The 63,719-nt window shown below is 31.2% G+C and overlaps 1 protein-coding gene and 1 pseudogene across 1 annotated transcript; both read right to left on the reverse strand.

The window, feature by feature from the left end:
* Positions 1–8,218: 8,218 nt before the first annotated feature.
* LOC126702238 (beta-galactosidase 6-like) lies at positions 8,219–21,403 on the reverse strand. The gene is made up of 18 exons (XM_050400902.1): positions 21,227–21,403; positions 18,543–18,638; positions 18,279–18,391; positions 16,870–16,936; positions 16,261–16,353; positions 16,028–16,171; positions 15,801–15,895; positions 15,273–15,378; positions 15,046–15,130; positions 14,858–14,976; positions 14,579–14,743; positions 13,958–14,139; positions 13,769–13,860; positions 13,481–13,587; positions 13,281–13,388; positions 12,982–13,089; positions 10,308–10,453; positions 8,219–8,488 (listed from the first exon to the last, which is right to left on the reverse strand). The coding sequence occupies exons 1-18, from the start codon at positions 21,401–21,403 to the stop codon at positions 8,371–8,373; spliced, it is 2,121 nt and encodes a 706-aa protein (XP_050256859.1). The 3' UTR covers positions 8,219–8,370.
* A 1,331-nt stretch (positions 21,404–22,734) lies between these two features.
* Positions 22,735–36,712, reverse strand: LOC126703920 (beta-galactosidase 6-like; annotated as a pseudogene).
* Between the last annotated feature and the right edge of the window lie 27,007 nt (positions 36,713–63,719).

Here is a 63,719-nt window from a genome sequence, read left to right on the forward strand (position 1 = left end):
GCTAACATTCATATCACATCATCCAATATGTCAATCAATTTGTATGTTGAATTTAATGTGTGTGCATGTGATAAACCCTAATTCAATTTATTAAGCATGACATTTGGATTGAAAAATAAACTCTAGTGAATGTGTATGGATAGTGATAACCTAGATTCAAGGATTTGAAAGAATTACTAAACAAACATGTTTTTCATATTTTTGATGTGGATTTAAGATTAAATCTAGTGATATGCATGAACATGTGATGAACAACTAAGAACATGTGAAGAATAAATAAGAACAATTAAGAACATTCAAACATATTCAAGGGAATTATCATGCTTTAATCTTAAATTCTCATCATGGCAATATAAACAAACAGTTAGGGAAGGAGATTATACCTTCATGCAAGATCCATATAATGGAGGAGGAGATTCTTGATGGAGGTCCTAAGGGTGGAGAAAAAGAAGAACTAGGAGAGGGAGAGTGAGTCTCACTCAATACCTTGAGTCTCAGGAAAACCAAGATATGACAAGACTACTCAACTTTATTAGAACTCAAGAGAAGAGAAGAGAGGGGGATTTTGTGTGTTTTGGAATGAAGGAAAGGGGGGTTTATATAGTAGTGGTGGAGGAAATATGAATGGAAGGCCATTTAATGAAAGTTGACAAGGAATCATGAACCTAGACCTCATTTTAGCCTTTGGAAAAATCTGGTGCATTAAATGGAAAGATTGGTGGGAGTGAGGAGCAAGCCAAAATTCGGTTTTCCCGTAGCTGCTGTCACAGCCTATAGAGCCAATTTTGAAAAATCATATCTGCCTCAATTCTGATCGGAATTATCTCATTCTTGTGCTCAAATTGAAGTCCCGGATGTCTAGTTTCTGGGAAAAATAACCTCATTCACAGATTCAAAATATTCTGAGAGATATCAATGAAATGGTAAGCAGAGGTCATTTGTTAGAAAATGGTTTCAGCACAATTAACATTAATAGGCCCCAAATTAGCTCCCAATTAACATTAAATGGCTCCAATCACTCCCATTTCAGACTTAATTGGCTCTAAATTTACTCTAATTAAAAGATAATTGCACAAATTACTCATTGAATAATTAATGTTTAACTATCTAGTTAATTAGGTGTATGCAACTCTACCATAAAATGTAGTCCTAACCAATCAAATTATGACACATCATCGATCTTAAATTGATTATATTTATAACCAATTGAAATCAATTGTTCATAATCACATATAGTCAGACTCAATTTGTAATAGTGCATCTCAGCCATTAAAACTTGATTTGATGATAACTTTCAATCTAATGGTCCGATTAGGGCTCATGACCAGTCGATTTGATTGTTACAACATCAAGATCATTTTGGTGAAATGAGATTAAGGATCTAATGACTAGAATTAAGATGCATATTTCCAATGTGAAATTACCCTTTTACCCTTTATGTGAGGTTAAATACGGGTTGCAAAATAGGGTGTCAACACTCAATCCCAGTGTGACTAATCATCCTCTTGAACCAGCTACTGATCATCGCCTTAGTAAGCTATTGCCTCACCAACTAGCTAATCAGATGCGAGCCCCTCCTCAAACAGATTCCTCCTTTTGCTCCTCAACCTACGAGGTATTAATAGCCATTTCTAACTGTTGTTCCCCTCCCAAGGGCAGGTTCTTATGTGTTACTCACTCATCTGCCATTGGAAACACCACTTCCTGTCTGACTTGCATGTGTTAAGCATGCCGCCAGCATTCATCTTGAGCCAGGATTGAACTCTCCATGAGATTCATAGTTGCATTACATATAGCTTCCTTGTTCATAAACAAAGCAGATTCGGAATTGTCTTTCATTCCAAGGCATAACTTGTATCCATGCGCTTCAGATTCGCTTGGAGTTCACTCCCAAAAATATAGCCATCCCTACCCCCTCACGTCAATCCCACGAGCCTCTTATCCATTCTCATTGGATCACGACAGGAGAGCGAGTCGAAATAGAAAAACTTACATTAGGTTTAGGGATAATTAGGCTCGAATTGATGACTTCCACCACGTCAGGGTGACACTTTACCGTTGACTAATCCTAAGTCAAAGGGTCGAGAAACTCAAGGCTACTATTCCACTATTCTTGAACACTTGGCGTCAGGCCTTCCTTCTTTTTACACTATTACAGATATGAAAATAATGGGAAAAATTGGATTCAATTGTCAATTGTTCCTATTGGAAATAGGATTGACTATGGATTCGAGCCATAGCACATGGTTTCATAAAACCGTATGATTTTCCCGATCTAAATAAAGCAGGTTTTACATGAAGAAGATTTGGCTCAGCATGTTCTATTCGATACAGGTAGGAGAAGAACCCAACTCGGTATTCTTAAAAAATAGAGAAATCAGAACCAAGTCAAGATGATACAGATCAACCCCTTCTTCTTGCGCCAAAGATCTTACCATTTCCGAAGGAACTGTAGTTACATCCCTTTTCAATTTCCATTCAAGAGTTCTTATGTGTTTCCACGCCCCTTCGAGACCCCGAAAAATGGACAAATTCCATTTCTTTTCTTATAGGAACACATACAAGATTCGTCACTACAAAAAGGATAATGGTAATCCCACCATTAACTACTTCATTTATGAATTTCATAGTAATAGAAATACATGTCCTACCAAGATAGAATTTGTAACTTGCTATCCTTTTGTCGATTAGGCAAAGATTTACCTCCGCGGAAAAGATGATTCATTTGAATCGACATGAGAATCCAACTACATTGCATTGCATTGCCGGAATCCATGTTGTATATTTGAAAGAGGTTGACCTCCTTGCTTTTCTCATGTTACAATCCCCTTCCTGTGGAGCCTCCTTTCTTCTCGGTCCACAAAGAAAAAATGAAGGACTGGTGCCAACAGTTCATCACGGAAGAAAGGACTCACTGAGTCGAGATCGCTAACTAATACTAAAGAACCACATATTTAAAAATATATATTATACCAAAACACAAATATCAAAACAAAATTCAATTAGCTTTCCAAGTTACTAAATTCTTCATTTTTGAAGTTTATGTAGACATTTTCACATTAACATAAAGGAACTTAGTATTTTAACTAGATAAAGGAGAAAAGAAAAAGGAAGAAGAAGAAGAAGAGAAATGAATCAGTACAAGAACCATGCATGATCAGAATCCTATTCTTAATATTATTCTATTTCAATGCAAAACAACTTGATGTACTAATGTTTAAAGGGTCTCATATAAAGGATTCTGCCTTCTCTTGATACTTCTCAAAGACTGGTGCACAGTCACCAACTTTCCCTTGCATTAGGAATTGCTAAATGGTTGAGGTGTTTGATTGAAAAATAGTCATACAATGAAGTCCATATTGACATGTGATTTTCAAAATGTAACATATTTTTGAAAAACCAAATTAAGTAGCATAGTTCAGTTCATGAATTATTACCTTGACCACAAGTGTCTAAACCCCAGCATATTTGATATCCCAACTGATCAAAGCAGAGCTCAATAACTTAATCATGTTTATTGTAGTGTTATATAATACATTAGAACATTAAGGACTACTTCAAATATTGACTCTTAGTATCACATAAGGAATTATGCAATTCAGATCTATCCAAACACAAACTTAAGTTCAAAAATACTGATGAACTGCTGAAAGTAAAAGTAAATCACCCTTCTATTTGGTTCCAGTTCACAACATTTAAGCTTACTCCCATGAAAAAATAGCAAGATTTGCCAAAACACAACCAAGACATCCAACATAAACAAACTTCAAGCAATTAAACCAAATAATTGCGATAAAAAAAAAAAAAATTCAATTAGAAAATAAATGATGCATAGAAATCACTGTACCAATTTAAACTATAGACATGAATAGTTCATTAACACACAAGTAAATCAATGAAAGAGAATTAGTATGCCAACCGGCATTTCCTCCTCTTCAATCGAAGCCTGTCCATTTTCAGGAGGGTTGTATACTTCTCCATCAACAAGCTCTAACAATTCATTTGTTGTTTCAAAAACATGATTCTCCTCGACAGGAGTAAGCTCTGAAACAAATTTACCCTAAAAATTAGTTAAAGAAGAACAAAAGGCTTTACTTTGAATTGTAAAATTTGTTTCACATTACTAGGGTCAGGAGTAAGGGGCACTTCAACATCATTCACGAAACTTTGGCTCCCATCATCAACATATCTAAATGCATCATTTAAAACAAAGTAGCCTTTGTCTTGAGGTGCCAGGAAGAAACTCTGAGTAAATTTGCGCCTCAAACTATCCTTTCCAGTCAAATATCCAGTCACAAGAATAAGGGCTCCTCCATTGAAAGAATTTTATGCATCGACAATTAAGATTTGTGCACTGAATTCACCATAATGAAAAGAGAGTATCTTCTCGTTGATTGCCTGATCAATGAAAATCAATCAAAATATATAGAGAGATCAATCCAAGTACTTCAGTTCTATAAAAGTCCCAAGAAATTTGGAAGCATTCCAGTAAAAACATTATCATATGCCCATCTGAAGAAGAAAAGATCAATCCATAAATGAATTTAAAAATAACATTATCAAACTATTTCCATGTTTCAAAACCACCGTATACTGATCTATAAAAAAGAGATAAAAATACAAAATTTGAAGGGCTTGTACCCATACCCTTGTCAGTGTCCGTGCTTCCTATCTTACTCAACTGCTATCAATGCACTTGAAACAATATAGGTCAATGATGATACTGCACCGCTAATAAGAAGAAGTTACTTCATGTTTGACAAATATATATATATATATATATATATATATATATATATATATATATATTTATATATAACTTACAGCTGTTGTAAGGAGGTCAACATTTCAAGCTGCATAGGTAATGTTCCATTGAAATTATTTGAGCTAAAACTTCTGTAACATTATAGAAAGTTTTACAATTAATATAGGTTCTAATAAATGGATTCAGAAAAGGGTTAACAAAAAGAAATCATAGACAAAGGGAAAAGATTAAACCCACTATCTTTCAACTAAAGTATTTTATGGTAAACATTTGAGCAGGGCAATCATATCATAAGAAGTCAACCAATGTAATATGAATAAATACAATATAAACCAAAAGAAACAAGTCTTTGCAGTTTCCTTGGACACTATATCTATTGAATGAATCTCAACCACAAGAGAGCCCGATTAATCACAAATCTAAAATCAAAATCAATCCTAGCTTGGCCAAGCCAATTTTATTACTTCCTTTCGCATCAATCTGCTAAATTAATTGAATATAGAATTACAAAAAGACTTATATGCAAGTTCGGATCGAATCTTCCTACGCTTTGATACTTTCGGTTGGCATACTAATTGTTTTGAGTTTTAGCTCAAATTTCAAAATTTGAGCGTTTTTCACTCAATTTCTAATTATTTAAGGATAATTACCATGGCTTTTAGATTCAAACACTTCAAAGAACTTGTAAAAGAAGTGATTCAAGGGTTTTAAGGCTAAACCGAAGTTTGATCAAGGCTGAATCTCAATGATATCATAATTGATTTAGTAATTAATTAAAAAATAAATAAATATTGACAAAATTGACTAAAAAAGTATGAATAAATTAAAACAAATTAAAAATGAATTTTAGTATTTTTACAATTTTTAAGGTTAATAGAAAATAATAAATCATAAAAAAGATTTATTTATTTTTTATTTTATTTTATATTTTTGCAGTCCTTCAAGTAGAAAGCATTTAAACCTAAAATAAGATACCATTTTTAAATAAATTTGTAAATACCACTTTCACCTTCAAAAGTACTGATGATGCCGAAAATCGTCTGTAAGCCACACAGCCTCACGTGCTCTAGACAACTTGTGCAACAAATTAAGATGAAGAAAAAACCCTACAAAGGGCGCCGGTGTGGTAGTGGTCAAAGACCTTCCGAAGGTTAAGTTAGAAAATTTTCACAACTCTACAGTGTTAGAGCTGGGGTAAATTATGCGTACCTTATTTCTGAGAGCTTGGGGTTTTTATAGTAGTGTAGAATCGACTCCTATTTCTTGGGCAGAAAGATATTTCCTTATAGGAAAGATCCTAATAAATGTACGTATTTTGCGGGTTTCTTTCCATATAGGGACTCCATTGACTAGGGGCTATCGTAGGGCACAAGATATTTCCATTTAGAATTCCTTGGAGTTTACTTAAGCCATGTGGGTGCCATGTGGCCTCAGTATCCGTCGACCTAGGGCCCATGTACCTAGAATCCATCCATATAGGAGGACCATCTATCATGTGATTTCTCCGTCCAGTACCTCAATCTGTTGTCTTATTTTTGATAACCCATTAATTTAGTACTGTCAGGTTTATTTGAACAGACCTGTCAACCTTAATTTTTATCTTCTTTAAGTACAATTCTTATTCACAAATAAATTTAGTAAATAAAATCTAATGATATATTTAATGATAGAGATGAGAGAGGGGTGATATAATAAAAATGAAAACACTATTGATCATTTAGAAAAAGTGCATATATATATACACACACACACAAGCCTCTGAGCATGCGCGTGCTTAGAGGCTCTTCTATTTCTTTTTTTGTAAAAGTTAATAATTTGCATAAATTATAATTTGAGATTAATATATTTTCCATTCATAAAAAAAAAAAAAAAAAAAAAAAATCTAGGGGTGTGATGAGTGTTAAACATTTGTGGTGAAATAATTTTATGTGATGTGAATAGTTGCTTAGAGGCTAGTGTTTTTTTTTTTTTTTTTTTATGGAATTTTTTTTTAAAATTTTATTATTGGAACTGTTGGTAGTTTATTTATTTATTTTATAGGAGCTGTGGGTGGGTAGCCTTTCTTTCTTATTTTTTATTAGAAATGTGGGTTAGTGGTGTTGGGAAGTGGAAAGTGTGAGGATAGTGGGAAAATTTTAGTTGATATACCATCTTAACCTTATTTCTCTTTTTAAGGAATAAGAATAGATTAATTAAATTAGGGGTATTTTTTATAGTAAAAAAAGTAATGACTAACTTTCCGAATCCTCTTAATATATAAAGACTAGCCTCTGCGTGCGCGTTCACGCACGTGCTCAGAAACTCTTCTATTTTTTTGGATAAAAATTCATAATTTGCATAAATTATAATTTGAGATTAATATATTTTCCAATCACCAAAAAAAAAAAAAAAAAAAAATCTAGGGGTGTAATGAGTGTTAAGTATTTGTGGTGAAATAATTTTATGTGATGTGAGTAGTTGCTCAAAGGCTAGTTTTTTTTTTTTTTAATTTTTTAATTTTATGTGATCTAAGTAGGATATATATATATTTTTTTTTTATGGAATTTTTTTATTATTGGAAACATTGGTAGTTTTTTTTATAGGAGCCGTGAGTGGGTAGCCTTTCTTTCTTATTTTTTATTAAAAATGTGGGATAGTGGGGTTGGGAAGTGGGAAGTGTGAGGGTAGTGGGAAAATTTTAGTTGGTTTACCATTTTAACCTTATTTCTCTTTTTAAAGAATAAGAATAGATTAATTAAATTATGGGTATTTCTGACAGTAAAAAATAAATAAATAACTTTCCGAATCCTTTTAATATATACAGATAAATAGTGCAATAGAACAATGAGTGGTTTGTTGGTTATCAAAATAAAAAGCTCCCCTTTAGTTGTTCAATGGTTCGATCTCCAGTTCAAAGGGTTTATTGAAACCGGCTTGATAGTCAGTTCACTATAACCCGATTAGACCGGGTAGTCTAGTTTGGATCTAAAAACCATAATAATTACAAATTTTAAACCACTTTTTAAAGTTGAATTTATTTCTACGACATTTAGGAGTTTCCAATGCAAAGCGTTAATCAACCTACATCGACATTTCATCAACCTCATTTATGCCATTTTATCCAAAGATAGTTTTCTCTTATAAAAACCCAGTGTGTGGACGCACAAACATAGTTCTCTATCAACTTCACCAATGCCACAATCTTTTAAGTTATGAATGTGGTTCATATTCTTTTTAAAGAATATTTAGTGTTGATGGTGTTCTATAAGTCATAGTTTTTGTGTTGGTCCTCAAAGTACACCGCTCCTTCACACCTTTATCACCTTCTCCACTTTCAGGTGTCAAAGTGAATAGTGAACTCAACTCTCATTTTGAATTCGGGTGTAGAGATCTATAGCCTATTTTATTTGACACATGGCTGAGAAACCAAAATGTCCTCCAACAACTTGAATGTCATGTCACACTTTTAAGAAATAAGTTATGAACACAATTTTGAACCTTTCCTATTATTCAAATGAATTCAATGTGTTGGGATTTACATCATGAGTTCTACTCAAAGTGTTCTTAGCAAATTTTCTGTTTTCTCTATGAAATTACTGAGGGAAGTGATAGAAAGATATATATTCCTATGCATTGGTGATTGACACGGTATTTAAGGAAATCTGAAGAGGGTTGCCACCAGCTTCTTCAAGCAAAACTAAAAGATTTCCAGAAGCTTTAAGGAATGATCTGGGCACATGATACCTAGCAAAACATTAAAAAAAAAAAGAAAAAAAGAAAAAAGAAAGGAAATTACATATGTAGATTTATATAGGTCTAATGAATGTGTGTGTGCATGTATAGTTCTCTGTTCATCTTGTTTAGTTCTATAAATATGCACTAGCTGAAAAAGAATTATCTTTGCTAAACTTGATTTATAAATTTATACTACGTACATTGAAATTATATATGACTAAAATTAACAATAGGTTTCAATTTTGTAGACGATGACTAAAATTGTATTTGGTATAGGTTTGTAGTAACAATTGGAAGTTGAATCCTACAGCTTGCAATGCATTGCAACAAGTTCAATCATACGCTACCTTGTTTAAGTTTAACTAACAATAAAGTCATAATCCACATCTTTAGATGTAGAATTAAATGGTTGGTTGTGAAGGACTTGTACTAATACTTTTCTTTTTTAAAAAAATTTCTTTTAATTTCATTGTCTTTGGTTGCGATATTGAAACAAATTAAGTAGTTGTTTGAGCATGGATGACACCGTGACCTAGGACAAGTGATGACCACGATGATATTGAAAGAAGTATAAGCCAAATGACACCTAGATTTATATGTGAGGCGCGACAACAATTTACATAAGTTATCATACAAGACAAAAATATAACAATTTTCTTATATTTTTACTCTTTCTAAATTACCTGTGACCATAACACCATGGCTACGTAGCCTAAACTTTAACTAAGGCATTTGCTATTTTATGGTTTTGAAGAATTGCAATTATTTCTTACCTTTTGTTTTATTATTTGTAAAATACAAAAACACCCCCATGAAATTTTAGTTCTTCCTTATAACTCTCTATGGTTTTCATTTTCGCCAAATTAACATGGTTGTCAATACCGTACCGTACCGGCCGTACCGGCCGGAATATACCGTACCGGCCAGCAATCCGGTACACTCAACCCCCCTGTTTCGTACCGGAAAAAATACCGGCCGTACCGGCCTCGTACCGGCCGTACCGGCCAATTTCGGGCAATACCGGCCGGTACCGGGCATACCGGCCGGTACAGAAAAAAGTTTTTTTGTTTTTTTTTTTTGTTTAAGTTTTGTAATTTTTGAATTTTTGTTAGGACAAAATGGTAACTTATTTGTATTAACTTATTAGTATTATTTGTTTTCTTAGTATGCAATGATAACTTTTAAGCTTTCTATTTTATTTTTTTCCCTTTTAATTGATACTAAAGTCTAAAACCATGAATAACTAGTTCTAAATTGAGGAAATGTTTTATGGTAAACTTTTATATTTATTATAATATATATATATACACAAACACATACATACATATATATATATATATATTTATAAATATAAAAAATAGCGGTAAACCCGAAACGGTACACCGGTATTGACCGGTATCCGAAATATATCGTACCGGTGGCCAAACCGGTACGGCCTCCGGTACGGTATTGACATCCTTGCAAATTAACCCCTGATATTAACTTTCGTTAACTTTTTTGGATAGAAAAATCACATGACCGTATTAAGAGGTCTCAACAATTGATTCATATCACTACTCAAGTGATAGTCACATGATTTCATTTTTTTTTTATCCATAAAAGCTAACAAAAATTAGTCGTAGAGATCAAATTGGCAAATATCAAAATCTAATGGAGTTATAAGGAAGAATTGAAACCTCACGAGTGATTTTTGGATTTAGGTTTTCCCCAAATATGTTTTTAGGGAATTCTCTTCTTATGTGTGTATGTACATAAGTTTTTATTTTATCTGTTTTATGTTTATTATTTGCAAATATAAAGCTAACGTGGATAGCTAATGGCTACATACATTATTTGTGATGGTTTGCCTTCGGAGTCATGGAAAGAAATCCAATAGCGACCAATGCTTTGTCCATTAACCCAAGTTTCACCTTTTCCCATTGAACTCAGGTTTAAGGCGACAGGGTCATTTCCCTTGGGTGCATTGAAAAATATCTGCAAAATTATAGATTTGTATGTTTACACACGTAGATTAACTATACAAGCATATTAAATATTATAGAGTGAAAAAAAAATATACTGATTATAATGTATTCTCACAGATTCTTATAATTTAAGACATAAAAAAAAAAGACATAAAATGATTAAGATTGAAGTGACGATGATCAGATTTGATCTTCCTACTATTTAACCATATGATTTAAAAGTATATTAGAAAACTTAAATCAACATTGAGGTGTGTGTATGTAGACTTAAGGTGAATGAAAACTTAAAAGGTCAGTTGACACTATCTGGTGTTTTCAACAAAAACATTCAGGTTTTAAATCTCTATAATCCCAAATATCAATGTATCAAAAAAATGTTAATTAAAACCTTACTGCTAAATAGACACAATTTTTCCTCAAACTAATTTAGATGAGAGATTTTTTTTTGGTAACCATTCAAAATTTCAAATAATCATCCATCTATACTTTATTCATATATATGATATACGTAATTGTCATATGATTTATTTAAATTACTCAATGAGTTAGTAGATAATAAATAACTAGTAAAACACACACAAATGATCATTTGATTGTTAGTAGATGAGATTTCTAAATGGACTTAGAGGAAGCATTATCAATAAATTTAATGTATGAATGAATTGAAACCTGTTAGAGATATATATATTATTGATATTAGCCCAATGTAATAGGCCCAAACTCATTCCTGCTTGTACTAGTAGTCTAGGGTTTAGTCGCCTATATATATTCATGTTAGGGTTCATTGTAACATAGGAGGATTTGTATTACACTATAATATATTATTGATGTAGCCCTTTAGGGTTTCCTCCATGGATGTAGGCCGTTAGGCTGAACCACGTAATCCCCGTGTGTTATTGTGTTTTATACTTTATACTTTCGCTTCCGCATCTATACTAGCATATTCAACATGGTGTATCAATGCTAATATTTAACATGGTATCAGAGCCACCTTCTTGTGGCCATGGTTTTCTGTCCTTACGGTATATTAGAGCCAAACTTCGTTCTTGGCATAAAAAAAATATCTCTACACAACAAAGAAGATTCTCACGTGCACACCACCATCATAAGTCACACATGCTTGTCTGTTGGATCTAGACTCCACGGCATCTTGCAGCCGCCACGGCTCACTGCTGTGTCCAAGATCCACAAACTCAAGCAAACCGTGACTTAACTTTTCAGATCTGTGCACATCAAGCCTTCGCTTGTCGAAACCGACCCCATAGACGTGCTCTTCGGCCTCCCGTGAGGAAAACCCAGAAATCCAGTCACACGAAGCCTTGCCATGCGCCTCCACGCGCCTCAGTTTTCTCCGGAAAATCTCCCACGCGCCGCTGCAGATTCCTGACTTCCAGATCGTCTTCTTGGTACACGCGTCGCCATGACGGCCTCCTTGTACACCGCTCTACAGAACTTGAGATTCCGTGCATCATCCGATCGTACACGCGCCTCCACGCTCTTCCCTAGTTTCTGGCTTCTCCTCCACGTGCCAGTGAACATCGCACGCTCCATCCAGCGTCGGAAAACTACTGCTGATGTCATCTGACGTCATCGGATGACGTCATCACTCCACGTCAGCAGTCATGCAAACACCTCCACATCAGCCCTAGTCCACGTCAGCGACACGTCATCAGCCACGTTAGCAGTGTCGTCTCGTCAGCACCACGTCACCTAGCTAACAGTTGACCTGGACCGACCCGACCCAGATCACCCGGATCTGACCCGCGAGCACTTTGACTGTTGACTTTGACTCTGGACCAGTTGACTTTGACTTTTTTGCGTTGACCTTTGACCAAAAGTTAAAATTTCCAAAAGGGCTTGTCTTGCTCAGTTTTTCGCGTAGATTCCGATTTTGGACTCCGTTTCTGCATTTAAGACTCCGAAATTGGTCAATTGGCACATTCTTCATTACGGTTTCTTCAAAAGGCATTATTCATGGTATCCCCAAGTGATCTTCTCATGCTTATCCAACCTCAAGCCTTCATCGAGCTTTCATCTTCAGTTTGAGGGAGGGTATTAGAGATATATATATTATTGATATTAGCCCAATGTAATAGGCCCAAGCCCATTCCTACTTGTACTAGTAGTCTAGGATTTAGTCGCCTATATATACTCATGTTAGGGTTCATTGTAACATAGGAGGATTTGTATTACACTATAATATATTATTGATGTAGCCCTTTCGGGTTTCCTCCGTGGATGTAAGCCGTTAGGCTGAACCACATAATCCTCGTGTGTTATTATATTTTATACTTTATGCTTTCGCTTCCACATCTATACTAGCATATTCAACATGGTGTATCAATGCTAATATTTAACAAAACCTTTATAATTGCTAGTTGCAACCCTATTTTTCCTGTGTTCTCTTCTATTAGTAAAACCATTATTGGATACTTTAGCATATATATATATATATATAAATCTTTTTTTTTTGACACAGATATATATATAAATCTTACATGAGGTTTTGTCATTACATACATAAACTGTACAGTTTACCTTGTACCAAGTAAGTATTTCATTGGTAGAAATTCGATTTTTACTCCAGACTGCATCTCCCAATTTTGTTTTTTTATATATTTTCAATTCCTCTCCAAGTAGTCCAACCTGTAATGATTAATGAATTGAGTTTAAATAATACCAATAAATCATTATCTCATATCCAATCTTAGCACATTATCCCGTAGAACAAATATTACGCAGTCATGTTCAATATACTTTTTTTTTTCTTTTTGTAATTAAACATGATTCAAAAGTCTAAAAATAGTGGTAGATTAATTCAAGGTAAAAGCACTAACCTTATATCCCCATTTATAGTTTTTAAAATCATACAACACTTTTTTGTTGCATTGAATTTCCACTGTTGTTAAGCCAGTCACTCTTCTTTCAAGATAAGCTCCCGAACCCTTTACACAAAGCACAATCAATTTTTATTTTTATTTTTTAGAGCTGACATATAAATATAAATTTTAAAGAAATAAAGTTACAAAATCATTACCTGTAGCCCAACAATAACGCTGAGTATAGAAATATTATTCATTCCCTTATTTAACATAATTGGAATATCCATCGAGAAGCCCTGCCTAAATCTTCCATTTGCTGAACCTGAATACCAAACATAATAGGTGAAGGTAATTAACTAGCTTGAAACTCAAAAATTCTTGAACTTTAATCGAAGGCTTCAATTTTTTTTTTTTTAAACATAGTATACATAAACATATATAATATAAAGAAGTTTGAATTTAAGTGAACTAACTATGAATTATCAAAAAATGAAGTAACCTACCTATGTATATGTTGTTCAAAAAAGCACGCGCAACATGTGCAAGAGATTCAACATGAAGTATTGGTTCAGTGCAAGGCAAATTGTGTTGAAACCTATAATTCAACAGAAAATCAAAATCCATTAATTCTTTATAAATGTCATTAGGTTGATGCAAAGAAGAGAATGCATGAATATGAGAGATGAATTTACCTAAGAGTATACCAAAGATAATCAGATTTGTCTTTGGTTGTACTTGTTTGCTCAAGTAATCTCTTTGATTTTAGTGATGTATCTCCAAAGTTCACAATTACATTGTTGAATTCTTTCCAGCTATTAGCTGAACCAAAAGTTTGTACTGGTGTTATGATTCTGTTATTATACTTTGTGTTCACCTATTCAATATAAGAAAAACATGGAACTTTAGCTCGCCATCAAAATAAAGGAAAAAAAAAATTCTATACTTTATATGTCAAATGACTGTAAACTCGTAAGACATCAATTAAATTCTAAACAACATAATTGAATATAAACTTTATATATATATACACACACACTTTTTATATGCCAACTTATTGTAAACTTGCAAGATAGTGATTAAATTCTAAACAACAAATTTCCTACAATAGATTATATATACAAATATTGGTCTTGTCAAAACAAGAATTTGAGGCATATTTGAATATAAATGTATTTTTTCAAATTTTAAAACAAAATTTTGCTAGAAATTTGTTAAAAAATTATAGTTATTGCTCTACCCAATGAGTCAACAATTTGGTATTTCTTGTCCTAACAGTTAGAATGTAGGATTACAAATATGTAGAACTGAATTACCTGTGCCGTATTGAAAGTAATTTTTTTACAGTTTGGAAGAATACTGATCGACTTTGGAAGCAATTTGAATGAAATATTTCGAAATTGGACAGTAGCATTATTATGTGTATCATTGTTTATCAGAAATGCCGCACAGCTACCTTCCTTTTCTTCGAAAACAATGGCCTAATTAATTAAAAGAAATAAACAAAATAATTGTTAATATAATATTATATTAAGTTTCATCTTTAAGTACATTCAGTGATATGAGAAAACATAATAAGAATTTTGGCACATTACCTCTTGCTTTTCACCTAAAGAAAAACTTCTTCGTACTCCATGTAGTAAAGTTGTAGAGCACAATTTAATTGCAGCATGCAATTCCTTAAGATGCCCCCACTTAGGTTGCCTTATGAGTCCTAAAATTATTAAAAGTATTAATTATATTATCCATCTATTTAAGAAGCATAGGAACTTATGCTACTTACCATATTCATCAAGAGGAGCTTGATCATAATAGGCTGTTATGATATATGCAGAGCTTTTTCTCCCAAAATTTGTTCCACCATGGTACTAGTTATATATGGAGTGCCATATTAGACGTGATATATATGATTAGGGTTATTAAGTTTGTATAAGTGATAATAAAATAAAATATATTCAGATGGAAATATAATTGCACTAGTTAATGCACATTATAATTAAAATACCATACCATGTAATAATTTACATAGCTTCCATTTCTTGCAATAAAAAGTGCTACATGAAATGCAATGTCTTCTGCAGACCTTGTGTAAGGCTTCGTACCATATACTTGATAGCTTCAAAAGAAGGTTAATTACAGTTAGTTGACTCTTTAAATGACTAAGAATCATTGTTTTTAACTAATTCAGTTCATTTATATAGCAGAAGTTTTCTATTACGATATTATAAAAAAGGGAAGGGGCTTGGAAATCATTTACTCAGATTCATATTGGAAAGCATGATAACATATAAATATATATATATATATATATATACTCTCTTGCTAGCTAGTACCAAGCAACCATTTCAACTGTCATTTCCTCCATAGTTCCAAACTTTTAAAGCTAGCCATTATCAGTCAAAAAAAAAAAAAAAGCTAGCCATTAGTTTCTTATAGAATACTATTCTTTAAAGTGAATGGAATGTAACATTTACTTAAAACTCCTTGCCCTAAAGATAAAAAATAAAAAAGAAGAACAATGCAAGGATTTGATCATACTAAGATGTCCAATTTTCTGTCCATAGTGATGGCTTGTTTGGTGAATTGGGTCCTCGAAAAGTTTCTCCACATGTGAACCCATTGCATGTATTAATCTGCATGTTTAATTTTTTAAATGAAAATACAAAACATGGTCCAAAACGCATCAGTGCAATCTTAAAATTTAAAAAAGAAATCATTTTAAAATAAGCAAGTTAGTTTCCTATATATGTAAAACTAGTACTGACCACTGGATCAGGAGCATCAGTTTGCTTGCACATCACCCATGGTACACTAGTTTTGAGCCCAACCGCCATTTTAGCTGCCCAACGAACATAAGGGGGTCCTTTTTGGTGGAATGCAGCTTCAATGTTTTGATATTCATTCTCAATCTATACCAACATTAACATATTTCATGTGAGAAATTATATGCAATAAAGAATTTATTACAAATTCACTGGTATAAGAGAAGGTATAATACCTGTGATAGAATGATGGGACCTCCTTGTGAGGCATATAAACCCTCTGACTTCATCAAGTTTACTATTTTTGTCGTAAAATTTTGCATGTAGAACTACAAAATAGAATAACCAACAAAAATGAAATCATTTTAATTGTCAAGTACCAGTATATCAAATCAATGCACTTTGTATATGAACTTTGGCATGACATCAAATGCAAGAATTTGGAAAAAATTTAGACCTTCAAGTAACCTTAGAGCCTTGCTATTTGGAAAAAAAAAAAGGGTAAAATTTAGATGCAATTTCTTAGGTAGAATATATTAGATTTTCCAATTAAATGTTTGTACTTTTCTTTTATAAAAACATTGTTTGTATTTTATTGATCAAGATAATGCATAAATTTAATTGAAAAACTTAACATACCACATTTAAGTATTTTTCCTTGAAAGAATTAAGTCATATTGAGTGGGGGAAATTGTCCCACATAAAAGTAGGAAAACAATTCAGTCCTATCACTTATGTATATAATTCAAGAGAATTAATTTTTATTTTATTTTATTTTTTTTATCGAGCTACTTGATTGTCCTACTAATCACCCATTGAGAGAGAGAGAGAGAGAGAGAGTATACCTTAAATGGCTCATTGTCTGATCGATAAACAATGCCAGGGACATCATGCAACCAAAACGGAAACCCCCTACAACCCAACACTCTTTAAATAAAAGATGAATGCAATACTCATGACTCTTGAGAGTCAAATATAACTCATTTTAAGATGATAACAACAAACAGATTTTTGAAATTTTAAATTGATAGTATCATATGGAAGGTACATATCATTTGTAAATTTCAACGAGATTAAAGAATGAAAGAAGTCCATAAATGATACAGAGGAGACATACTTCTAACGCTTTCATATCATGATATACTGCCATATGTCCAAAAAGTTAAATTATTAAAAAAAATTAATCATTTAATTATAATTCTAGCAATAAAAAATATATTTTCTCTGTAAAAACCAATATTATAGCCTAAAAATAATTTTCAATACCAATAAGACTTCCTTAATATTTTCTTCTCAAATTAATTCAACCACGCATCCAAGAATAAATTTATCTTATAAGTCATTTATCCTCCTCTTTAAATATTTTATAATTCCCAAATTAATATATCAGTTGTTAAAAAAAAAATACTTTTTTTAGAAACAAAAAAAGAGAAAATGTTAAAAATTAAAAGTAAAAAGTTTGAAATTTTCAATAATTGTTAAAATTTTGTAAAATAAATGTTGACCTATTGGTGCACTAAAGTTTTTTATAAATGACTTGAATTAAATAATTTTAAATCATAGGTGTAAACAAAAATTTAAAAGAAAAGATTAGTGATATATTAAAAATAAGGACAATTACGGTGTAAAAATATTTACTATGGTGTGGTTTACTTGTTTGGAAATTCATATTTAGAACTGGGACAAAATTTAACTACAAAATTGATTGTAACCTTAGGTTATAACCTTTTTCAATATCTTTTTATTGAATGTGAATTTTGACAAATCCACCATTGTATTTCATCTTCTTATAATATCTTCCATGTTTACAAATTTTTTAGAAAATTAAAGATCAATTACTATGTCATCAATAAATTGTTTAAATTGTAAGCTTTGATAGTTTAAAATTATACATAAAATATAAGCTTATAGATCATATAATAAATAATATCTGATTAATACAAAATTTGACATATGTATTGAGAGCGTAAAGAACATACAAATCAACAGTGAGATTTTCAAAATATGTAGTAATATTTATTTTATTGAGTAAGATTGTAGTCTCCAGCTACAACCATTTTTGTAGCCAAATTTTGTCCTTAGAAGTGAACTTTAATGTTCTTGTAATTGGTCTGCTTTAGTAATAGCAATTGTTATGATGATGAACTGATAATAAAATTTTAGTTAGCAAAGAAAAATAACAATAGTTTATTTTATTTTTTTAGATAGCAATAATTTGTTTAAATCTTATATATTGTTGATTATAGATACGTACCCATAATTCCATTCAGCCTCAATGAAAGGTCCAATCCTAAGGCAAACATACATTCCTTGTGCCTGGATGTTCTTGATAAATCGCACCAAATCATATCTTCCTTTGAAGTCATACTATGCAACACAAAATGCCAACATAAGAGAGAGAGATATAAGAATATGAGCTTTATGACATTCTATATTTGTAATATTAAAACCAAATTATGAAATGAATCAATTTCAAATGTAGAGGATTCTAATATGAGAGAAGAGAAAATGGTTTAACCTGACCAGGTTGGGGTTCGTGAAGGTTCCAAAATACATAGGTTTGAATAACATCCAATCCTCCTTTCTTGGCTTTAGCAATTAAAGATGGCCACATCTGCTCCAAAATTATATAATCTTCCTTTTTAGATAATCCTCATGTTTAATTAGTCATGATAAATTAAAAAACCGTTTGTGTGTGTGTATATATATATATATTTATATATATAAAAGGTGTAGCAGGGATCCAAGGGAATGACCAAAGGTAGATTCCCTACCTTGACTTGACCATAGTAGGATTAGTATGTCCAAGATTATAGTCACATATATAGTTTATAATTTTCCCATGGACTTCATAAATTAGCAAAAGAATTTGCTATTATTTTAGAGTTACATTCCCTATAGTTAGCCTTTTATCCAAAATTAATAGAACAAAATTACACTACTCCCCCCTCTACACATGACCATATAAGTTGCATTTTTCTTTTCTTTTCTCTCACCAACATCTGATTATATAAGGAACTTCAATAAACACAACAAACGTGAAACAAGGAAAAAGAATTATAAGCAAAATGTTTGAAAATACTCTTACTGTGAAGAGCCTTAATTAGTTGATACTTTTTAGTATTTTTCAATAAAAACTTCCAATGTTCAAATATTTATAAATCAAACCAGTAGAGAAAGGAAAGTGCTCGTGCAATCTGTGATGCAGTAGGAGACAAACGATCTGCTTGGGCTATATTTCATGTGGACTATTCCAAATAAAATGGTTGCAAAGCAGCATTATTTCATTTATTTGTTAAAAAGGAGAAAATTGTTAGTAAAGAGGGAATTAGTTGGTTTGGAAGAATATATTTTTCTTTGCAGCACTGGGAATCTTCAAAGGTAATTATAAAGATTAAAAGAAAAGAAAAGAAAAAGAAAAAGGCCACAAATAATTTATGTCATCTTCTTGATGCTGGCCCGCCACCATACATGGTCATGGTCATGCCTCTCTGGTTCAACTAATTATTTTTTTGGATAAATTGCAAATTACATCTTTAAAGTTTGCAGGTATTTGAATTTTACACTCTGAAATTTTAGAGTTTGGATTTTACCTCATGAAGTTTGAAAGTATTTGAATTTTATATCCTAAATTTTAAAGCGTTTGGATTTTTCCCTAAAGTTTGGGGGTGTTTGAATTTTACACCTTGAAATTTTTGAATTTGAGATATAAAATCCAAACACCTCAAACTTTAAGAGATAAAATCTAAATTCTAAAACGTTAAGGTGTAAAATCCAAACACCTCTAACTTTAAGGAGTAGAATTTATATTCTGTAATTTTAGGGTGTAAAATCCAAATACCCTCAAACTTTACAGGTGTAATTTGCAATTTACTTTTACTTTTATTTTATTTTATTTTTTTTTTTTTATTTTTTTTTAAGATTTCATAGTACAAACAGTGTTTTTAAGATGATTGAGATGTAATTTTTATTGATATATTTTAATATGCATTACATAGAATCTAAATTGTACCTTAATTAAAATTTAAAAATTCTATCACAATCAAACTTCCATTAATTGAGATATAATGCACAGGTTACACTAATCCAACTAATTTTTCAATATTAAGTGTTTGTTTGGGAATAACCTATCTAACTTTTTGCTAAAATATTTATTATTGAAAGTACTGTAAATAAAAAGTAAAAACTAAATAAAATAAATAGGAAATTCACATAAGACCTACAAATAGTAGGGGAGAAAAAAGCAATAAACTAGCTTATAATCTAAATCCAAATGCAAACTAAGTAATACTAAGGATACTATGAATTTTAGAATATAAGAATCAAAAACTAATATGTCACTAATCACAAAAAGAAAAACAAAAGAAATAAAAACAAGTCTTATATTCATTTGTTACGGTGTTAAAGTCCACAAATCATATTTATTACCAAATTTGTAGTAAAATTTATAGAAACTTTAGCATTTTCCATTCAATACTTTTTCCTCTCACATGATGATAACTATACGGATATTTACCACTGTACACCTTTAATGCGATGTTTACTTTATAAGTATAAGTGCTTGTGCGTTATGGGAGGAGTAAGGACTGGGGTTCAAGTCTTCAAGAAAGAACTTCACACACATATATATTTAGATTAAACTAGAGTAGAATTTCTATCTTGTATATATAAAATAATAATAATAATAAAAACCATATGGACATTTGTTATTTAACAAATTTTTTAGAAAAAATTGATACTACTTTTATGGGGAATATAAAAAACTATAAATAAAAAAATCAGTTTTTTTATCCAATAAAAAATTTCTAATATATATAAACACAGTATACACACACACTCAAAGATAGAACTAGATAATCAGTTGGGTCCCTCTTAAACGGCTTCCTAGCTAGTCATTAGCCCGAATTAAATATTTGGCAATTCCTAAGAGAAAACCCACCATTTTCAGCCACATAATTAGCCAAAGTTAGTTAGTTTGTTATTTTTTATCACATAATTAGGCTAATTACGCAAGTTTTAACACAACGAAATGAGAAAGTTTCGTTTCTTAGGGAAAAAAAAAAAAAAAAAAAAAAGTTTCCCGCAGAGAAAGAACCTTTAGAGCTAATGCCACAATTTTTTCTTTTGTCAGTCAAAGATATATTTTTTTATGGATTATCCACCAGAAGTATAGGGAAAATAATTTTGATGAATGTCATTTACCTGAGGAGTGCTACGAGGATAGTGAATTGAACCCGAAAATAGAATTTTTCTCTTCCCATTGATGATGAGAGATCTTCCATCATATGTGACTCCTCCTCCTCCTTCAGCGTGGCCGCCACCTACTTCCATCATTATGACCACCACAAGCCCCCAATACAGTCTCCACCACCACCCCATCTCAACCCCAACCTGCTTTGCTGCTCTCTCTCTCTCTCTCTCTCTCTCTAGGTTGCTATTTAAAGAAATTGGGACGTTAAGAAAAATGAGAAGCACGATTATTTGTACTTAAAGAGTTGGTTAGCTTATGGATAAATGTGAGTGGGATATTAGGGTCAAATGTGCTATTCTAGTATTCTTTCACTGTTAGTCTATCTGTATCCATTGTTATTGAGGAAAATATGGCAAAGATGTAGCTCCTATATATCAGACATAAATGTTTGAAATACTTTATATTGAATTATTTTGTAATGGCCCAAGCGGCTCAATTGTAGGGTACCCCTAGACTTTACCGTTCCTTTATAAACCTTATTAATTAGGATCATTGTGGCTAACAATTTACTTGACCGTGTCACACTTGTATGTTCTCTTTTTATCTCTTGCTTCCACTCTTTCTCAACTGTCTACGATATTGTTTCTTTGACGCAACAACCTTTGGAATGCAAAGGATACCATAGTATTGCACCTCCATTTTCTATCTAGAAATGTGTCATGTGTGCACTACGTACCTTTTTTATTTATTTTTAATATATGAATACCTTTCTCTTCCCAAAGAGCCACATCCCAAATTTGTTTTGCACCTCAAGTTGGGGGCGTTTTTAACTATCAAAAATAAATAAATAAACCGCACTTGAGATTGGGCTGACACCTTTAACTCGTATATTAAAAAAAAAAATGAAGAGATAGAAATTACTTTTAGAAGTAATTTAATTTTTAGAGAAAATAAATTATCTACAATAAAATTTAGAAAATAAATTATAGATTATACATCTTAAAATAATTATATATTCTCACACATAATATGAATCTAGGACTAATGGTATTAATAATAGCATATTTGGTATGCAAAATTACATTCCATAATGGAATTACTAAATTATTTGGTTGTGCTATAAGGAATAGTGGCTCTCCCTAAAAGTTTTGCAATGAGAGTTGACTATGTATTGACTTTTGATCTTCAAACAAAAGTTGAAATTTTTAACAATCTTTTCTACATTGATCACTAGCCACATATCACTCTATTTTTTTTTTCATATCTTTCGATTTTGGAATCCATTTTCTCAATTTAAGCTCTTCAGAATTGCTTTTTTTTTTTCACTAATTATTTGAATAACGTGAGATAAAAACTAAAAGCTAATTTATTTTCAAAAAATTGAAAATTAGATTATTTGAAATAAAGTTGAGACAAAACGTAGTGTACGACTCTCAAACAGTAGACAATTTGAGTAAAAAGCTAGCTTCTAATCGGTTACCAAACGCACATTAAAGAAAGTGATAGTAAATATATGTTCCTATGCGTCGGTGATTGACACGATGTTTAAGGAAATCTAAAGAGGATTGCCAACAGCTTCTTCAAGCAAAACTAAAAGATTTCCAGAAGGTTTGAGGAACGATCGGGGCACATGATACCTGGAAAAAGATTTAAACAAAAGGAAATCAAATATGTAGATTTATATTTGGTCTAATGAATGTGTGTATGTATTTATAGTTGTCCGTCCACCTTTCTAGTCCTATATGCACTAGCTGAAAAAAAAAAAAAACAATCTTTGCTAAATTTGATTTATAAATGAGGAATATTTTGTTTACAATATTTTTACAATAATTTCATAATAAACTCTAGATGGCAGGCTATTACTAATTCTAATCTAGGTTCACCATTGACGTCATTCTTTTATCTACCAATAACAATTTTTCATTTAAGATTTATTGTAAAAATATTGTAAATATAACATAACTCCTTATAAATTTATGCTACATTGAAATTATGTAAGACAAAAAAAAAAAAAAAAAAAAAGCAAAAATCTTTACAAAAACAAATTACAGTAGGTTTTCAATTTTATAGAAGATGACTAAATTTGTATATGGTATAGGCATGTAGTAACAAATGAAAGTTGAATTCTACGGCCAGTCATGCACGGCAACAAGTTCAATCATGCGCTATGTGCTTGTTTAACTAACTATAAAGTTAAAAATTCACATATTTTAGATGTATAATTAAATGGGTGGTTGTGAAGAACTTATACCACCCTTTTTTTTTGTCCATTGTCTTTGGTTGCAATTGAAACAGATTAAAAAAAAAAAATTTGTGAAAGCTTGAATGACACATGACTTAAGACAAGAGACCACAATGATCTTGAAAGAAGAAAAAGCCAAATGACACCTAGATCTATAGGTGAGACTACAATTTACATAAATTACACAATACATGCATGAAAAATATATAACAATTTCCTTATATTTTTCCCCATTCTAAAAGCCTAAACTTTGACTAAGACCTTTGCTATTCTATGATTCTGAAGTATTGCAATTCTATTTTTTTTTTATTACAAAAATATTTTTTTGGGAATTCTCTCTCTTGTGTGTGTATGTAAGATAGTTTTTGTTTCTTTTTCTGTTTGGTGTTTATTATTCTGAAATACAAAACTTATGTGGATAGCTATGATGGCTACATACATTATTTGTGATGGATTGCCTTTGTCATCATGGTAAGAACTCCAATAGCGACCAATGCTTTGTCCATTAACCCAAGCTTCACCTTTCCCCATCGAACTAAGGTTAAGGCTACGGGGTCATTTCCCATAGGTGCATCGAAAAGTGTCTGCAAAATTATCAATTTACATTATTACACATATCGATTAACTATACAAGCATACTAAATATTATAGAGGAAAGAACAAATGTACATTGATTATGTACTCTCACAGTAAATTAACAAATCTTTTGGCTTAAAAGATAAATAGAAAGACTTAAAATGATCGATAACATATATATATATATAACAATTCAGTCAAACTAGTTCAAATGAGAGCTTTTTTTATTTTATTATTATTTTTTTTTTTTTGAGATAGAAATGAGAGTTTTTATGTAACAATTCAAATGATCATTTATATATATGTATATATATATATATATATATATTAATCATATGATCTATGTAGTATGTATTCATAATAATAATAATAATAATATCACATGATTTGTGCAATTGTCATATGACTTGTTTAAATCATTTAATAGGTGATACCATTAAAATACACACAAATGGTCACTTGAATGTTAAGACGAGATTCCTAAATAGACTTAGTAGAAACATTATCAATAAATTTTATGCATGAATGAATTTTTTTTTTTGAGAAATATGCATGAATGAATTTAAACCTTGATAATTGCTACCTTTTTTTTCCTTGATGCGTTCTCTTGCATTTGCAAAACCATTTTTGGATACTTCAGCATTTTTTTTTTTTTTTTTTAAATCTTACATGACCTTTTGTCATTACATACATAAACCGTACAGTTACTTACCTTGTACCAAGTAAATCTTTGATTGGGGGAAATTCCATTATTCCACACTACATTTCCCAAATTTTCTTCTTCATATATTTTCAAGTCCTCTCCAAGTAGTCCAACCTGTAATGATTAAAGAATAGAATTTAAATAAAATAAATAAATCAATCTATCTTATCCCTTCTTAGCACATTATCCTATAGGACAAATATTACGCAATTATGTTCAATATAAATATTTTTTTTGTAATTAAATATGGTTCAGAAGGCTCTAAATGGTAGTAGATTAGTCTTTTTTATTTTTATTTTACTAAATAATGATGGTAGATTAATCCAAGATAAAAGTGCTAACCTTATATCCCCATCCTTTGTTAGTTAAATCATACACTGTTTCGGTGCATTGAATTGTCACTGTTGCTAAGCCAAACAATTTTCTTTCAGGAAAAGCTCCTCCATCCATTAAACAAGCACAAACGATTTCATTTTTGAAGTAACATATAAATATAAATTTTAAACAACAAAATTACAATAATCCTTACCTGTAGCCCAACCATAACGCTGAGTATAGAAATATTATTCATTCCATTATTTAACTGAATTGGAATATCCAACTTGAAGCCCTCCCTAAATCTTCCATTTGCAGAGCCTGAATACAACCAAACATAATAGTTGAGGGTAAATAACTTGAAACTCAAAATTCTTGAATGTTTAATCAAAGGCTTCAATTTATATTTTTTAAACACAGTATATATTTACATATATAATATAATCCAACAGTTTTAAAAGGAAGGAGTTTTGGTTCAACGTGTAAGAAGAAATTGTTTTTATTTTTATTTTTTGTTAATTTGGTTAATCCCTCATTATGTAGTGGGATACACTTGTGATTCACAATAGAAAAAACATATTATTCTATATCTATATATATCTATAATATAAAACCGAAGTATTGTTTACCTTTTATTGACCTCAGTTATGTTAATGCATTAGCATACTATGCCATATCAGTTGTTTATTTCTCTTTAAAAAAACATATCGTTTCGCTGGATAGTCTTATCATATCTTTTTAATTGATTGTATATTCACATTCATTTCTTATAGAAATTAGAAACAATTTTTTTTTTTTTTTTTTTGGCAAAGAATTGATTCTTCTTAATGTGTTATGGTTGACTATTAGTCGTAATATTTTATACATTAGCTAAAATTTATTTTATGAGTATTTTTATTTTAGAGAAATTTATTTTATGAGTTTGAATGAGATTTTTGCACCGTAAATTTGATATAAATTTAAAATTTTATATGTAATTGGGTCTAATGCATCGCACGAGTTTAGCGACTAGTATTAATAATAAAGGTAATTAATGCCATTTTTCAAAGAAGATTGAATTTAATAATTAATGTACCTACAAATATGTTGTTCAAAAATGCACGTGCAACATGTGCGCTAGATTCAACATGAAGTATTGGATTAGTGCAAGGTGAATTGGGTTGAAAGCTATAGTTCAACAGAAAAATCCATTAACTCTTTATAAATGTCAGTAGGATGATGCAAAGAAGTAAACGTATGAATATGGTTGAAGCAGGTAAAATTCAATGAGAGATATATTTACCTAAGAGTATACCAAAGATAATCAGATTTGTCTTTGGTTGTACTTGTTTGCTCAGGCAATCTATTTGATTTTAGTGATGTATCTCCGAAGTTGACGATGACATCGTTGAATTCTCTCCAGCTATTAGTTGAATCAAAAATTTGTTCTGGTGTCATGATCCTGTTATTAAACTTTATGTTCACCTATTCAAGATAAGAGAAAATGGAACTTTAGCCAAATGATCAAAATTAGGACAAAAATATATCTGCACTTTATACATGCCAAATGATTGTAAACTCACAAGATATCGATTAAATTCTAAACAACATAAACTATACAACTATTGATCTTGTCAAAACAATAATTTGAGGCATAGTTAAACATAATTTTTTTTCTAAATTTATAAAAAAAAATAAATAAATAAAGGCTATGAATTTGTTAAAAAAATTTAGTTTCTACAATTTGTAATTAAAGAATAAAATGTCATGAGCTCAAAACTATAGTTATTGCTCTACTTAATATGTCAACAATTTGGTATTTCTTGTAGTATTACAAATATGTATAATGGTCATCTACAGAAAACATTGTTACATATATTATATATAACTTACCGTTGTCATATTGAAAGCTACTATTTTACAGTCTCGTAGAATACTGATCGACTTTGGAAACAATTGGAATGAAATATTTCAAAATTGGACAATAGCATTATTATGTGTATCATTGTTTATCAGAAATGCTGCACAGCCTCCAGTATTTTCTTCGAAAACAATGGCCTAATTAGGTAAAAGAAAGAAACAAAAATAATTGTTACTATAATACTATGTTGTAAATTTCATCTTTAAGTACATTCAGTGATATGAGAAAACATGATAAGAATTTTGGTACATTACCTCTTGCTGTGTACCTAAAGGAAATTTTGTTTGTGTTCCTTGTAGCAAAGTTGTAGAGCACAATTTAATTGTAGCATGCAACTCCTTAAGATGCCCCCACTTTGGTTGCCTTATTAGTCCTAAAATTATTAAAAGTAGTTGATTATTAATTGTTTTGTATTAAGATTAAGAAGCTTAGGAACTTTTGCTAAGTAGTGGATTATTAATTGTTTTGTATTAAGATTAAGAAGCTTAGGAACTTTTGCTACTCACCATATTCATCAAGAGGAGCTTGATCATAATAAGCTGTTATGACATATGAAGAGCCTGTTCTCCCAAAATTTGTTCCACCATGGTACTAGATAGATATGGAGTGTGGTACTAGACATGATATGATTAGGTTTCAGATAATTTGCATAAGTGAAAATTTAAACGAAAATATTTTTATTCAGATGGAAATATAATTGCATTAGTTAATGAACATTATGATTAAAATACCATACCATGTAATAATTTACAAAGCTTCCATTTCTTGCAATAAAAAGTGCTACATGAAATGCAATGTCTTCGACAGACCTTATGATTGGCCCCTTACCATATACTTGATAGCTTTAAAAGAAAAATTACAGTTAGTTGGCTCTTTTTTTTTTTTGAAACCGAAACGATAGAAATTTTATTTCAACAGCCAATATACAGTAATAACTAGATCAAGCATCTAGTCCTTGGGTGGACCATCAGCGAACAACATGTTGCGATGACCCACAAGAGATACTTTTACATTCTATCCAATAAAATAAGAACTACTGCACTACGTCCCTACTAAACCTGTTGTGCACCATTGAGACGTTGATATTCCTCCAGCCATTTGTGAGCACTCTCAAAGATGACCTTCGGATGGAGCTGCACCTTCTCAAAGTAGACTTTATTGCGAGCTTGCCAAATCATTCAAGCTGTAGTTGCCCACTTCTCTAACTCCACAAGACTAATCCTCGGCTGCATCTTCTGAAAAAGGAGGAGGAAATCAATAGGCTCGTTGCTGCATTTCTGGATAGTTCCCTTGAATAAATCCCATACATTCTGCGCCAACGGACATTCCCACAACACATGGTTGACCGTCTTGGTCTGGTGACCACACAGTTCACAGCATTCTTCTATTCTGACTCGTTTCTTGTGCAGATTCTGCCTTGTTGGTAGACATCCTGAGCATGCCCTCCAGATAAACATACGGACTTTAGGTGGCACGTTCAGCTTCCATATTTTCTTCCAAATATTTCCTTGAGCTTGCACCGCTGAATGTTCGGCTCGATTTGGCTGCTGTAGGCGTAGAGCAACCTGGTACGCTGAACTAACCGTGAAGGTGTGAGCTTTATTCTCCATCCATACCAATCTGTCTTGTGTGGCTTGGTGGTTTAGAGGCATATTGAGTATGGTCTCGCAGGTGTGTCTATCAAATGTAGCAAAAAGCTTCCCCCTATCCCATTGCTTAGATTCTTCATTCATCAAGTCATGAACTGTCATATTCACTGGTGGTGCATTGATGAATACAGGGGAGTGAGGTGGCCAATTATGGGTGGCCACACGTATTTTCCTACCGTCCCCAATCTCCCATCGAGAGCCAGCATATATGATATCTCTTGCAGCCAGTAAAGAGCGCCATACAAAGGATGGGTTATTTCCCAACCCGGCATCCAAAAAGGAGGTGCTTGGAAAATACCTTGCCTTGTAAACTCTATAAAATAGGGACCCGTTGTTGTGAATTAGACGCCATGCTTGTTTGGCTAGCATAGCAAGATTGAAGGCATGGATGTCTTTAAATCCCATTCCTCCTCTTTTTTTTTTTTTATGTACATAACTTATTCCAACTAAGCCAATGGATTTTTCTTTCCGCCCCGGTTTGGCCCCACCAATATCTAGCCAAAAGGGAATTTATGTTGTCACATATGGATTTAGGGAGCTTGAATAAGCTCATGGAATAGATTGGGATAGCTTGAGCCACCGTTTTAATGAGGATTTCACGACCCGCTTTTGAGATAAACTTTTCCTTCCATCCCAATACCCTCTTTGTGATCCTTTCTTGTAACTCCTTGAACGTTCCCACCTTTGACTTTCCATTGGGCATTGGGAGGCCCAAATACTTTTCACATTCCGTCATGACTCATGCACCCAAAAGTTGCTGAATTTCATTTCTCACTTCCCTCCTCGTATTTTTGCTAAAGAAAACGGATGTCTTCTGTCTGTTGATTGCTTGTCCAGATGCACCTTCATATTTGCCCAATAAATCCAGCAGTCTATGACATTCATCAACTGTTGCTTGGCAAAACAGTAGACTATCGTCGGCAAACAGAAGGTGTGAAATACATACCCCATGTTTGCTAGACAACACTCCCTTGAGAGATCGGTTTTCTTCAGCTTTTCTCAATAAGGCAGATAGCCCTTCTGCACATAGTAGGAACAAATATGGCGAAAGTGGGTCCCCTTGTTTTATTCCCCTTGAAGGAGAGATAAAGCCCTTAGGCTCCCCATTGATAATAACTGAATAAGATGCTGTGGTGATCGTTTCCATTGCCATATTTACCCATCTGTGATCCAAGCCCAATTTTATCATTATGTTCCGCAAGAAACCCCATTCAACTCGATCATAGGTTTTGCTAATGTCAAGCTTCACCGCCATTTGGCCCACCTTGCCCTTAAAATTACTAAGAATCATATTGTTCTCATTCATAACAACATTGTTAATAACTAATTCAATTAATTTAGTAGAAGTTTTCGATTACAATATAATAAAAAGGGGGAGTGGAAATCATTAACTTAGATTCATCTTACAACCATAAGCATGATCCAGTACTCATCTCCACGGTACCAAACTTTTTTGAAGCCAGTCATTAATTAGTTTTATTTTTAATGCAATAGTTACAAATTAAGATTCTTATGGAATACTATTCTTTAAAGACTTGTAAAACCTGCACACCTTAATTGTCTTATGTATCAAACATGATTTGTTGATTCTTATAAGTGAAAATTGAACCCAAGAACTATGTTTCTACTCGCTGAAATCTTGTTGCATTAATCTACTTATGTGTGTATGTGTGTATTATCAATTTATGTTCCTGTTTCTTTTACACTCCTCTAGGGAATTGAATGGAATGTAATATTTGCTTAAGGGTAAGACTTAAGTACAGTATTTAGGTGTTGTTCCTTAGATTTTTTTTTTTTTAAATTCTGTCATGTGGATTTTTTCTCATGGAATGAAAGTGTATTTTTTAATTAAATAGTCACATGACTAAATCTTAAAATGGGAATATAAGTTACAGCTCCTAAGTTTTGTCCTTGACTTAAATTTCCTGCCCTGAAAAATAATAATAATAATAATATTAAAAAAAAAAAAAAAAAAAAAAAGAACAACAACAATGCAATGATTTGATCGTACTTAGATGTCCAATTTTCTGTCCATAATGATGGCTTGTTTGGTGAATTGGGTCCTGCAAAAGTTTCTCCACTTCTCAACCCGTTGCATGCATCAATTTGCATGTTTAAATTTGTCAAATGAAAATACAAACCAAAAGAAAAAAAAGATACATAATGAATCAGTGCAATCATAGAAATTCAAATATAACAAAGAAAGCGTTTTCAAATAAGCATGTTAGATTAGATTCCTACGTAAAACTAGTACTAAAACTGGTAGTATTAGTTGATAAGTACTGACCACTGGATCAGGAGCATCTTGTTGCTTGCACATGATCCATGGCACACCTGTTTGGAGCCCAACCGCCATGTTAGCTGCCTAAAGAACATAAGGGGGTCCTTTTTCGTGGAATGCTAGTTCAACGTTTTGATATTCATTCTCATTCTATACCAACATTAATTAGCATATTTCATGTGAGAAAATATATGCAGTAAACAATTTATTACAAATTCACTAGTAGGACATGGTATAGTATACCTGTGACAGAATGATGGGACCTCCTTGCGAGACATATAAACCCTCTGACTTCGTCAAGTTCACTATTTGTGTGGTAAAATTTTGCATGTAGAACTACAAAATAGAATCACCAACAAAAATGAAATCATTTTAATTGTCAATTACCTATATATCGAATTAGTGCAGTTTATATACAAACTTTAGCATGACATCAAATGCAAGAATGTGGAAAATTTTTAGACCTCAAAGTAGCCTTAGAGCCTTGCAATTTGAAAGAAGGATAAACTTAGACGCAATTTGCAGTAAATTCTAATTAAATTTTAACACAGCTGCATTGAATTTAGTTATTTTTAGAAAAGAAAACTTTCTTTTGTATTTTATTAGTCAATACAATGTGTTTCAATTTTGAAAAATAGGATATTTTGCATTTAAGTAAGTGTACTTATATATATTTCTCTTAAAAGAAAAAAAAAAAAAAAAAAAAAAAAAAAGTAACATCTTATATCAATCTGTACAAATGGTGTCATATTATCAAAACTAGACATGTGCCTAGGCTGAAGTCATATTGAGTGGAGGAAATTGTCCCCACTGAAATTTGGAAATTAAAATTAAAAAAAAAAAAAAAATCAGTCCCACGTATAAAATTCAAGAGATTTGAAATATTTTTTTTTTTTCTATACTTGCGTCCACTAAAAATATTGTAAAATCAATTACAAAACATAAAGTGGGACTTATGATTTTATCAAGTAGCTACTAGATTGAAATTAATCGCCCCTTGTGAATATGGTGGAGAGAGAGAGAGAGAGAGGGAATTGTACCTTATATGGCTCATTGTTTGATCAATAAACAATGCCAGGGACGTCATGCAACCAAAACGGAAACCCGCTACAACCCAAACACTCTTAAGTAAGAAATTAATGCAATATTTGTGAGAGTAAATTATAATCCATTTAAAGATAATAATTATAACAAAAAATATTTTTGAGAAATTATATTGAAACTATCATAGAATTTTATTGGGTATACAAAGGAAATTTAGGATTAAAAAAAAATAGTATATATCATTTGTAAATTTCAAACAAGATGGTCATATAAGAATGAAGGAAGTCCATATATGATAATGTGGAGACATGCTTTAAATGTTTTCATATAATGACAAACTACCATATTTTCCAAAAACTTAAATGGTTAGAAAACTGTAAATTTGATTATTTCGCCATAATTATATTAATATAAAATATGTTCTCTATAAAAACGATTAGTATAGCCTAAATTAAAACATTTTTCAATAACAATAAGACCTACTTTATATTTTCTTGTCAAATTAATTTAAGCATATAACCACAACACAAATTTTATAAAAAGGTTTGTAACTTTTGCATTCTCCATGTGAAAAATAAGGACAATTATGATGTAAAACTATTTATTATGAGCTCGTTTACTTGTTTGTAAATTAATATTCACAAGTGGACCTTTATATTCTTGTAATTGGTCAACTCTAATAATAGCAACGATTATGATGATAAATTGATAATAAAAATTTACTTAGCAAAGAAAAATAACCTTGTTTTTTTGGATAACAAAAATTTTTTAACCTAATAATGCTTGTAATGCAAGTAGGGATAGTTCATGGAGGTCATGGAATGAGAATTAATCTACATACATACCCATAATTCCATTCACTCTCAATGTACCAATCCTAAGGGAAACATACAACCCTTGCTTCTGGATTTCCTTGATGAATTGCACCAGATCATAATTTCCACTGAAAACATACTGTGCAACACAAAATCTCCACATGAGAGAGAGAGAGAGTTTAACTGACCTGACCAGGATTGGGTTCGTGAAGATTCCAAAACACATAGGTTTGAATAACATCCAATGCTCCTTCCTTGGCTTTAGCTATCAAAGATGGCCACATCTGCTCCAAAATGATATAATTTCCCTTCTTAGATATTCCTCGTGTTTAGTCATGATGAATTAAAAAATCATTTGTGGTTGAATTTGTTTTCTTTGTTTTTATTTTTATTTTTATAATTTGATAGTTACAACAGGAGAGAAAAATTTTTAACCCTGGATGTTCACATTGGAAATATAAAGAGGTATCAATAAGTTGAACTACAAGACTTTTGTCTAATATTGTAATCACACACACACATATATATATAGTATTTAATTTCCCCATGGACCTCGTTAATTAGCCTAAGAATTTATTATTATTTTAGAGTTCACACTTCGCAATCCCTATAATTATCCTTTTTATATGAGTTAAAATTCGATCAGGATGTGGAAGAAAAGCTTTAGTTTATGCCCTCCAATAGTTGTATGCCATATCAGCATTTTACTAAACAACCCATACAACTTATCACATACAATGACAACTACTTTATAACATATTTTAGAAATCAAAATCAAAATCTCCTCCTTAGAAAAGTTTGCACCAATCCAACAACCCACCACAAACGTTGCCAGCCACCCTACCACAAATGTCGTCATACACCACCAGAGACTCTACCATCACCAATGTTCGATCTACTTTCCCACCCTCCACATCAACATCAAATTAGATGGTGCCACACACATTGCCTGAGAGAGCTAAGCTTTTAAAGAAAAGATGGACATCGGAGAGTTTGGACTGGAAGTAAGAAAGGAAGTTCAAGAGCAAACTCTTATGGGTCAGAAAGTACTTGTGTTGTTGGCTTTAATTGTGGTTTAGATTGCACACTTTGTAAATCTTATACCCGGTCTTGTGGCTTGGAAAGTAAATTAAAAATAAAATAAAATAAAAACCATTTTTTTGATACCCTACAGCTATATGCTGAAGCTTCGGGCCAATGCATCAATCTTGTGAAGTCTTCTACTTATTTTAGTAGTAATGTGTCTGTGGAGCAAAAAGCTTGGATAATTGACAAATTAAAGGTTAAGGAAATGGAGAGGTTTGATACTTATTTGGGGCTACCTACTTTGATAGGACAAAGAAAATATGTGACTTTTGCTTTCCTAAAGGAAAGGGTTTGGAGAAAGATGCAGGCTTGGAAGGGGAAGTTGCTTTCTAAGGCTGTCAAGGAGGTTCTTATAAAAGCAGTGGCTCAATCCATCCCCACCTATTCAATGGGGGTTTTTCAGTTGCCGAGGAAATTATGTGATGAGTTGGATGCTATGTGTGCTAGATTTTGGTGGGGCCAAGTTTGGGAGGAAAGGAAAATACACTAGAAAAATTGGGATTTTTTAACGCTGCCTAAGAAAGAGGGTGGAACGGGTTTCAGAGATTTAAGATCATTTAATTTAGCCATGTTAGTAAAACAGGGTTGGAGGTTGTTACAAGATAAAAGCTCTCTATTATACAGCTGTTTTAAAGCCAAATATTTCCCATGGTGTGATTTTCTTGACACAACTGATTGCCAAAATAGTTCCTACGTATGGAAAATTTTGATAGCGGCTCAACCAATTTTGAAGAAAGGGTGCTTTTGGAGAGTAGGTAATGGGGTTTCAATTCTTGTGCTTAAGGATTGCTGGCTGCCAAACCACCCAACAAAAAAAATACTTTTTCAGCCGAAGGAGGAAATTTGGGAATGGCAAGTCTCTGATTTAGTTGACTGGCAAAATCATCAGTGGGATAAAGAAAGAATTATGGTCATGTTTCACCAGTTTGATGCGGATGCTATACTTCAAGTCCCTTTGAGTAGGCAGGTTGTACAAGATGTGCTAGTATGGTCTTTTGCAAAGAAGGGCAGCTATACAATTCGATCTGGGTATTTTGTGGCAAAGCAATTAAGGATGAGTTAAATGATGGGGAGTCTTTGGAGCATAGAGTATTTGGGTCTCTTTGGTCATGACTATGGAAAGCTGCCGTTCCAAACAAGATCAAGATTTTTTCATGGAGGGCTTGTCTTAATATTTTGCCCACACAGGATAATCTCATTCGAAGAAGAGTGATGGAGAGTGCACGTCGTTGTTTCTGTCAGCAAGAGACTGAATCGGTTTTGCATGTTCTCTGGAGTTGTGGGGTGGCACAAGATGTCTGGGCTGGGAGTTTAGGTAGACTTCAAAAATCTTGTACTGCACAAAATGATTTTTTGCAGCTGGTCACAGGTCTTATGGCAAAGCTTTCATCAGAGGAATGGAATCTGTTCTAGATTATTTGTTGGCAGATATGGCATTAGAGGAACACGGTCATTCATGGGGGTGTATTCCAGCATCCTTCAAGATCAGCCCAGCATGCAATGGATTATTTGAGGGAGTATACGGATGCACAAGATTATCTGAGTGTGCCCGATCCAATTCATGCCCCAGCACAGCAAACATGGCAGCCTCCATCGGGATCGTTATTCAAGCTGAACTTCGACGGTGCTTGTTTTGATGATGGTGCTGCATCGGGTTATGGGGCAGTGATTAGGAACGACAAGGGTGAAGTCATGGCTGCTATAGCTGTGAAGGGAGGTGTTGTGCATGACAATGAGGAGATGGAAGTGATGGCTTGCCGAAAAGCGCTTGAGTTTGCCATTGATGCGGGCTTCACGGAGATAATCCTGGAGGGTGATAATGCTATGGTGATGAAGATGATTTCTCAGGCCCAACCAAACCTATCACGACTTGGTTTAATTTACGAAGACATCTAGTGCTTGGCTGCGGGTTTCAGGTCCATTTCTTCTAATTGTGTTAGGCGCAGTGCAAATAGTGTTGCTCATGCTTTGGCTAGATTTGCTAGATTAATTGATAATGAAATTATTTGGATGGAGGAGGATCCTCTGCCAGTGGTGGATGCATTGTATTTGGATTCTAGATTTCTAAATTAATGAAATTGTTTGGTTCCGGCTTCCAAAAAAAAACCATTTTTTTTAACTAAAAATTCAATGAAATTGTGTTGCTGGGTTTGCCGTTTATTGTGGTTCAGATTAATAAAATGAATATTTTTAGCATAAATTTTAGTCCATTAAAAAAAATGAATTTTTTAAGGAAAAATGAATTTGGTCTTCACAGTGGCTATGAGTTCCAATGCATATTAAAGATTATATGTACTTGGGTTTCTTTTTTGAAGCTTCAGAATTGATATTTTGTCAACCAATTTTTGCTTGGCAAACTTGTTTGCCTTGATCAACGTCCAAATTTTTGTTTCTAAAATTTTTTTTTATAGGACATCAGTTCAGAATACGTTGTTTTTGATGTTATTGTGCCTAGGAGAGTAAATCGGGCAATGATGATGATAGCATCTCTGGCGTTTGTGGCGGCATCTGTGGTGGGTTGCTGAATCGGTGTTACCTATTCTAATAAGGAGGAGGTTTTAATTTTTAATTTTCAAATAAGTTATAATTTAGTTGTTATTGTGTGTGGTAAGTTGTATTGTTTTTTAGAAAGATGATAACATGGCATTTATTTATTGGTGTGTTAGGTGGCGAAAATCATGGCTTTTACGCCATAACCGGACCCAATTTACACTCTACCTGAGGAGTGCTACGAGGATAGTGAATTGAACCCGAAAGTAGAATTTGTCTCTGCCCATTAATGATGAGAGATCTTCCATCGTATGTGACTTCTCCTCCATCAGCATGGCCACCTTCCAGCATTATGACCACCAAAAGACCCCAACACAGCCTCAACCACCACCCCATCTCAAGGCCAATCTGGTTTGGTTTCTAAGCTCGTTCACTACCCTCTCTAGGTCTCTCACTACAAATATAAAATTTTGTGTATCTCAAAGAATCTCGATTGTTTGAGAAGCTCTTAGCTAGGTGTTTTAACAAGTTGGGATGAGAAAGAAACATGAGAAGACTGATTATTTATACTGAGAGCAAGGTGAGCAGATAGATTAGATCAATATAGATGAGTAGGATATTTGGGGTGCTCTACATTAGGAATAATGTGCTAAATTCTTTCCTGCCTATCTCTTAAAGGTGTTACCAAGAAAAACATGGCGAGGTAATAACTCAGCTCCAATAGGATTTTCCAAAATAACGTTTGGAGTTGAACGAATACCATGGTAATTCCACTTTTCCATTTTCCGTTAGGAAATATATTAAGTGAACTGCATATGTTTCTCTTCCCTAATTACAGGGAGAGCACCATATATTGTGCCTACTCTTATCTTTTGGGTGCTATACAGGAAGTAGCAAATATTTTTGTTGAATTAACGCTACTATATAAAAAATAAAAATAAATAAAATAAAATAAAAAACTCTATCTCATACCAAACTATATAAAAGAAATCAAAAGATAATTTTTCAACTCATTTTAAGATTGTTACCAAATATAAGAAAATAAGATAACTTTTTATAAAATGCATTCTGAAAAATGAATTATTTTTCAGAAAATATTAATATTGAAACAAACAAATTAGAAAGAACTCATTTTGGGGCTGAGCTGAGTTCTAATGCTACCTATTAGGGTATATTTAGTATTCAAAAAAACAAGTCCATGCTTTTAGTTTAATCTATTTAAGAAACAATAATTGAGTTAACATGGACATCACTCATTTCAATCCAAAAATGACCTAATGATTAACATATTTTTTAATTATTTTTAAGCATATAAATTATAATAACTAGTCGATGTCCCACGTGATACTCATTATGTGTTATAATGTTTAAGAAATTAATTTCAATTATATTACCCATCATGGTAAAGAAAGGGAATGTAAAATGTTATTGTCATTATGATTAAAATAATTACTGTTGCACATATAATTAATAAGTGAAAATAAATACATTTATCCCATTAAACTCTTCTTAATGACATAACACAAATATATATGTGTGTGTGTAAAATCTAAATAATACCAAAATTTAGAAGTATAGTTTGCAATTTATCCCTATTATTATTTGGATAATAAGTATTCTAAATAAAAAATAGTTTCTTATATTAAATTTATAAAAATAACCATATAAATTCTTTTAATATATAAACAATTATTACACACCTATGGATAATTAATATATGCATTTACCCCATTAGCACATTGAGTGAATTAATAATTTGATATAAATGCAATTAAATTTTACTTAGAGAAATTTATAAAAATAACTATATTAAATCTTTTTATTATACATATAATTATTGTAGACTTATAGATAATTAATATATGCATTTACTCCATTAGCACATTGAGTGAACTAATAATTTGATATAAATGCAAACTTTACTTAGGAAAATTTATAAAAATAACCATATTAATTCTTTTTATTATATATATAATTATTGCACACCTTTTGATAATTAATATATGCATTTACCTCATTAGCACATTGAATTAACTAATAATTTAACATAAATGAAAATTTTACTTTGGTGGAAGCCTAAATAAAGAGAATCTTAAAGAATGTGTCACATGGTAAAGCTTAGGCTATTTCATGATAATTAGTATAACAAGATAATTAATACACAATTCTTAAAAATAATAATAATAATAATAATAATACACAATAATAATAAATTCATTTATCCTATTAAAACATGATAGTTAACTAGTAAAAATTTGACACAAATGGAAAGTTTAGTGAAATAGAATGTTAGATGAAGAGAATATACTCTTTGAAATAAGGTTAGTACTTTAATTTGTGTGCGTGTGTGTATATTGACTAGTTGTAAACCTGTGCTTTGCATAAGTTTCTTCCATCTAAAAATATATAAATACCGTAAACATTGACATTTTTAAAAAGTATCAAGAGTAATACAAAAATTCTTTCTAATGATTCCTCCAACAAATGAACAAACTCAGATTTGATTACATATAACCATGAATTAGTAACCAGTTAGTAATTTAAATTAAAATAATAAAAAAATTATTCATCATGAGATTTATGATTTGATTTATGTTCAATACATATTGTTGATATGACAATATTATGATCTTGCAAAAAATTAATTAACCACAACAAATATGAACTAAAGTGGCTTCACAGGCATCACCTAAAAAAATTAATATGGAGAAAATGAAATGATTTAGTAGTAGATGAATAGTTATTCTCTTTGTAATCCTTAATTTTAAGAAGAGACATCACATGTCATTGTAGTTTGCTTTGAGAAATGTATACGTGTCTTTTTTTTGTGCATCCATTTTTGGGATCCAACTTTTAATACATATATATATATGAGTTGGGTTCAAGTTACACCTGGTGTAATTTTAAGTAATGTTACACCACTCAATATTTTTTAATTAGATACGAATTTTGACAAATTTACCGTTAGATTATATTAGCTTCATATATTCTTCATACTTGCAAAATTTCAAGGTGATAAAAAATTAATAGTCATATCATCAATTAATTGTTTAAATTCAAGTTTTGTACTTTACAATAATGCATAAAAGATAAGTTATGGATTAAATAGTAAATAACATCCAATTGACATGAATGTTAAGAACATATAGAATATGTAATCCAATGGTGGGATTTTCATAAAATTTGAATTCTATAACAAGTTATTAAGTAGTGTAACATTACTTAGAGTTATACCAGGTGTAACTTAAACCCAACCTTTTATATATATATATATAACAAATAAGTTTTACACAAATCAATTTCATAACCTCAATTATTTTTTTTAGAAGATCATAACTTCAATTAAAGTACTGATAGCACACAATCTAAAAGTTCTGATAGCAATACATAAAGTTCCATCTAAATTAGAAATACACAATCTATAAGAAAAATAAAAGAAAACAAATTTTTTTCTTTGTTTTGGGTAAAATTTTTGTAGAAATTAGACTTTCAATGATGAATTTATCTATATATATAACAATGAAAATTCCTTAGAAAGAAAAAATTATATATTTTAAATCATAAAAATGACATTAATTTAGATGAATCAAGCAAGTTTGGCTTGATTGAGTGTTAAGCAAGCCAACCCAAAACTAGTCACTTATTAATCATGTTAAAATGACTCAACCCGCTTTGACATGAACCAATTTAAATTGAACACTAATAAGCAAAAAAAAAAAAAGGACAAATGAGTTGTGTTCATAGGTTCTATTAAATGTCGTCACCCATATATAGGGAGAAAGGAAATAAAAGGAGAAGGAAAGGAAATGTGACAAAAATGTACTAAATTCAGTATATTTTGGCTCTCTCTCTATCTCTCATCACAATGTTGTGTCCGTCAATTCCTTTTGGTTCCTGTAACGCTTTCCTATACTAATAGCTCCTGTAACTGCTCCTCTATTGATACCTTAAAGGCATCTAGTGGCCATAGTAAGCATCCTCTACCACCAGTGTAGCCATCCTTTGATCATGTTAGTTGTCCTCTGACCTCCTTAATTTTGTCGTCAATTGCTATTGCTAGCAGCTATCTCATGCATTCCATTTTATATCAAGCCCAGTCCTATATGCACGTCTAATTTATTCAAGCCTAATTGTATTTCCTTTTATTGTCTTGCATTCTAAACTCAAGTTATCTTCAAGATTAAAACGATAAAATAAATATTGTAATAGAATAAAATCCTTTTATTGTCTTGCATTCTAAACTCAATGTTATTGTCATTATTTTTCCTTTTTTACATTTAAAAAAAAGATTAAAATCTTTAATTAGGTTGGTGTATAGCAGCAAAAGGCAATATTATTACAATTTTTTTTTTCTATTTCTTGTTGCCAAAATAGAAGGAATACTAATCTTATAGTTTCTCAAAATGGTCATTAATATAATAGGTCTAAGTTCAAAAACTTGAGCTCCATATTTAAAACGTGGAGTAACATTTGATTACAAATCATTTTTTTAGAGAAATAGTTGACCAATAATGACAGTACTATACTAGTTACAATTAGTCCAACGTGGGGTGCTTCCCTTGGAAAAGTATATCTCAATATACTTTTCATAGATGCTTTAAGCAAATTTCAATTTGGTAAAAAATATTTACACAAAGGTGGTAGCTAGGAGTTTTATCCACTGAATATCGTCAAATTCAAGTCTACTCAACTGACTTCTCTCAAAAAAAGCCAAAAAAAGGTCTACCGACTGATGTACACCCTTGGAAAAGCAAAGCAACAACTTGTTGCTGACTGCTTTGTGGATGCCAATTTCAGAGTATCTAATTATATCAGGTTGGAACTTCTTTCTCAAAACAAAAAAAAAACAAAAAAAGGTTGGAACTTTGAATTTTCAAAAAAAGAAAAAGAGAGGTTGAAACTTTAAAATAATTAAAAGTTGTTCAATTGTTTTTCTTTTGATAATTCGATAATTGATTAGGGAAAATTTGAATCCTGAACACCTTATTTAAAAACACTACGAAATGTTAATCAATTGAGCTTAAGGCTCTTAGCTATTTAAAATTTATGTAGAACTTACAGTAGAATATAATTATTTATGATAGTATAAAGTTTAAATTCAATAAGAATTTGGTGTAAAATCATGTCTATACACCCATCAATAATGTCCTACCATATCTTTTTTTTTTTTTTTTTTTTACTTACAAGAACGGGGAAGGGGAGATTTGAAATACATAATTATTTTTAATTTTATGCAATAGACACATTCACACAATTCCATTCTACAAGGAAAGTATCAATCGACAAGCATGTAGCCATAATTCATCATGCATGAAGATGCAGATTATTGGAGCATGTTATTTATAGCACTGAAATTTGAAAGTAAAATCCTACTCCAAAAATGCATGACAATACCCATTTTGTAATAAATCATGTAACATGACATCACTTTTATACAAATATTTTATTCAAACAGCAAAATGATTGTGAGAACCAGGAAAATAAAAGAGAAAGAAAGAGAATTACCCATCAAAAAAAAAAAAAAAAGAGAATTATACCCTTAAAGTTTGGAAATGAATGGAAATGAGTTTCTCTAAAAGTCTAAAACAATTCTGGGTATTTTGGAGGGTTCTATAGGCTATTCTATGGTTGTTCGGCTCTAAAAATCAAGTAGGAGGACTATTGCTTGAGTAAAATTGGGCAGAACATGTACTGCTGGGATGCACGGACGCGGCTCCCAGGCCGGCGCACCCGCGTCCGACGCAGCGGGACGCGGCGACGCGGGAGGGACGCCGCAGACCGCGCGTTCGTCCCGCGTCGTGCCGCGTCGCGCCACGTGGCGGATCCCGACTCGGGCCGACGCGGCCAAAGTCGACGCCGACGCGGCCGAAGTCGACGCCGACGCGGCCGAAATCGGCGCCGACGCGGCCGAAATCGGGCCGACTCGGTCCGTATCGGCCTGTATCGGCCGAAACGGCCGAGTCAAGCCGAAATTCAAAAAAAAAAAAAAAAAAAAAGGTGCAAACGCACCGTTTGACTTACCCAGACCCCTTAAGTCACTCACACTTCATCCAAATCTCTTCTCTCACTCCGTCCCTCATCTCCTTCTCTGTGTGCTTCACTGCTTCGTCCCTCATCTCTGTGTGCTCCGTCCATAGTGACATTCATTCCCTCTTTAATTCATTCCCTCTTTTCTCTCTTTAAAATTGCTTAGAAATAAATTTGTGAATCTGAAAATTTACGTTTTAGTTGTTATCTACTATTACTCTTAAATTTGGTATTTGTTTATATAATGTGAAAAAGTAAAAGTATGCTTAGCAATATATTAAATATATATTATAAAAATATTTTTAATAATTTTTTAATCGCCGAGTCCTGCCGCACCCGCACCCACCTTTTTCAAAAATTGCCGAGTCCCGCACCCGCACCCGCACCCGAGTCCCGAAACGCACCCGTGCTTCATAGATGTACTGTCAAGTTCATAGTTCAAACTAACTCTGGGCACGCAGTGCCAGGCAAAAGGTTAGTCTGCGCCTGGCCTTGTGCCCCAAATTTAACACTTTTCCATCTCTTTTCGTGCCTAGTTTTCCTTGCTTTTCTAATTTGAGTTACTTTGTAAATTTCAAACAAGATTGTCATATAAGAATGAAAGAAGTCCATATATGATAATGTGGAGACATGCTTTAAATGTTTTCATATAATGATAAACTACCATATTTTCCAAAAACTTAAATTGTTAGGAAAATGTAAATTTGATCATTTTGCCATAATTTTATTAATATAAAATATGTTCTCTATAAAAACGATTAGTATAGCCTAAATTACATTTTTCAATACCAATAAGACCTACTTTATATTTTCCTGTCAAATTAATTTAAGCATATAACCACAACACAAATTTTATAAAAAAGTTTGTAATTTTTGCATTCTCCATGGGATAAATAAGGGCAATTATGATGTAAAACTATTTATTATGAGGTCGTTTACTTGTTTGTAAATTAATATTCACCAGTGGACCATTATATTCTTGTAATTGGTCAACTCAAATAATAGCAACGATTATGATGATAAATTGATAATAAAAATTTACTTAGCAAAGAAAAATAACTTTGTTTTTTTGGATAACAATAATTTTTTAACCTAATAATGCTTGTAATGCAAGTAGGGATAGTTCATGGATGTCATGGAATAAGAATTAATCTACATACATACCCATAATTCCATTCACTCTCAATGAAAGGCCCAATCCTAAGAGAAACATACAACCCTTGCTTCTGAATTTCCTTTATGAATTGCACCAGATCATAATTTCCACTGAAAACATACTGTGCAACACAAAATCTCCACATGTGAGAGAGAGAGAGGGTTTAACTAACCTGGCCAGGATTGGGTTCGTGAAGGTTCCAAAACACATAGGTTTGAATAACATCCAATCCTCCTTCCTTGGCTTTAGCTATCAAAGATGGCCACATCTGCTCCAAAATGATATAATTTCCCTTCTTAGATATTCCTCGTGTTTAGTCAAGATGAATTAAAAAATCATTTGTGATTGAATTTGTTTTCTTTGTTTTTATTTTTATTTTTATAATTCGATAATTTCAACAGGGGAGAAATTTTAACCTTGAATGTTTACATCGGAAACATGAAGAAATATCAATAAGTTGAACTATAAGACTTTTGGCTAATATTGTAATCTCTCACACACACACATATATATATATATATAGTATTTAATTTCCCCATGGACCTCGTTAATTAGCCTAAGAATTTATTATTATTTTAGAGTTCACACTTCGCAGTCCCTATAGTTATCCTTTTTATACTACTTCTTTCTCTCTCCCAACATATGAGTATATGAAGAAATTCAATAAACCCGACAAACATGCAGCAGGTAAAAACAAATATCAGCTAAATGTTTGAAAATACGGCTGCTATCCGTGATGTAATGGGAGACAAATGATATGCACTAGAAATTTTGAAGCTTTTTTCGCTTTACACAGAAAATGGTTGCCAAGCAGCATTATTTTTTAAAACTTAAAAAGGAAAAAATTATTATTATGTTCATTTATTATGTTATTAAAGTCTATTAAACATATATTCAAAACAACATTTGTAGTAATTTACTATTTTAGCAATACTTTTTTCTCTCACGTAATAGTGATTCAACTATAGGTCCTAATAATTCCTTTATATATATATATATATATATATAGATAAATATATTTATTGGAGGATCAAATTTATAATGGAATTCACTATTTATAAAAGATGTACTATTATATCATTGTATTCCAGAAATATATAATAATTAGCCTAATCATCCAATTCATCTCATATGTATATAGCCTAATCATCAAATGGAATCATCAAATGTGTAAATAGCTTGACTTGTTGGAATTAGAAGTTGATTACTGGATCTTTGTGATTTGGGGCAAATGGGTCATTATAGCTATCTATTTTGATCATTTATTCAATCTGAAAAGTTTGAGGAAATAAAAGGAATTAGTGGAATACCAGGATGTTACTTTGTATTAATTCAAGAACTAGAATTCCAGCTATTGGACTTGGATCATAGTAGAGCAATGGAGAACTCTGTGGAGAAGCTGTAAAAAGACATAGTCAGTTGGGCATTGTCACATAGATTGTGCACATCTTTAGGAGAATGTGATTGAAGTTGGGGAACCTCTCATAGAAGACCATAATGTTTTTGTGTAGAACCTAATCAAAGGGAAGTTGGATTTGATGTAAGTACACTTTAAGGTTGGATTTTGTTATTTGGGTTTATGGTAAATGCCTTTGTGTTGACACTTTCACAAAACTAGATGCTTACTCTTGAGATCATGCTTTTGTGTTGGCATGACTTGCAGTATGGAGGTATTTTAGACTTGGACAGATTTCTAATATGATACTGACCTTAGAAAATTAGTGAGTCTTGGTTCAAATATCATAGCATAACACATGTCCAAGACACTAGCTACAGATCCATGTTAAAGGCCATTTAACATAGTTAATGTCCATGTACCTTATATTGACCATAAAGTTTTAGTAATTTTCTATGATGACACCTTGACTACCTATCCATTACATAATACTTTGCCTCATTTTGGTATCCATTTCAGACATAAACATATATGTGTATCCTGTTAAATTGGTGTTCCATTCACCATTTGTTTGGGTGCCCATAACTCATTATCAGATATAATGATTGTGACAAATGATATCCATGTATTTGGAATCTATCACTTTGCTAATGGTCATTGTATGAGGGGCCATGGCATGAAAGTTTTAGGCAGGAATATGGTATGTATACATTCCGAAAGATAGAAAAAAGATGCGGTTAATAAGATGCTGGCACCCTTAAGCATGTTTTACCCCCACTAACTAATACAGTCCTTTGAGCAGTTTAGGTATTTATTGGCATTAATATCCCATTGATTCATTATTTTCATGTTCCTTACTATCAAGTGTTGTTCCGAATCACACTGTCACATTTCTTTATGTGATAAAATTGCAGGCTGCGAGAAAAATTGCAGAGATGGCTGCAAATAAAGCTGCCACTGCTACTAGAGTTGCTTTTGTCAAAATTGTTTATTAGATACAGATGGAAGAGAAATTTTGCAATACAAATAGCTAAGAAATTGGCTTTGTTTGATATTGTTAATTTTACTAATTTTAGTATTTTAATGATGTCAACCCAGTGAGAAAATGCTCGTTGGAGATTGAGAGAGGGAGAAAGAGATTATGTTTAAGGTTTTGTCAAAGACATTGTAACTTGTATATACATCATTTACATCAAGGGAAGATGAATTTTGAAAGATTAAAATCTTTCTACCTTTTTTATTTTCCCAACATTTTCAGTCATCCCTAAACTTAGATTTCTTGTGGGGTACATGATGCATGTAGCTCCATTATTATGCATTCACACTAAAATAATGAATTGTAGGTATGATGCCAACTTGTCTAGCATACGATTAAGGACAACAACACTAGAGCCTTATCTAAAATTTTGGGGCCTTAATTAGCCTTCTTGGATTGATTCAAAAAATTTAATGTTGTATCTTTGGATGGAGGAAAACTATCACTACTATCAATGCTTCTCTATTTTTCAGTATCCATTCCAATAAGAGCTTGTGTGTGTCTATAAATTAAATAACTAAGTTTCAACTCCTAGTAAATAGGTCTTGCTTACACTAAGGAATTAAGGTGGGTATCTAAATTCTCAAGCTTAAAAGAAATTATATTTTTTATAAGTTGACAATTTTAACCCTTTTACCTTATCATTTAAGTAATGGAGATAAAATATAAAACAAATTATCAATATCTTATAGACCTAAACGCTATCAATTCTAAGGGTATTTTAGTCATTTTTTAGGTTTCAAGGTTATTTCAATCATTTTTTAGGCTTTAAGGGTATTTTGGTAATTTTAGAGGGAACTGGGGGTATTTTGGTCATTTTTTAGGTTTCAAGGGTATTTTAATCATTTCTAAAGTTTTTGGGGTCATTTCAATCATTTTTGAGGTACTAAGGGTAAGGGTGTTTGCGGGTCAGATTGGTCAAGTAAAGGCCAATATTTCTATCTAATTGGCCACTAACGAGTTGGGAAAATTTCAATCTGCTATCGACCCACGAATTCCAAATCTAGCAGATTAGTTACAAATTTTGGCTTTTTCAACTCGACGGGTTAGGTGGGTTGGGTGGGTTGACATTATTCTTTTGATAAACTACACAACATATATAATTACATATAAGGATAACCAACATTAGTGCCTAAACTAACCGTATTACAAATTGTAAGAAGTTAAGAACCACTAAGAGTATTACACGTGCACGACAATAAAACTAACTCTATTATTAGAAACTAAATGGCCTTTAGCTTTTAAATCTAATGTTATATGTCATTTTGTATTTGTTTGCATCTTCAGTGGATTGATTTGAGTTTGTAGGTATAGTTGGCTTTACATGTAATAACATAACATTTTTATAATATATATAATGGATCAAAAGACAAGATATTTTGTATATTTACAAGAATATATGGAGCCCAAATAAAAAAGACAAACAACATACTCAAAAAAATACAAATACAAACATTACACAATACAATACAAAAAAAAAAAAAAAAACCTTTGTGGTTGTCTAGGAGGGTAGGAGAGTACGCAGTTGATGAAAGGTGAAGAATTGAAGGGATATATATATATATATATAAGGCCTCAATGTTGGCTGAAGGTGAAGGCTAAATACAAAGTGTATGTGTTACAAGGTCATTTCAGTTATTTTTTGGTTTCATAGTCATTTAGGTCATTTTTTTAGTATCTAAGGGTATTTCAATTATTTTTTAGGTTTACAGGGTATTTTAGTCATTTTTTAGGTTTTAGGGTATTTTAGTCATTTTTTAGGTTTTAGGGTTATTTCAGTCATTTTTTAGGTTTTAAGAATATCCTAGTCATTTTTGAGAGTTTCGAGGTTATTTTGGTCATTTTTAAGTGTTAGGATGCGTTTTGGTAATTTTAGTATATTTAAGGGTATTTCAGCAATTTTAGTGGTTTTAGGAATGCTCTTGTTATATAAATTCGTCGATTATTAGGTAATTCGATGGGGTTGGGTTGGGTTGCCTATGCCCATATGTAATGTTGGTTCTGTTTAATGTGATGATGAAATTGTCAAATACGAGTAAACAATAAGAGAACCATTAAATGAGACAAAAGTAAAGTCACATGTTATGTTGGTACTGCCTAATGTGACGATGGAACTGTCAAATGTGAGAAAAAAAAAGGGTACAACCAAATGTGGCAAAAATACAATTATATGTGATGTTGATACTACTTAATGTAACAACTGAACCATCAAATGTGAGAAAAAAAAAATAAGGGAACTACCGAATGTGACAAAAGTACAGTCACATGTGATGTTAATACTGTTTAATGTGACAATGGAATTGTCAAATGTGATAAAAAAAAAAATTAAAGTACCACCGAATGTGAGAAAAGTACGGTCAAATGTGATGTTAGTACTACTTAATGTGACAATGGAACCATCAAATGTGAGAAAAATTAAGGAAACCACCAAATGTGACAAAAATATAATCACATGTGATGTTGATGTTACATAATGTGAGAATAATACTGTCAAATGTGAGAATAATACAGTCAAATGTGATATTAGTACTGCCTAATATGACAATGGAATCATCAAATGTGAGAATAAAAATAAGAAAACCACCAAATGTGACAAAAATACAGTTACATATGATATTAGTACTACACAATGTTAGTATGGAACTGTCAAATGTAAGGAAAAAAATAAGGAAACCACTAAATGTGATAAAAGTACTATCAAATGTGATGTTGGTACTACACAATATGAGGATGAAACTATCAAATGTGAGGAAAAAAAACCACCAAATGTGATAAAAGAATTGTCAAATGTGATGTTGGAACTGCATAGTATGAGGATGAAACCGTCAAACGTAAGAAAAAATAAGGGAACCACCGAATGTAACAAAAGAACTGTCACATATGATATTGGAACTGCATAATGTGAGGATGAAACCGTCAAATATGAGAAAAAAAATAAGGAAACCACTAAATGTGATAAAAGTACTATCAAATGTGATGTTGATACTATACAATATGAGGATGAAACTATCAAATGTAAACCACCAAATGTGATAAAAGAATTGTCAAATGTGATGTTGGAACTGCACAATATGAGAATGAAACCGTCAAACGTGAGAAAAAATAAGGGAACCACCGAATATAACAAAAGAACTGTTACATGTGATATTGGAACTGCACAATATGAGGATGAAACTGTTAAATATGAGAAAAAATAAGAGAACCACCAAATGTGACAAAAGAACTGTCACATGTGATGTTGAAACTGCACAATGTGATAATGGAACTACACAATGTGATAATGGAACTATCAAATGTGATGTTTTGATAACTCAGTATAGCAGGTTGCCTACTAGTGGGTACCGTACCCCCTCAAAAAAGGAGGGTACGATAGAATCACCCGTATACATATATACTATATGTGTATACATCTTCTTCTAATGAATTATCTATCGGAAGAAGATGATAATGATTTCAATGATACATGAGGAGTGCTACAAGGATAGTGAATTGAACCCGAAAGTAGAATTTGTCTCTGCCCATTAATGATGAGAGATCTTCCATCGTATGTGACTTCTCCTCCATCAGCATGGCCACCTTCCAGCATTATGACCACCAAAAGACCTCAACACGGCCTCAACCACCACCCCATCTCAAGGCCAATCTGGTTTCGTTTCTAAGCTTTTTCACTACCCTCTCTAGGTCTCTCACTAAAAATATAAAATTTTGTGTATCTCAAAGAATCTCGATTGTTTGAGAAGCTCTTAGCTAGGTGTTTTAACAAGTTGGGATGATAAAGAAACATGAGAAGACTGATTATTTATACTGAGAGCAAGGTGAGCAGATAGATTAGATCAACATAGATGAGTAGGATATTTGGGGTGCGCTACATTAGGAATAATGTGCTAAATTCTTTCCTGCCTATCTCTTAATGGTGTTACCAAGAAAACATGGCGAGGTAATAACTCAGCTCCAATAGGATTTTCCAAAATAACGTTTGGAGTTGAACGAATACCATGGTAATTCCACTTTTCCATTTTCCGTTAGGAAATATATTAAGTGAACTGCATATGTTTCTCTTCCCTAATTACAGGGAGAGCACCATATACTGTGCCTAGCTACTCTTATCTTTTGGGTGCTATACAGGAAGTAGCAAATGTTTTTGTTGAATTAACGCTACTAATTTTTTTTTTTTTTTTTTGAATAACTGTATCTCATACCAAACTATATAAAAGAAATCAAATGATAATTTTTCAACTCATTTTAAGATTGTTACCAAACATAGGAAAATAAGATAACTTTTTATAAAATGCATTTTGAAAAATGAATTATTTTTCAAAAAATATTAATATTGAAACAAACAAATTAGAAAGAACTCATTTTGGGGCTGAGCTGAGTTCTAATGCTACCTATTAGGGTATATTTAGTATTCAAAAAATCAAGCCCATACTTTTAGTTTAATCTATTTAAGAAACAATAATTGAGTTAACATGGACATCACTCATTTCAATCCAAAAATGACCTAATGATTAACATATTTTTTAATTATTTTTAAGCATATAAATTATAATAACTAGTCGATGTCCCACGTGATACTCATTATGTGTTATAATGTTTAAGAAATTAATTTCAATTATATTACCCATCATGGTAAAGAAAGGGAATGTAAAATGTTATTGTCATTATGATTAAAATAATTACTGTTGCACATATAATTAATAAGTGAAAATAAATACATTTATCCCATTAAACTCTTCTTAATGACATAACACAAATATATATGTGTGTGTGTAAAATCTAAATAATACCAAAATTTTGAAGTATAGTTTGCAATTTATCCCTATTATTATTTGGATAATAAGTATTCTAAATAAAAAATAGTTTCTTGTATTAAATTTATAAAAATAACCATATAAATTATTTTAATATATAAACAATTATTACACACTTATGGATAATTAATATATGCATTTACCCCATTAGCACATTGAGTGAATTAATAATTTGATATAAATGCAATTAAATTTTACTTAGAAAAATTTATAAAAATAACCATATTAAATATTTTTATTATACATATAATTGTTGTAGACTTATAGATAATTAATATATGCATTTGCTCCATTAGCACATTGAGCGAACTAATAATTTGATATAAATGCAAACTTTACTTAGGAAAATTTATAAAAATAACCATATTACAGTAATTCTTTTTATTTTATATATATATATATATATATATAATTATTGCACACCTATTGATAATTAATATATGCATTTACCTCAATAGCACATTGAATTAACTAATAATTTAACATAAATGAAAATTTTACTTTGGTGGAAGCCTAAATGAAGAGAATCTTAAAGAATGTGTCACATGGTAAAGCTTAGGCTATTTCATGATAATTAGTATAACAAGATAATTAATACACAATAATAATAAATTTGTTTATCCTATTAAAACATGATAATTAACTAGCAAAAATTTGACACAAATGGAAAGTTTAGTGAAATGGAATGTTAGATGAAGAGAATTCTAAAAAGAAATGCAGAACCTCATACTCTTTGAAATAAGGTTAGTACTTTTGTGTGCGTGTGTGTATATTGACTAGTTGTAAACCTATGCTTTGCATAAGTTTCTTCTATCTGAAAATATATAAATACCGTAAACATTGACATTTTAAAAAAGTATCAAGAGTAATACAAAAATTCTTTCTAATGATTCCTCCAACAAATGAACAAACTCAGATTTGATTACATATAACCATGAATTAGTAACCAATTAGTAATTTATATTAAAATAATAAAAAATTTATTCATCATGAGATTCATGATTTGATTTAATTATGTTCAATACATATTGTTGATATGACAATATTATGATCTTGCAAAAAATTAATTAACCACAACAAATATGAACTAAAGTGGCTTCATAGGAATCACCTAAAAAAATTAATATGGAGAAAATGAAATGATTTAGTAGTAGATGAATAGTTATTCTCTTTGTAATCCTTAATTTTAAGAAGAGACATCACATGTCATCGTAGTTTGCTTTGAGAAATGTATATGTTTCTTTTTTTTGTGCATCCATTTTTGGGATCCAACTTTTAATATATATATATATATATATATACATATGAGTTGGGTTCAAGTTACATCTGGTGTAATTTTAAGCAATATTACACCACTCAATATTTTTTAATTAAATGCGAATTTTGACAAATTTATCATTAGATTACATTATCTTCATATATTCTCCATACTTGCAAAATTTCAAGGTGATAAAAAATTAATAGTCATATCATCAATTAATTGTTTAAATTCAAGTTTTGTACTTTACAATAATGCATAAAAGATAAGTTATGGATTAAATGGTAAATAACATCCAATTGACATGAATGTTAAGAACATATAGAATATGTAATCCAATGGTGGGATTTTTAAAATTTGAATTCTATAACAAGTTATTAGGTGATGTAACATTATTTAGAGTTACACCAAGTATAACTTAAACCCAACCTTATATACAAATATATATATATAACAAATAAGTTTTACACAAATCAATTTCATAACCTCGATTGTTTTTTTTAGAAGATCATAACTTCAATTAAAGTATTAATAGCACACAATCTAAAAGTTCTGATAGCAATACATAAAGTTTCATCTAAATTAGAAATACACAATCTATAAGAAAAATAAAAGAAAACAAATTTTTTTTCTTTGTTTTGGGTAAAATTTTTGGAGAAATTAGACTTTCAATGATGAATTTATCTATATAACAATGAAAATTCCTTAGAAAGAAAAAAGTATATATTTTAAATCATAAAAATGACATTAATTTATATGAATCAAGCAATTTTGGCATGATTGAGTGTTAAGCAAGTCAACCCAAAACTAGTCACTTATTAATCATGTTAAAATGACTCAACCTGCTTTGACATGAACCAATTTAAATTGAACACTAATATGCCAAAAAAGAAAAAAAAAAAGAAAAAAAAAAAAAAAGACAAGCAAGTTGTGTTCATAGGTTCTATTAAATGTTGTCACCCATATATAGGGAGAAAGAAAATAAAAGGAGGAGGAAAGGAAATGTGACAAAAATGTACTAAATTTAGTATATTTTGGCATAGTTTTCAGAACCGGACCGGATCGAGAGGTCGGATCATGAAAACCGGAAATCGAGATGAAAATCGGTTTTTTAAGCCTAACGAACCGGATTTTTAGTTAATTTCATGAACCCCTAAAACCGAGATTGGACCGCACGAACCGGTGGCAAGAACCGTGCAATCCAACCCCTTAGCAATTTTTTTTTATTTTTTTATTTTTTTTTATAAAAACAACTTAACACAATTTTATTCTACTTAATTAAATTATCCATCTCTTACAAGGAATAAAAAAAAAATCATAATTAAAATCCTTCAAAGATATGCAACTTTACTTCAAAAATTAATCATAAATTTTAATGTTTTCATGGTTATTGTTTTATTAACTTTATTATTTAATTATTAAATATATGCTTGAAAATCATTAAATTTCTCTTACATATATAGATATATTTGTCAATTTTGCTAGTTTTATAAATTTAATATCTATATTTAGGCTTTAATTAATTATTAAATTAATTATAACGTCATCACGGTGCGACCCCGGTTCGACCTCAAAAACCTTGAATCTCTCTCTTTTACGGTTCAATGAACAGTCCAGATTTGAAAACCTTGTATTTTGGCTCTCTCTCTCTCTCTCTCTCTCTCTCTCTCTCTCTCTCTCTCTCTCTCTCTCTCTCTCTCTCTCTCTCTCTGCGTGTGCGTGTGCGTGTGCGTGTGTGTCAATTCCTTTTGGTTCCTGTAAATTAAGCTTTCCTATACTAATAGCTCCTGTTACTGCTCCTTTATTGATACCTTAAAGGCATCTAGTTGCCATAGTAAGCATCCTCTACCACCAGTGTAGCCATCCCTTGACCATGTTAGTTGTCCTCTGACCTCCTTAATTTTGTCGTCAATTGCTATTGCTAGCAGTTATCTCATGCATTCCATTTTATATCAAGCCCAGTCCTATGCACGTCTTATAATTTATTCAAGCCTAATTGTATTTCCTTTTATTGTCTTGCATTCTAAACTCAAGTTATCTTCAAGATTAAAACGATAAAATAAATATTGTAATAGATTAAAATCCTTTTATTGTCTTGCATTCTAAACTCAATGTTATTGTCATTATTTTTCCCTTTTTACATTTAAAAAAAGATTAAAATCTTTAATTAGGTTGGTGTATAACTGCAAAAGGCAATATTATTACAATTTTTTTTTTCTATATCTTGATGCCAAAATAGAAGGAATACTAATCTTATAGTTTCTCAAAATGCTCATTAATATAATAGGTCTAAGTTCAAAAACTTGAGCTCCATATTTAAAACGTGGAGTAACATTTGATTACAAATCATTTTTTTAGAGAAATAGTTAACCAATATTGACAGTACTATACTAGTTACAATTAGTCCAACGTGGGGTGCTTCCCTTGGAAAAGTATATCTCAATATACTTTTCATAGATGCTTTAAGCAAATTTCAATTTGGTAAAAAATATTTCACGCAAAGAGGGCAGCTAGGAGTTTTATCCACTGAATATCGTCAAATTCAAGTCTACTCAACTGACTTCTCTCAAAAAAGCCAAAAAAAGGTCTACAGACTGATGTACACCCTTGGAAAAGTAAAGCAACAACTTGTTGCTAACTGCTTTATGTAGCCTTCGTAAAAGAATGGATGCCAATTTCAGAGTATCTAATTATATCAGGTTGGAACTTTGAATTGTCAAAAAAAGAAAAAGAAAAAGAGGGGTTGAAACTTTAAAATAATTAAAATTGTTCAATTTTTTTTTTCTTTTTTTTGATAATTCGATAATTGATTAGGGAAAATTTAAATCCTAAACATTTTATTTAAAAACACTAAGAAATGTCAATCAATTGAGCTTAAGGCTCTTGGCTATTCAATATTATGTAGAACTTACAGTAGAATATAATTATTTATGATAGTATAAAGTTTAAATTCAATAAGAATTTGGTGTAAAACCATGTCTATACACCCATCAATAATGTCCTACCATATCATTTTTTTTTAATTTTTTTTTTATTTGATACTTACGAGAACGGATAAGGGGAGATTTGAAATACATAATCATTTTTAATTTTATGCAATAGACACATTCACACAATTCCATTCTACAAGCAAAGTATCAATCGACAAGCATGTAGCCATAATTCATCATGCATTGAGATGCGGATTGGAGCATGTTATTTATGGCACTGAAATTTGAAAGTAAAATCCTACTCCAAAAATGCATGACAATACCCATTTTGTAATAAATCATGTAACACGATATCACTTTTATACAAATATTTTATTCAAGCAGCAAAATGATTGTGAGAACCAGGAAAATAAAAGAGAAAGAAAGAGAATTATACCCTTAAAGTTTGGAAATGAATAGAAATGAGATTCTCTAAAAGTCTAAAACAAGTCTGGGTATTTTGGAGGGTTCTATAGGCTATTCTATGGTTGTTCGGCTCTAAAAATCAAGTAGGAGGACTATTGCTTGAGTAAAATTGGGCAGAACATGTACTGTCAAGTTCATAGTCCAAACTAACTCTGGGCACGCAGTGCCAGGCAAAAGGTTAGTCTGGGCCTGGCCTTGTGCCCCAAATTTAACACTTTTCCATCTTTCCTAGCTTTTCTAATTTCGAGTTACTTTGTGCACTTGATTGGAGACTTAATTTTCTAAGGGCTTGTTTGGTTTGTAATTTGTCATCACTCAATTTTCATCACTCATCACTCATCACTTAAAATACCTCAATTTTCCAAACACCTTGTTTGGCACCTTCACTCAGACCCAGTTTTCCACTTTAAAAGTTGCGGCTAGGTTTCACCCAAAAAAAAAAAAAAGAGGATTTGTCAAACATTGCAGCTGGGTTTCACCAAAACAAAAAAAAATCCATTTGTCAAACATTGCGGCTAAGTATGTGAGTTTAATTACAAAAATGCTATTGAAAACTGAGTTTTGGAAACTGAAAACACCTTAAATGTGTTTTCAGTTTTCATAACTCATCACTCAAAAATCAAAGAATTGAGTGATGGAAACAATGATCCAAAACTCATCCAAACAAATGCTCATCCATGAGACCCACATGATTTGGATGATGGAAACATAAAATTGAGTGATATCACTCAAATTAGTCATTTTAGAAGGAATTCAATTTTCTTCAATATAAGCTTGAATTTTTCTCAATGGGTTAACTGTAGTCAAACTTGAGGTTGAAGATAGTATTTAGAAATATGGATTTTGGTATAAAATGATGAAAATTGGTGCTTAAGTGAATTTTTTAGTTTGTTTGACCTTCAGCCAACTCTATCAAAGTACGTTCGACAAAGGACATTTTGGTAATTTAATTGGCTTTAGACTCATAAAAGTAATTAATCCCAGATTCAATTGGGGAAAATTAGTTTGAATTTAACATTCCTATGATCCCATTGTAATATATATTAGTTTAATTTAGAATATTTGCATGTAAAACAAGGGCAGATGAAATACAATATAAAGAACCACCCCGAAGCCTCCAAAATAACCCCCCCCCCCCCAACCAAAAAAAAAAAAGTATTTAATTTAGCAATTTGGTCATTTTGGAAGTTTTAGGGGTATTTTGGTCATTATGGTGGTTCTAGTGGTATTGTGGTATTTTTAGGGATTTTCATGAGTATTTTAGCCATTCTAAGTGTTTTAGGTACATTGGACATTTTTTAGGTTCTGGGCATATTTATGTTATTTTGGAGGTTTTGAAGTATTTTGGTCATTTTGGAAATTTTTGAGATATTTGACACATTTTGAGGGTATTTTGGTTATATAAGTGCTTTTGGGGGTATTTTGGTCATTTTAGAAGGTCGACGTATTTTGGTGGTTTGAGGGCAATGTTGGTAATTTCGGAGGGTTCATGGTCAACATGAAGGTTAGAAGAGTATATATTTTTTAAAAATATTTTTTGGTGGTATTAGGGGCATTTTTGTTTATTTTAGTGGTTTCTTGAGTATTTTGATATTTTTAGAAGTCTCAAAGATATTTTGTTCATTCTAAGGTTTTTGAGGTATCGTAGCCAATTTAATAGTTTCGAGAATGTTTGTCATTTAAGAAGTTACGGAAGGAAGGTAATTTTTTTTTTGGGTCATCCCCGTGGATAAGTAATATAATATAATATAATATAATATAATATAATATTATTACCATCATCTTATAAGGTAATCAAATTACAATTACAATTACAATAATTTATGGCAATATGAATATTCTGATATTATTTGACACGTTACAATAGTCCCTTACGAATACGATAATTTAAATACTTTTAAAATCTCATTTTGACTCCCTATCCAAAAGGTTTTTAGAGAATTGCCCAATGTTTTTGAACGGGTTGTTTCTTTACCTTAAAATGTACATATAAGGGCATGGTCTTAGGCCCAGATTTTACCAAATTAATGTTTCAGCGTGTACTTTACTGGTAGTTTAAAGTGAATTTCTGACGGACCTCGGGTTCTAGTGTGGACCTTGACCCAGCCTCAGCCCAAAAAAGTCTCATAACTGCACAGTGAATTGCGTGATGCTTGGAGCCGAAGTAATGGTCAATGTTGACAGCTTGCATGAACTACGAAGAAGCTTCGCAGAAAGTGTTTAAAAGGACAGTGACCATGTGTTCATTTCACCTGGACCTTTACTATTTAGCTAGTTGATAAGGTAATGATGCTGATATTTTCCAGCGACATTCATCTATAATTTCATTCGTTATCTTATTTATTCATAAAACGGCGGCGATTAATGGGACAGAAGTTAGAGCACAAAGGAATATTATAATAATAGAATAATGGGACAGAACTTTCAAAGGCAAGGTAAACAAGAGAAAAGACTTTTACATTTACTAGTCGCTAATCCGTGCGATGCACGGGATAGTTAAACAAAACTTATACACATTCACTTTTATTGGTACAATCATTTGAAAATAATTCTATCTAATACCCAAATGTAAGAGACACATTGACTTACTATTTAAAGTAGCCTTTTGAAGATTTACACATATTGTGCAACTGAGCCTTAATTTCTCATCAACAATAAAAACATGGAAATTCAAAACATGGAAAGAAAATAAAAATTACAACAATTAATTCCATTATCTTTCATGCTATACTTTGTAATTGTACGCAATTAAGTCAACTCAATTTAAGTAGTTGTAATAAAATTGGCTTCTACTATTATAGAGATATGAACATATTGGATTTTTCAAACAATTACCGGTATTGCAATAAAATGATTTATTATTGAAAATAAGAAACAAAGAAAATCTGTCTATAACTTAAGAAACACAATATACTAAAATTAAAGAGATAAAATTTTCGGAGGACAAAATATTATAGATAATTTTAGAAACAAATTATACACTTAAAAGGATTAGTAATTTATAGCACTTACCCCCCACTATTAGTATACAGACACCAAGTGTGGTCGTCGTAGCCCTTTGAAAGAACCTTCCCCAATTGGACCCTATCAAAAAAAAAAAAAAAAAAAAACACTCAATTAACAAAATTGATCCAAAAGGGTCTAAAAAGCACACAAAATCAATTCAAAAACAAAAATATGAGACAAAGTAATTACTTTCCGCTGCCAATGAAATCGTCTTTTGTATTGCTGTTCCAAACTGCAATACTTATCTCTCAAAGGCCTTCAATTAACGAAAACACGACTTCTCTTGGAATACCGGAGTATTATGACCATTTATACACACACACACACACACACAAAACAAAATCAGCATAACTCACTATAACTCTATAGAAGCCTCAAAAATATAAAGAGAAATTAATGGGGTTGAATTTGATATTTATGTTTGGAGAGAGAGAGTTTGCAGAAACTGTGACTTTATATTTCTTAACTTAAGAGAGGGGTAAGGTTGCTAAGGTTTTGAGGTGTTATAATGTTTTTATTTTTATTTTTTATTTTTTAAATATTGTGCTGACGTGGAAAAATGTGGTGCCAGCAGAGGCTTCGGTTTTATATATATATATATATATATATATATAGATTATTGGTTCACCTGGCCAATATTTTATTGTTTAATTTAACCATTAGTTTTTTGCCCCCAAATGACTTTATTTTATAGGATAAAAAACACACTATTACACACTTTTTTTTTTTTTTTTTAATTCGAACTGTGAGTTGAAGACAGGATTAATAATGTCCGTTTTTAATAATTGTTTTTTATTATCAGATTAAGATATTAATTGATTTTTGATGTAGATGGAGATCAAATAAGAGATTTTACCAATTAAGGTACCTAAAAATTACACTATTTTAAATAGTGTTTTCAACTCACTATTTCAATTTTAAAAAACAATGTGTGTAACAAATACTACCATTTATATTTGTTTATTTAATATAAGATAAGATTGAAATGGTGAAATTCAAATCATACCTCTTTTTTAATGATTCTTTTTTATTATCAGACCAATGCACTAACTGGTTTTTGATGTAAGTGGGAGATCAAACCCAAAATCTCTTATTTGACTATAAAAATTTTTACCAATTGAACTAATTAAAAACCACTATTTTAAATAATGTCTTCAACTTACTATTTCAATTAAAAAAAACAATATGTGTGATAAATACTACAATTTATATTTCTTTATTTAATATAAGATAAGATTAAAATTGTGAAATTTAAATCATAGCTCTTTCCTGATGATTCTTTTTTATTATCAGACCAATGCATTAACTGATTTTTTATGTAGGTGGGAGATCAAACCCAAAATCTCTTATTTAACTGTAAGAAATTTTACCAATTGAGATAACTAAAAACTACTATTTCAAACAATGTCTTCAATTCACTATTTCAATTTAAAAAAATAATGTGTGCAACAAATACTAGTCTTTATATTTATATTTCTTTATTTAATATAAGATAAGATAAGATTGAAATGGTGAAATTTAAGTCATAGCTATTTCAAAAAGGAACACAATCCAAGTTGGCCAAATTGTAAAAGTGGGTTTGAGAAAATTAAAAAGGGTCACTATAGATGGGGTCCTTGAAAGGTCATTGTCCAGATAAATCCTTCACAAGGAAAATTAATTGGTTGAAATGAATTTTGAGCTAAAAAGCTTTATGAGCAGTCTTGCTAGCCAGATCGGCAATCTCCAAGTAGCTTCCATTATTAATTATATTCAACATCCTTATCTGCAAGTATCTACGTGTATATGTCATGCACCACGTCACACGCAAAACACTCAAAGGTTCGGGACGAGGTTTCCACTTTGTTTTGTTTTTGTTTTTATCCTTTTAATAAGACTGCAATGTTCTGCCATGTCCCTTTCTTTTCATACAGCTGGTCAAACTGAGTTTAATTTATTAATCTATACTTAACCAATAAGGGAGTGATGAGGAAAACTATATATAAATTAGTCCACATCTCGTTTTTATAATAATCAATTTAATCATACTAATACTTCTAATGACTTCAGGAATGATGTTACATTAAAAAAAAAAAAATGACTTAAGGAATGATGTAGATCTATGTGTTCAAGGCGTGTGGTTTTTTTTTTTTTTTTTTTTTTTTTTTTAAGAGAAAGTTTTAATCTGACCTCTTAATATCCATTTGGATAACGTCAGCATTTTGGTGATTTGGTGTTTCCTCCTTCTTCTTTTTTGATGCACGCATTTTAGAAGATACTATGCATTGTTCAGTGGGTCCCGTGCACTGTTCACGGGACCTATAAGTACTTTATTAAAAATGAGTCCCACACAATTATTCACACATTTAAAAATTATTTTTCTACTGTATTTTCAATTTTCAGCAAAATAAGCGGTATCCAAATGAACCCTTAATGAAATTTCTTTATTATCAAATTAAGATACCAATCAGTTTTTAGTATAGGTAGGGGATTAAGAACCCAAATTTCTTATTCAATCATTAGAGACTTTACCAGTTAAGCTAATTGAAACCCACCAAAGCGACTGGTTGTAACAACTAGAAAAGAATTATTATTGTCCATGTCACAATAACTTTTAGCTTTTACTTTATTTTAATTCATTTCCTAAATATCGCTAATTATATATGATGATGAAGGTCATGACAACATTAATAATTTGGGTTAAGTTTATATGGAATGCATGCATTTTACGTTTTATCAAATAAAAAAGCCCAAATTTTTATAATTTAATTAGTATTTTTTGGATTTTTTAACGAAAATATTTAGAGTTTAAATCAAATTATTCAAAAAAATATATAAAACAACTAAAAAGAAATCATGACAAAATTTAGGAGGGTGAGTGAGAAAAATGAAATTTCGTTCCCAAGATAAAATTCAAATATTATTGTTAAATTACCAATTGTCCCAAAAGCTTAATTTGTTAAAAAATTGTGAATTTAATCACTTAACCATAAATCTAACACTCCCTCTCACTTGTGGGCCTAAAATTTCCCTTAATAAGTGGGGTCCCAACAAGTGGGAATTTAATATTTTAAATGGGAGGTAGAATAAAGCTGGGGATCAAATTCAGGATCTCCTGCTCTGATATCATGTTAAATTACTGATTGTCTCAAAAGTTTAAACTGTTAAGAAATTGTGAATTTAATTACTTAACTATAAATCTATCACTTATTAATTTATTAATTTAATTAGAAGAATGCTCTAAGAGAGGAATGTTCTGCCATGTCCTGTATTACAAACAAATAGTCAAAATGAGCTTAATCAAGCTAACTAATCAATAGAAAATAGAAGGCATGACTAGAGCACAAAGCAATTGTTTTTTTTTTTTAATAATTTCTTTTTTAATATAGAATAGTGTTCGTACGTAACAACTAGAAAAGAATTGTTATCTGTATCGCATTTTAATAGATTGTCTAGCTTTTGTTTTACTGACTCAAACGATAGACTATGATATTAATAAAAACTTTTTACCAAAAAAAAAGATATTAATAAACACTTTTGTTACTGGGTATGATGTATACGTGATGCATGTGGTGCAAATATGTGTTCTATCTTGTAAGTTGTAACAACTCAAGAGAATTATGACGAAATTTAGAAGAGTTGGTGAGAATTTCAAGTAAAGAGATTTTGTTCCCAAGAAAAAAAAATTTTTTATTCATTTACAAACTACTCTTTGACTGCTTATCACAAATCATAATGTCAATGTGAACACATCTTACGCGGAATCATTAGGAATGAAAAAGTTAGAAAGTCCACCCCCAGTTCTTTAGATGTATACTAATTGTATAATATTATATGCTGAAATTTACAATAAAATAAGAAAAGTGTTACGTTTATCATTATTTCACAAAAAATTTTAAGTGGGAATAAGATCAAATACTGAAAAAATTTTCTCCAATGAGACTTGTGAGGCTTAATGACCAATATCATATGTAAAAGAGTTAGTTTTTTGACGTGATTTACATATAAAAACGAAATGGTAACTGATAATTTTTTTTTAATATTTTAATTCAATAACTATAATGGGAATGAAAATTTAAGCCCTGAATATTTTTGTCAGAAACATCAAACCATGACAGCGAGACTATAAGGCTCTTAGTGTAATTGATAAAAGTTCAAATATGTGCAATAATAAAATATGGGTCTAGTTAACTAGTACCCTTAGAGCCCTTATTAATGGACCATTTTATGAAATTTTTACTACCATTTTCATTTTTCTTTTTTTTGAGATATAAATCTTACTCTAACTTAACTTAAGCGTATATATGTATAAAGTTTTCTACTGGAAAAGAATACTTGAACTTCAACCTTTGTTCTTTACCCCTATAAGAATTTGTTTATATAGAGTAACCATTACGCCAATGGTGCACGATAATAATATCACTTTTATAAGAAAATATAAAAAATTGTAAAAAATATTTTTCTAATAAAAAATTTCTAAAAATAATTGTTAAACCAATGAACTTTTCCTATAAAGATAAGGATTAATAACAATTAATACTCAATAGTTACTTATCTCAATGTGAACACAACTTACAGAGCAGAATCATTCCAAATGAAGTGGTAAAAGAAGTTCGCCCCCAGTTCTTAACTATGAATATTAATTCTTTACTAAACATTTTTATTTATTATTATTATATGCTGAAATAAACAATAAGATAATACTGGTACCAGACATAAGTGAGGGTTACCTTATTAGGTTGCCTTACCCAATCGATCAAGATAACAATAATTTATAAATCATTTAAATAACTAAAGGACCCAAGGTCTAGAAATATTCAAATTATTTTAATTTTATGTTAACATAGGCCATTAATTATTTTTAAAATTATCATATAATTAAATAGAAATAGAAGCAGGGGACATTGAGGGGACATGAAAAAGGCAGGAGACTTGAATTTTCAAAGCAAACATGGCCCACACAAACAGACCAATCTCTCATTTCATACTATTTTTTGCGACCACCAATGTTTTTTTTTTTTTAGGAATTATTTGAATTAGTCTTTATTAGACCAATCGAAATTTCAATTTTCTTGCCCGAACAAGAAAAATGTGATTAATAATTAATTGGACTTTCAAATTTAGAAAGAATTTGGTTGGCAGATATAGATAGTAACAGATCCAGTAGAGAGATGACGTCTGTGTGGTGACGTGTGGTTCAAATCCACCGTATACTATTCTCCAATCCTCTACAAACACCCTCTTTTATTTACACTACTATCTCCAATAGAGTCCACATTTCGTGATAGGAAAATACGAAATAACCCCTTAGTGACTCCCAAATTGTACAATAGCAATAC

The sequence above is a fragment of the Quercus robur genome, chromosome 10 (genome assembly GCF_932294415.1).
Source record: "Quercus robur chromosome 10, dhQueRobu3.1, whole genome shotgun sequence".
In the NCBI taxonomy this organism is placed as follows: domain Eukaryota; kingdom Viridiplantae; phylum Streptophyta; class Magnoliopsida; order Fagales; family Fagaceae; genus Quercus; species Quercus robur.

What these genes read in the sequence shown, in the direction of transcription:
- LOC126702238 (XM_050400902.1), bottom strand. Translation starts at nt 21,403, where the DNA reads ATGGGGTGGTGGTGGAGACTGTATTGGGGGCTTGTGGTGGTCATAATG. An exon ending in GTCCCATCATTCTATCACAG is followed by an intron (nt 16,172 to 16,260) that starts GTATTATACCTT and finishes ATGTTGGTATAG; the next exon opens with ATTGAGAATGAATATCAAAA. An exon ending in ACTATAAATGGGGATATAAG is followed by an intron (nt 13,090 to 13,280) that starts GTTAGTGCTTTT and finishes TAATCATTACAG; the next exon opens with GTTGGACTACTTGGAGAGGA.